This window comes from Spinacia oleracea, chromosome 4 (genome assembly GCF_020520425.1).
Source record: "Spinacia oleracea cultivar Varoflay chromosome 4, BTI_SOV_V1, whole genome shotgun sequence".
In the NCBI taxonomy this organism is placed as follows: Eukaryota; Viridiplantae; Streptophyta; class Magnoliopsida; order Caryophyllales; family Amaranthaceae; genus Spinacia; species Spinacia oleracea.
The window spans coordinates 111,983,099-112,055,187 of NC_079490.1; the positions used below are offsets into that span (position 1 = coordinate 111,983,099).

Genomic DNA, 72,089 nt, shown 5'->3' on the forward strand with positions numbered 1-72,089 from the left:
CCTTAGTGCCTAAGTTCCTAATCCTACCAAGATTAAGGAATAGGCCAATTGCTTGATGTACTGTGCTATACAAAATCATTTCAAAGATCTTGACTTCTAGGCTGCAGAAGGTGGTGGGTTCTATTGTTAGTGAATGTCAGGCTGGGTTTATCCCTGGAAGACATATTGCTGACAATATCTTACTGGCTACAAAACTAGTTAAAGGTTACAACAGAAAGCACCTATCTCCTAGGTGCATGATTAAAGTGGACCTAAAATAGGCTTATTATGACTCCATTAAATGGAGCTTTCTCCGAACTGTTATGTCTGAATCGGGGTTCCCTACCTTATTTCTTGATTGGATCTTTGTCTCCTCACTTCTGTCTCTTACAATGTGCTTCTCAGTGGAAAACCTTCCCCCCCCCCCCCCTTTTCTTGCAAAAAAAGGTTTAAGATAAGGAGACCCTCTTTCTCCTTTATTGTTTTCTATGGGGATGGAATACCTTTCTAGAAACATACAACAGTTGAAAGATGACTCTAATTTCAATTTCCACCCTAGATGTGAAAGGCTTAACATCACCCATATGATGTTTGTTGATGATTTACTTATGTTCTGCAGAGGTGACCCTATTTCTATTACAATGTTGTTTCAAAAGTTCTAGAATTTTTCTCAAGCTTCTAGCCTTGAAGCTAACCTTGATAAAAGAAAAATTTATCTGTGTTGTGTTCCTGGGTTAGTGCAGACTCAGATCCTTGATAGTCTTCATATCCCAATAGGTGATTTTCCCTTCAGGTACCTGGGGGTTCCTTCATCCACTAAAAAGCTCTCATACATTCAATGTAAGCCATTGATTGAGAAGGTGCTTGCTAGAGCTAAGAGTTGGACTTCTAGATATCTTTCCTATGCAGGGAGATTACAACTGATCAAAACCATTCTTCTTAGTTTTCAAACTTTATGGTGTCAGATCTTTGTGCTACCTAAGAAAGTAATCAAGGAAATCCAGGGGTATTGCAGGTTATTTCTGTGGACTGGAGATACTTCAGCTTTGAAAAAGGCTTTGTTATCATGGGCTACTTTATGTGTTCCTAGAACTGGTGGTGTTTGGAACATCAAAGACATGGAATTATGGAACAAAGTTGCAATTTGTAACCTACTTTTAGCCCTCACCCACAAAAAAGATAAATTATGGGTTAGATGGGTTGATAGCTTTTATGTGAAAGGAAGAACTCTGGTTGGTTTTCAGTGTCCTGCTAATATGTCATAGGCACTGAAAAAGATCTTTGGTTGTATGCCATTGGTAGAAGGGGTAGGTGGTTGGAATGTAGTGGAAAAGCATGGCCTGTTCTCTATAAATCTTATGTATCAGAAGCTCTGTGGCCTGCATACTAAAGCTCCGTGGAGGAGAGTGGTCTGTAACAATGCTGCTACTCCTAAGAGCTCGTTCATCCTCTGGTTGGTTATATGGAAAAGGATCCCTACACTTGACAGGTTAATCAAATGGAACATTGTTTCTTCTAATAGTTGCTTACTCTGCAGCTCAGATTCTGAATCAGTTGAGCACCTCTTTTTTGGGTGTGGATTTTCCTCTCAGATATGGCAGAAAATACTAGATTTGTTACACTCCAGAAGGCTTGCTGCTTGTTGTAATACTGAACTGGAATGGATCATTAAATGCAGTAAAAAAGGTGGAGATAAACAGAAGCTACTGGTGATGTTCTTTGCTGAAGCTGTGTATTCCATTTGGCTCAATAGAAATGATAAACTTTATAACCAGCATAGTAAATCCCCTAATGAGATTTTTAGAAACATTCAGTACAGGGTTGCTGCTAGATGTTCTCCTGAGCTCAATTCTGGATTGCTAGATTTAAGCACTTAGCTTTGGGTCTTTGTTGTTTTAGCTTTATTTGTAAGCTATTGTTTATGTAGGCTTTGTGTCTGTATTGATGTTGCCTGATTTCAACTCCTTTTGGTAATAAAACTCTTTATTTGCCAAAAAAAAGCCGCTTTTAATTATGAATATTATATAGCGTTTGTTTATGGCTCCCTTTCTTAGAGGATAGATTAGAAGTTTGGGAGGAAATTCAATCAACTTTGGTTGAGCATACGCATGATCCTATAGTGTGCATTGGAGACTTTAATCAAGTGGAAAATCTCAGCCAGAAACTTGGTGGTAGCACGTCCCTAAGAGGAGGTGGAATGTTTTCAGATTGGAAGTTCGCGTGTGGTCTCGGAACTTCCATACTTTGGGGTCAACTACACATGGAGTAACAATAGGAAGGGTAGTGGCTAAATCCTAGAAAGGCTGGATCGAGCATATGTAAACGATGAATGGAGAATGTTGTTCCCAGATGCAACGTTGTGTAACCACCCAATTCTCTTTTCAGACCATAGTCCAATTGTGTTGGAACCACTTGGAAAGATAAGATCAAAATGCACTCTGTACAAGATGGAGGCATGGTGCCTAGAGAAGAAGGAAATAAAAGAAATTGTTGAAGGAATCTGGAACACAAGTGTGAGAGGATCAAAGTTTTTTTTTCTATCCAAGCAAGGCTAAGACAAATTGTTAGAGCCACAAAAAAATGGTGTCTTGATTCCAAAAAAGCTCTAGGTTTGAATTGAAAAATATTTGAGAGAGAACTCACTAAAGTCCAAGTAGCGGTCAACGACATTGAGGATGGTGGTATTATGATCTCCAATATAGACGAAGCTTCTACACGCGCACAAGATCAATGGATGTACTGGAAGCAATGATCCAACTATAAGTGGGATGCGCATGGGGACCAGTCCTCCAAATTCTTCTATAAGAGTGTTAAAACTCGTGAGTTGAGAAATGAAATTAGAGGAATCAAGGGGAAGAATGGGGATTGGATTAAGTACTCACCAGCAATCCGTGAAGCTTTCAAAGAGCATTTCGAGGAGATTCTAAATGGAAAGACTGCAAAGCCTCTCATCGACCCTACCTAGATGCAAGGCCTGGCTCAGGTTACAGATGAGCATTCAGCTCTATTAGTAACACCCTTCTCTGATGCAGAAATAAAGAAGGCAACGTTTAGCTCGAAACCTATGAAGTCTCCAAGGTCGGATGGAGTTCTACCAACGTTCATACAACAGTATTGGAACCTAGTGGGTCCGAACATTTGCGAGGCGGTCCATTCTTTCTTTGCAATAGGGAACCTTCTTAGGGAGGTGAATCAAACATTTATTACTCTCATACCTAAAGAATACAGGCCCAAGGAAATTGAGAAGTTCAGACCTATTAGCCTTTGCAACTCCACATACAAGATCATTTCTAAGTGCATGGTTAATAGGCTAAAAAAGGTAATGCCGGATCTGGTAGATGACTACCAAAATGCGTTTGTTCCGGGACGCCTGATGGTGGATAACTGTTATATGGCTTATGAGCTTAACGCTCATGTTCGAAAGAAGAAAAAGGGGAAGTTTTTTGCTGCAATACTGAAAGTGGACCTAAGCAAGGCGTATCATAGGATACGATGGGACTTCATTCATGCTATTCTCACTGCCATGAACTTCCCTGAAGTATGGATAGCTCCAATAACGGAGTGCATTTCGACAGTCTCCTACTCGGTCCTTGTTAATGGAGAGCCATCTCAATCCTTCCAACCAAAAGTAGGATTGAGACAAGGGGATCCGCTCTCCCCGTACCCTTTTATCCTATGCATGGAAGTATTCTCTAAACGTCTCTCTCTCTCTTGCAATTCAAAAGAAAGCTAACTGGTGTAAGAGTAGCAAGGAGAGCTCCCCCAATCTCTCACTTGTTTTTTGCGGATGACGCTCTCTTTTGTTTCAAGGCAAGAGTGGCCTCCTGTAGGGTTATGAGGAAGTGCATAGACTCTTTCTGCGACATGTCTGGCGAAATGATCAACTTTGATAAGTCAACAATTATTTTTAGCCCTAACACCCCCTCAATCGAAGCGGAAAACCTTAGCTCACTACTGGGGGTACATTGTGATTCCACTTTAGGGGTGTACCTGGGGAGCCCGATGGATATTGATGGAAGAACCACAAAGGATCTATGTAGCATTCATGATAAAATTATTTCCAAACTCTCATCGTGGAAAGTCGTGGTTAGAAGCGTGCAGTATTCCCCCGAAAGGATTTTGGCGCTAGTTAAAGAGGGAAAGGGGAATTGGTTGAAGGCAGTGGGTCTTATCCAAGGAGACTATCGAGACCTTGGGCGCACGTCTAATAATTCGTACCATTTGAAGGTGGCGTGGGTAATCGGGAAACCCATCTCGTCGGAACACTTTACTATAATTGTGGATGCAGTATGGAAGGGAATAAAAATCAGAAAAAAGAAAGAGTGGGGAGCGGCAGTGGGGTGGCAGGGGGAGAAAAGTATGGAAAGTCATGTTCAAGGGTCACTAACGGTGTGTGCTAATTCTGCTCTCCAGGCAGAATGCTTAGCGATTTGGGAAGGCTTGAAAGTCGCAGCGGGATTCTCCAGAAATATCTTGATTAAGTCAGACTGCCAGAACGATATTCAAGCCCTTAGGAGCCCGAAGTTGGCGGATACTCGGACTCACCATGTTATAGATGGTATTTTGTCCCTGGCCTCGTGTTTGGACTATGTAATGTGTGTTAAAGTTTGCAGGTCGGTTGTGACCCCAGCCCATATTCTTGCCAATAAGGCAAGAAAAGGCATGACTAGGGGTGTTCATCGGTCCAAACCCGGACCGACCCGGACCAGACCGAAGACCGAATTTTGATAATTCAAGACCCGAAGACCCGACCGATTATGCTTGGATCGAACCCAGACCGGACCGAAAAAATCGGTCCAAAACCCGGACCGGACCGGTTTGGACCGGTTGTAGACCTATTTCTATATATTTTTTTATTTTTTCTAAAAATTATGGTAAAAAAGAAAAAATATATATATAAAGCCAATTGTTTAAGGCCTTTTTTGAAAGCTAAAATAAAATATATCACAATACATTAAAGGAGAGAATTACATTTTTAAATAGAATATATTTTATTTTATTAAGGAAAAATCGGTCCGGTCCAAAATCAGGTTTTTGACCGGACCGGACCGGACCGGACCGAACCAGACCGAAGACCGGAAATTAATATTTCTCGACCCGAAGACCGGACCGATTGCCTTCGGTCCGGTCTGGGTCGGTCTTGTCCGGTCTATTTTTCGGTCCGGACCAATTTTTGCACACCCCTAGGCATGACGGCGTGATTCGGCTGTTTTTGTGCTATCAAAAAAAAAAACAAATTCAACGGGTGTGAAATTGTGTGTTCATCATCAAAGTAAAGCAGCCTTACATCGCACCTTCTCCCTTCTCCCACTTCTCCCTAAACCTAAAACTACCCAACTGCATTCACTCCAATCAGCTTTATACAATTTGCGATTATGGTAATCCCCTTTATTTTCTCATATTACTTGGTTAAAATTTGGCTCTTATTTGATTTCCCCCCTAATTTAATGTCCAATTTGTTGAATTACAATTTCTAGGTTTGTTTGGCATGCTTGTTGCCTCTATTCTTGATCCCAGTTGTTAATGCTCTTCCCCTATTGTTCCATATTCTGATGGTAAGTCTTACTCCTTTTCTAGATTTTTGTGGGTTTTTTTTTTATCCTATTTGTAAATTAAATTGAATTCTGGATTAACTTGATTCTGTTTTGATCGATTAATTCTGGGGGTTTTAGGCGAGAGTGTATCGATTATTAGGTTGGGAATACACAAAACCCGAAAGGGTTCCTCCAGCATGCCCTTACAAGCCAGGGATGGCCACCAAAACTGATAATTCCGGTGTAAGTTTTTTTAATTGATTTTGAGTTATTTTGATGAAGTTGTCCGTTTAATGTATCTTATCTTTTACTTAAACTGCGTGCCCAAGGGAATGTTATCTTTTAATTGATGAAGTTATTTTGATGAATTCCGGTGTAATTTTTATTGTTAGTGTTGGATCAAAATCATATATATGAGTGATGATTGTTGCCCATAAATTTGTTATCTTTTTCAATGTGAATTCTTGTTATCAAGAATCATGGATAATGGTGAATTGATTATGGTTTAAGTTTATATCTTGGATAATGTGTGGAATGGATAGTGAGAAGAACTGATGTACTAGGCTATTCAGATGTGGAATTATCTGCAAATTCTTATCCCCTCTGTTATTTTTTGGTGCGGGGTGGGGGTGGCCAGGTGGGGGGTGGGAAAGGTTGTGCAATGTCTCTTCTCTTTAAGTGGTAGAGGTGGCAGATATTCACCTGTTCTGGGTTTTTAGAAAGATGGAAATAGAAGAATAACCGGAAATTCCACACTGACGTTCCAACCTTTTTGGCATCCTATGATAATATGTTACCGTAGTTGGGAATATGTAGAGTAAACCAACTTTTTGCTACTCCAAAATCAAAATGATAGTGTACCTAATTTCACTGAAGGAGAATAATTTTGTTCTTTTGTCAAATACAAAATCAGACAGTTCCCCTAGAAACCTGATGTAATTGATTTGTTTATGCTATAAATACTTGATTTTGCTAAAAGAAAATTATAAATATTTCCTGTGACGTTAGGGAAGTTGGATGCTCTGTGAATGCAAAAGGTTTGATAATTCTTATACAAATAAAAGGTAGAATCATTCTTTTGAAATGCTATAATGGTCTAAGTACCCGTACAATTTTCTGAAAGAAAAAGTAAAATTACATAGTGTACTTTTTGAATCCAACTAGAGGTGATAATTTGCGGGCTTGGACGGGTATTAGGCCGGGCCTAAGCTTAATTTTTTGTCCAACGACCCTAGAATGGAAAAACCAAGCCTTTTTTTGCGGGTTTTACTTCTTGTCCGCATTCGCCTATTAAACAGGTCGGGCTTGCCCGCGGGCTAACGGGCCTAAATTTTTTTTTACTTTCTTTCACTAAATATAGTTAATTTATTTTATGTTTATAGTTAATTTTTTATTTTTTTATAGTTTATCTCTAAATTTTTGAGTTCCATCTTATAAAACAAAGTGTAAAATTAAAATCGTGGGACATATAAATTGGTATTTCTTTTGATATTACACTTCTCAGTTCTCACTGATTTATTAAAAAAAACAAGTCGTGGGATAGACTTGTAAGTTGTAAGAATGTGAAAAAGAATAAAGTTACTTTTAATAATGAAAGTCAAAAGTTTACTCACTAAAAAATAAAAAATCCAATGTATTTCTATTACTTAAAAAATAAAAATGTACCAAGTATAACCGACTAACTAAAAAAATTATAAAATAAATTTACATATTTTTCATAAACGGGCCGGCATGCTTGCCTAGCGACAAATATTATTTTGTCCATGTCCGCCCGCTAACATTAACGGGCCGGGCTTAGCCCAAATTTTTATTTTCAAAATTGTTGTCCAAGCCTGCTATTTATACGGGCCGGATAGATCGGGTTTAGCGGGCCGTCCCGCCAATGATCATCTCTAAATCCAACCTTCCTGGCCTTGTACTTTTCTTATCTTTCCTTCTATTTTCCTTATCTAATGTTTCTAAGACTTTTCTTTTAAGTTTCTAGGCTTTAGACAAGATTATTATTTTCTGTCTAGTGTTCAAGAGTTTTTAGCTAATTGAAAATAAAACTCTACGAGTGGTATGAACTAATACCTCTCACCAGAAGTTGCCTTTGCTTAATCACTAGCGTTGGAATTTATTGATACTGTGCTATTTCGTGTTTTTAAGTTTTCTAGACTCAACAAAGTTTCCTCGAACAGATGCACTCGCATTGTCGGTCCCACTTGTACTTGCTGTACGCACACAAGTGTCCGATCGACGCTCGCGTCCTTCTCTTGTTGCCAATAGACAACTGTGCCCCTTTGAGAAACCTTTGCTCGCTCGTGCTTCACGATCCCTTCGACTTCGTTCCGCACAATGCTTGCTCCCTTACCGCCATTAGGTAAGAGCGCGCTGCACTATCCGGTACCCAAAATATTCGGACCGTGACACTTAAGGCTTCTGTAGTTTTGGTTGCTTATCCTGACTTTTCTGTCAAGGTTGGTTAAATAAGTGTACCATCTTTGAAATTACATTGTAGGGGCAGGAAGACAGTAGTTCAACTTGATGCGGCTATATAACTAGCATATCTGCAACTTTTTGGTGGGAATTCTGGCTTTGAAGCGTATTTAAGTATGCAAGTGATAACACCTTATCTTAATTACAAGTAATAACACCTTATCTTAATTACAAGTAATAACACCTTATCTTAATTACTGCAAACGGCTGGTAAAATAGCGTTAATGAATTGAAAGTTAAATTTTTATGAAGTACTGTATAAGAACTAATTTAATTTTAATTTAGGCATATCAACTGGTAAAATGAGTTATGCACTGAAATATCTAACCAATATATAGACTGATGCTTAAAGTTACTAACTTATGTTGATGTTAAGAATTATTTATTTGTTATACGACTTATGAATAACTCATTTTCAACCCTGAATTTCTGTCTTGATATATGTGCTTGGCATCTGACAATATATTATTGGATCATGGTTCATGAAACATGGATAGTCTCATAAAAAGTGAAATGTAACTAGTTGATAACTCAATACTTTTGTCTGATGCTATCATCATGAGATCTCTAGAGGCAATGCTAGTAATTCGAGCATAAAGCCACTTTTACTCAAAAGTATGCTGATTTTCTTGGAGAATGGTGAGACTGATTTTCTTGAGGAGGCAAATGTTACTGAATTTCTTGGATTGAGTTGTGATCTCAAATTTTTTGACTAGTGATGTATACTTTATGAAATTAGACAATTAAGTTAGCGATAGGCTGATAGCCGTAGAAAATGTGGCATCCTACCTAGCCATTCCTTGACTTAGTACACAGCTTGTAAAATTATCTGAGGTGTCAAGGCATGATAATTTAATTTATAATGTCTCCACATAGATTAGCAAACTGATCCACTGTAGTTTTTAGCTTTCCTTTGAATCTTAAGTATAGGGGGATTAGAGGCCATATGCGCCAGTGTCCTTGTCAATATTCACAACTCACTTGTACGCCACACAAGTAGTAATTTGGAAGCTCTTTGCAGTGAATGAGTTGATGTTGCAAGGGAAACATTCGGGGGCACATAGATAGTACGTATTGCTAATCCTTGTAGAGTTGTAGGTGATGGCAAGTTGGCAACACACAATGAATAATTCATGAAACTTAATTGTGACGAGGAATAGTTTCAAATTCACGCTGAAAGTTCTTTGTAAAGTCCTCGAGGTACTGAAGTAGCAACTTTACCTTTTGACCAGTGGCTCAACTAGAGACATTGGCTCTAAAAAAAGATTTCACAAGTTGCACGACAACACAAGTTTACTCTAGGAGGCAAATAATTTTTTTTTTTGGCTTTCCCAAAGTTGACAATGTTCTACCTTAAGATGGCGAAGATATTAACTTTAAATGGCTTTTGATGTTTTCATTTTGTTTTGTGTTTGGTGAGCTTGATTTTATCTTATATTCATGCCTATATGAGATCATTTGAACCCTAGGAATTAGGCTTAAATGCAATCTTAAACTGAGTTTTTCTCATTTTGGAACCAATGATTGTTTTGCCGTGTCTGAAACTCAGTTATCACTGATGAAGATTAAACTTTTTTCCCAGTATAAATTTGGTCCAAGCATGATCTTGGCGGGCTGAAATTAGTCTCTGGAGCCATGCTCGGTCCAACCTGTATGGGGATTTTAGTTTATTTAAGAAATTGGTAGTTGTGACCTATGTTGCATGGAAACGAGTACGGGGACGGAAAACGGCAAAATCAAAATTGCTAAAAACGGGTACGGCAAGGATTCGGGAAAAAAGAAAAAACAAGAATTTAACAAAATTAAACATCCATACATAAATAGTTCAAAGTTCAAAATATCAAAAAAACAACAACTAAATTTAATGTCTTAAAGTAGATAAAGCTTAGACAAAGCACATCAATCTTTAAGGAACAATTCATTTTTTAAATTCGGCTCATCTAGTGAGAGTTCCGCAAACTTTAGAAACCCAACATCCTCCAAGGAATCAAATGCATCTCCACCAACATAGGGGCTTACAGTTAAATACATAACATGATAGCGGAATAACCCCAAAGCCAGAAAGCATGTATAAAGTACAGATGAAGCATTACTTACGTTTGTAGCGTGTTTTCCCTAGTTCAACGAATCACAAACACGAACAATAACTCCAAATGTCGTTCCTCTACTTGGTTCACCGACACGTTCAGATCCGTCTTGAGATTGATGGCTTAGACCTCACTCAAGATTGTTTGCTTTTGGGATGAACACTTCTAACGGAGGCACAGAGAGAATTAGGGTTTCTCTTGCCTTAGAATAGAATATGATTAGGTTAGGTTGGAAAACAATAGTGTGTTAGGTTATTAGAATAACCTATTAAGTATGTGTGCCAACAGACCAAGCACAAGGCCTAGCCGGCCAACACACACATACATACACGCATGGGCCTCCACGGCAGTGGGCCTTGGGCCGTGCCCTTGCCTGCTGCGTGCAGCGCTTGTGCTGATGTGCTCGTGCGAGCGCGCACACACACAGTCGCGTGGCCATGGGCCATCGCTTCTGTGTTGTTGCTGCTGCGCACTTGCGCCCATGGGCCTCGAGTGCTTCGTGCACTCGGCTCGTGGGCTGCACTCCATCTTGCGTTTAAATTATCGTTCGACAATTTATTTAAACCTATGGTATTAGACTAATGCACATTGGGTGAAGGACATATTTTCTTCAGTCTCCCACATCTTTGTATAAAGCTCCCAATATTCTTCGGAATTTCTTGATAAAAGGCGAAGATTGTTGTGGATGAAAACCAAATCTTGGGCGAGACTTGGATTTAGCTTGTTCCTCCTAAGTGAGTGAATGAAGGCATATGTACTCCAATTTCGCTCATTACAAGATGATGAAGTAGGTTGCCCAAGCACTTTAAATGCCAAAGATTGGAGGAGAAGAGTTCGAGCTCCAAAGTTTGCCCACCAACTCTTAGGATCCATAGAATGCATCCTTGAGATACAAGTTAAATCCTCAAAAGGTCCACTCTTCATAGAGAATAGAGCATATTCATCCATCACTTTACCAACATCATAATTAAGTGCAAATAATCTACGAAACCACTTCATTCTCTCTCGAGATACTTCACCATCTCTATGAGGAGCAACTCTAGATGGATCACCAAGTAGCCAGTCATCACTATAGAACCTTCAATATTTAAAAAAAAAAAGATTTATAGATTTGTGTATAAATATAATAAGATAAAGAAAATGTCAAAGAATATATACCTCGGGTTCAAGGAGTGGGCTAGACAATGGAGAGGAGTGTTGCTTTTTTCCCAACGAGCTACCAAGATTTCATAAACCACATGATAAAAGGAACTAAACTCCGAATGAGGACGACATTCTTTCTTGTAAATCTCAAGCTTCACTTGTTCAATCATAGAATCCCAGTGAAGGGATGGTTTATCGGTGTCACAAAGCCTAATCATGTCATAGATAGGCCTTGTGAAATCAACAATGTAAGCTAGTTTGTCCCACCAATCATCATTCACAATCTTCTCTTTCACAAAGTTTGCCCTCCCCATGTCTTCTTCTCTATAAGAAGTCCACTCATCACTTATAACCATGGCTTGAAGACCTCGTTTGATAAGCTAATTTTAAGCATCACAATAATGGATGCAAAACGAGTATCGGCCACAAAAAGCAACTTAAGAGGAGAAACCCTTTGGAAGATAGCCAATCTCATGTTGTGGTCCATGATGAAATTCTTAATTTGAATGGCATCCCCATGGATATCCGTGATCCATCTATATTCTTCATAAGTTTCATGATTGTTATTCACATTCCTTGCTGCACAAATATTCTTCAAAGCAGGATTAAGGGTATGAACAACACACGGTGTCCAAAAAATGTGAGGAAACTCACTCTCAATGAGCTCCCCAGCCCCTTTGCAATTTGCTGCATTATTTGTTATAATTTGCACTACATTTTGATGACTTACTTCTTGAATGATTTCTTTCATGAGATTAGCAATGAAATACTTATCTTTCACTTCACCAAACCATTACCAGAAGTAGCCATGAAATTAATAAGAGGTTTTCTTGTTGGATCACTCCATCCATCAGTCACAATTGTCACCCATTTTTCTCTCCAAGTTGATTTTAGTGGTGTCATTAGCCTCTCTACATTAGTTTTTTCTTGCTCAAGTAATGTAGTTCTAAGCTTATTGTAACCTGCTATATTATGAGTGGCAACAAAAGTAAAGGACCTCATATAGTGTGGATTCCTAGCAAGATTAAATGGCAACCTTCCTGTGTAAAACATCTAGTAATTGGTCCCTAGTTTCAATACCAAAACATCTAGTAATTGGTGATTTATAAAACTTCATTTTCTTGAATGTAGCATCGGAGTCCAAATGAGAAAGAGATTCACTAGGCAAAGGAACTTCTCTAGGGCCCGAATCAAGTTTCTTATTCTCAAATTCCTCATCAAGTTTTTGCATTTCAAGTTTATCAACACGAGACACTTTCTTACAACATGCAATTCCTTGACCCTTAATTTGAAGCAAATGGGCCCTAACTCTTGAATAACTAGATGTTCGAATTTCATTACAAAAGTTACATCGATATTTCCATGTTCCACCAATCGCCCCTTGTTTTTCAATTCTTGTTACAAACCTCTACAATGGAGGAGAACCCTCATTTTGCAATGATTCCGCACCAATTGACCCACTACCCGTGCTACTACCAATATTAGTACTTTGTTGTTGAGATTGGGATGAGTCCATATAAGTCCTAATAAAATGAAAAATAAACACATTCAACACAACAATTCAACACTCAAATTAACTAAATAATTAACTACTTAACTCACTGCCTAAATAACAAAACCAAAGAAAACGATAAACAACCTAAGAAAAAATCAAGAAAAAATAGAAAAAGAAACTGAGCATATAAGAAACAATCAAGATAATAAAATAGAAAATAATAAAAATAGAAATCAAAGTAAAAATATAACAGTAAAAGAAAATAGAAAAAAAGAAAAAAAAGAAGAGAACAAGAAGTTCACCAGCGACTCAACGAGGCGGCGACCTTTCGAGGGGCGAGCGTCCGGCGGCGCTAGAGTGTGGAGAAGACCGGTGAGGACGAGTGGACGACGAGGAGTCGAGATTGCTCCCTTGCTCGCTGTGGCGCTGCTTAAGTGTTCAGTTGTTTCCTACGCGCCTTCGAGCCAACGACCGGTGGGCCGGTGGCGACGGAGAAGACCAGCGGCAAAGGTGAGCATCGGCCGCGAGTTCGAAGAGAGGTGGGAGAGAAAGTGGGGATTTTGGGGAATTTCGAAAACTAAACCCTAAAATGTGAATTTGGGCCTCAATTATATAACTTGGTGGGTATGTACCTTATCATTAAAATTCGTATCCATGCCGTCCCCACTTAGCCCGTTTCTTTTTGCTATAGTCATGGACGAATTGACGAGGTCAATCGAAGATGGTATACCCTGGTGCATGACGTTTGCAGATGATATTGTATTGATTGATGAAACAAAAGAAGGAGTGGAAAGTAAGTTGGAGTTATGGAGACAAATTTTGGAATCTCAGGGTTTTAGGCTGAGTAGAAACAAGACGGAATATATGGAGTGTAAGTTTAGTGGAGTCCAAGATAGAGAGACAGGGGGGATTACCTTAGATGGGAAAATTGTCTAAGGCTCTGAAATGTTCCGTTATTTAGGATCTAATATCCAAAAGGATGGAGAATTGGATGGCGATGTGGCCCATAGAATCAAAGCAGGTTGGTTGAAGTGGAAATGTGTCACAGGGTTCCTATGTGATTCAGGCATGCCCCAAAGATTGAAGGGAAAATTTTACCGCACGGCAATTCGATTGGCTTTGTTATACGGCACGGAATGCTGGGCAGTGAAACACTGAAATATTGTCACGTGCACAAGATGAATGTGGCGGAGATGCGCATGTTACGTTGGATGTGTGGGCATACAAGAAAGGATAGTTTGAGGAATGAGATTATTAGGAAAAAAGTAGTGGTTGCACCGATTGAGTTTAAGATGATGGAAAATTGTTTAAGATGGTTTGGACATGTAAGCAGAAGATCAAGTGATGCCCCGGTTAGGAGGATAGAAGGGTGGCAAAGTGATAGAATTGCAAGGGGTAGGGGAAGACCTAAGAAAACTTGGAAGAAGGTGATTGAGCACGATATGAGCTTTTTTGGGATTGAGAAAAATATGGCGTTGGATAGGAAAGAGTGGAGGGAGAGATTATACATTGATGACTTCATTTGACTTATGCAACTTTCATGTTTCTGTTTCTTTCTATTTTTTATTTTATTTTTTATTCTTATTTTTATTTTTATATTATTTTTAAAATTCTTTAATTTTTTTTTTAATTTTACATGCTATTTTGAAATGTACTTATTTTACTTATTCATTAATTTTAAACTTTACTTATTTTTATTATCTCTTACAATATTTCTTCTATAATATATATACATTTTTCTCTTATCTTACTTTCATTAATTCCACTTTCTCTTCCTTGCTTTTTTCTTTTTACTTCCTGCTCCTTTCTGGTTTGATCGGTGACAATGACGATCTCCTACGACGATTCATGTTAGCCGATCCCTAATCATTTTGGGACTAAGGTTTTGTTGTTGTTGTTGTTGTTGTTGTTGTTGTTGTTGTTGTAGTATGCCGTCCCGATTTTCGCTGAATCGTACCCAAATAAATCCCCCAAACCCACCCGGTTGTATTCGTTCTGGGTACGAGTCCTGGCCGTACCCGAACCGTACCCGTACCTGTGCCCGTTACGGGAAACGGCACGACACCCAGGACCCGTACCCAGGCTTCATAGGTTGTGACAGACGTAAAATGTGTCTCAACTTTAAGCACATAAATATATTATGAAGGAGAAGATAAAGAATATTGGTGTTTGTTGAACCATTAGATCAGTCATGTTATAGAAGCTGTAGCTACTTACAACCTGATCTTTAGACAAAATGATTTAAGCCACGGTAAGGGGGCCTGATTATTTTTATCTATATTAAATGTGCGTGGATGACTATTTTTCAGTTGAAACATGTTTAGTTTTGTGAGAATATAGAGAGCAGAGGGAGCATTGTCATTGATCAGGTTTCAAATTATGGTGTCCTAAATACTGAAAACAGACTTGCTTGATCACAACAAATTTGAAGTACAGGACAGTTTAGTGAAATACTGATATACTAACTTGGAATAAATTGTTGTCCCAACCTCTCATTGTTAAGGACTTGCCACGATCTTACTCTTTACAAATACAAAGCTTTCTAGTAGGGAAATGTTCGGAAATTATAGTATATTTTAGGAAATATGACTATTGTCCAGACTCCAGACTCCAGACATCCAACAGTTGTATACATGTACTGTATTACTTAATTCCATACAACGTTTATGCAATTATCTGGTGCAGTTCTAAACATGCTACCCGAGCTCCTAGGTGCACTTTATATGCAATTTGTTGAGTATATTGAATTGGACTATGGGTTTGTCTTATCTGAATACTTCTTAACTTAACAGGTGAAAGGAGAAGATGAATCTTTAATGAAGGATCTGAACTCAAAATCAGTTGAGTTGGACACCCAAAAGACTGATTGAACTTGAGTATATTTGCTGGCACTTAGCGTTTACAAGTTCTAATTTCATTGTGATTGTATGTAAACTAAAGTAAAAACGTGTATTGTATTGTATTTGTGATTACCATACGCCCTGCAGCAATTATTTTCAGCATGAACTTCCGCTTTTTTGCACCCTTGCCCCCCTCTTTAAGTTGGAGTTATTTGACTCCAGATAGTTTTTGCCACTTTAATCTTCCCTAGAAGGGAAAAGCTCAAGCCTGGTTTGAAAACTGTTTTCAAATACGAAGTACGAAGTAGTGTTTATTGGACTGAAATCTAGTTACGACAAAGAACAATGTTCGATGAAGTAATCAATTTCAATGTACAACTAGTTGTACTACCAAGGGTATATTTTTATTGTACATTATTTTTTTAAAGGTAAGAAGGACCCTATTGAACTGATACATCGCACAGGTATTTTCAGTCAATTTTGCAGGTTAGACTCATTGGAAGTGAATTTTAGTTATGACAAGGGAAATCCTAGTTTCTATAGCCTAGTTTAAATCACAAGGTTGTTCCCTAGTAGTGTTTATTGGAGTGAATTCTAGTTATGACAAAGAACAATCAAACCCCACTAGCCGGCGAGCTTGTGTGCCACCATTTTAGTTTCTATAGCCTAGTTTAAATCGCAAGGTCGTTCCCTAGTAGTGTTTATCGGAGTGAATTCTAGTTATGACAAAGAACAATCAAACCCCACTAGTCGGCGAGCTTGCGTGCCATCAGTTTAGTTTCTAATGCCTAGTTTAAATTGCAAGGTCGTTCTTCCGGTTAAGGGATTGCAAGAGGAACCAAACTTCGCTTCTACCTCCTTTTAGTTTGGGCTCTTCTCGCTGGAGTTCCCAACCTTCGCGCTTCTTCCAGCACTCCCCTAAGCGCCCGCCGCCTCGTTGTCTGTAAAGGTTAGTTTAGGGTTAGGGTTTTGGTTGGAATTCGAAATGTTTGTTGGGTCCTGTTCTTTTCCGTTCTTTTTTTATTTGGTTTTTGTGTGTTAGTTTGTGAGCTTTGGCTTGTCTTTTCCCAAATTCAGAATCGTCGCCGTCTTGTGGTGTCGGACCACCCCGATCTGGACGGTAAAGGTTTCCGCCGCCTTCTTGTGGTGTTGAACCACCCCGACCTTGACGGTAAAAGTAAAGATTAATTTGTTTTGGGGTTTGTTCTTGCTTAGCTCGTGTGCGTACCTCACCTTGTGGTTTAGTTTAGTATGTTTACTTTTAATAGAATGTTTTGGGTAGCTGCGTTTTGGTTTCTTGTTGTTGTTAGTTTTCACCCATATGAGATATTTGTTTTTGATGTTCCATTGTGGTTTCTGATTTTAATTGAAAAATCTATGTGGAGTTTTTCAATTTGGAGAAGGCGTGAGCATTGTGTGTGTGCGCTTGCAGTTTGGGCTGGTTAGTCAATCTCTGGGAAATATGGAGTGTTAGTCAATCTCTGGGAAATATGGAGTGTTATTCATTTTCCTTTTGATGGAGTAATGTTTGATGGTTGTGTAGTGTGTGAGTTGGGGGAATTAATCTTCTTTGGATGTATGCTTGGGGGTTGGTGTCTAAGATGCTTAATTAGGGAAGGAGTCTTGGTTCGCTGAAAGGCTCTGGTTTAGGATGTTATTGGGACGGGTTTGTGAAGATTAACCGTTATTAGTCTTCATTTCAGGTTTGCGTTGAGAGTCGATCCTAACGCTTTCAAAATTAGTTATATGAGCGATGCACCCCATTTTTGGGGGTTTTATAGCATTGCTAAATGAGTATCTGAGGTCTGCCTTCTAAACCGTCACATTGTTTCTCTTCTGCTCTTTCCCTTTTACCCTAAGTTTTACCGGTTTTCAAAGAGGCTGGCATCTTCTTTAAAGGAATCACATCGGTAAGAAGTCCTGGCAAGAAAGCACAAAGTAAATTGTGTAAACAAGACTCTATCTACAATCAAGGGATGAATCAAGAAGAACATGTTGCCCTTTCGAAGTTTATGTATTTTGTTATTGTAATTGGTGTAATGGTCTTTAAAGACCTTAGTGTAGTGTAAAACTTTTAAATTATGTATGTTAAGTATATGTTAAAAAAAAAAACAACATAAATCAAATAATCAAGCCGTACAATAGAGTAAATGTATACTACGTACAATGTATAATTGATTGGAATTGAATGATCTTGAAACAATATACATGCTGATTTTCATGCAATAAGGGGATCATTATATTGTTGATCATGGCTTAGATTACTATAACGAGCATACACCACTAATTGAATCACCCCCAGAATAAATCCAATTGCATTTGATACCTGCATCAACGTAACTTCCAGGCTAAAAGTCATTATAGGAGATGATCGTGATAAAAGTCGTAAATTATCACAAATATACTTACTATAGGAAATGATCGTAACTTCCAGGCTAAGTGCATGCTTTAGCATTAACGAAAGTGATAAAAGTCGTAAATTATGACAAATAAAATTGCTATAGGAGATGATCAACACGTACGAAAAGGAAGATATTCTTGACAAGAGCAACATAGACCGTCCAAACTCCTCCGTTAAAAAATGAGCATAGTGATAGCAAGAATGGCACATATTCCACGCTTCTGGTTTCCAACATCGTTCTCTGTACTTATCATAATTAATTACTATCTACCAAACACGATGTTGTTAATACATAGATGAACGAGACGACTGAATGCGACAAGAGAGATAAAGGAGTGAGCTAGGGTTGACAAATTTTTAATTGCACCCGATGTACAATAAATATTGTAAGCTGGGTGTAAAGTTACTTTGATACTTCCTCCGTCCCTTCATACTTGACATGTTTTGACTTTTTGAACTATTCACATAATTCACTTTGACCCTATTTTATTTGTAGTATATGAAAACAAATGTTACTATATAATATATTGTTGGATTCAATCTTAATATATATTTTCTAAATATTAATATTTTTATAAGTTTTTATAATATGTAGTTAAAGAAATTGGTGGTCAAAGTTGTGCATTGGCAAGCGTGTCCGGTCAAAACAGGTCGAGTATTAAGGGACAGAGGGAGTATAATGTAATTTTTTTTTGTTATGTAGTGATACATTTTTTGTTTTTAATAAAAATATCACTTTAAAATCACTCATAATGTATAAGGGTATGTTCTGTCGTACAACTAAACTTGTTCGGTCGCACAACAAATCTTGTTCGGTCGCGCAACAAAACAGAAGCTACTGAATTTTCCTTGGCAGTCTTGTGCGCTCGAGTGCTGTTGTTCGATCTCACAGCATGTCTTGTGCGACCGCACAACCTAGCTGTTCGATCGCACAGAACCATAGCTGCCAGTTCTGCTCGTGCTGATGCTGCGCTGTTCTGCTGTGCTGTTGCTGCGCTGATCTGCTGCACTATTCTGCTCGTTGCTGCTTGAACTGTGATGCTGCTGTGCATAGCTGCTATTAAGGTAATGCAAGGGAGCTAAGGTGAGCACAAGAGGCTGCTGATGTGACAGCTTGTTGGTGTGCACAAGAGGCTGCTCGAGTGCTGCTGTTCTGCTCATGTGTGGCGGCTCAAGTACTCGTGCATAGCTGCTGTTCTTGCCTTGCTAACTGTGTTGTTCGGGCACTTTGTGGGCAGCCAAGAGGATTCCTTCGTTGCTGCAAAGAGAAATTGTAGAGCATATTATCAAATCGCAAAGCACGTTGTTAAAAATATAAAATCGTGTTATTAATTCCCATCGCAATTTTCCAAATCATAAAATCATTTTAAACATCGTCAAGCATAGTGACACAATATTAACACGTCAATACTTAAAACGACCCTTACGCAATGAAAATGCGCACAAAAGGCACATTTTAAGCAAAAACGACTAAAATCTACGCAAGACGAGAAAATATTACGATTAATGCAAAAATGCGATAAGCGAACTAAAAACGATAAAACTAAGAAAACATAATAATAAAATGCTAATAAAATGAACAAAAATCCTAAGCTAAGAGCGACATAAATATCGCTCATCAAACTCCCCCAAGCTAAACCTTTGCTTGTCCTCATGCAAAGCTAGAATGAGAAACGGGGAGGAGAATGAGCTTAATTATTCAAAATCAAAATTACAAAAATAAGAACTAAAAGAATGCACACTAACTCACTTTCGTAGGAATCACGGTTGTATTTAAGCACATGCAACAAGCTCTTTAAATCCCACAATCGCTCGTGAGGGCGAGTAGGATCTCGCAAGGGTTTCCAAAGAGAAACACCCATAACTCTTCCAAAAATTGAATCAAGGCAAGACCTAAAAGGAAAATAAACCAAGAAAAAGGGAAGAAAAGAAAAAGAAAAGAAAAGAAAAGAAAAGAAAAGATAGGAAAATAAAACTACAAAATTAAAGAAAAGGGCCTTTATTATGGAACAAGCACAAAAGAATGCTAATATTACTAACCAATAAAGAATGCACGCTAACCAATGTCCTAAGTCGAATAAAGGATTCAAGTGTGAAGCAAAGAGAACTAAGGATTCGCACTTATCAATTCCCCTTCAACCGAGCATACCACGTCAAATCTCTAGATCCCATCTACCCTTAATAATAGTTTGTCATAACGCCGCGAAGGCGCCGGAAAACAAGAATTGCAAGGGGGAAGAGAAGGTTACTCAACATCTTAGCATGACAATCCCATTCCATAAATTTGACCAAATCCTCCCTCCATCGACAAAGACTCAACTCAAAAGGGTCAAAAGGACTTTTTAGGGTGTATTGTATAGGCTAGGGGTGAGGGTGTGGAACAAATTTGGAAATTGGTGCTCAAACCTAAAGTGAACCGCAAAATGAACTTACTCTAGCAAATCGAACCAAAACAAACTCATACCACTTATTTGGGGTACCCCCAAGCTTATTCAACAACAAAACTAAACTAAAACTCTTTCTGAACTTTTCTTGATTTGATTTTCTCTTTTTTTGTGTTTCAAATGAAACTTTTCTCATTGCCTTGTTTTTCTCTATTCTTTTGGCTTTTGCATATTTATTCACTATATACAACATAATTCCCAAAACTTGCCATTCAATCCAACAACAATCATTCCTCAACTTTGCATAATCATTCAAAACCAACAAGCATCATAACACAAAGCTTTACTATCACTTCTAAGGGTGAAAATAAAACAAAGGCTAATAGGCTTGTAATGAGCTCATAAGAAATGAAGGGGCAAGGCTCAAATGGCTAGCAAGGGGGCAAATGCAAACAAAAGTATCATGGAAAAATAAAAATAAAGATGTCCTAATCTAAAAAGAAAAATAGTCACCGAAAGAAATGCCTCTATCGTCCCCTAAAGTAGTTCGGTCGCGGTCTCGGGAAAGAAAAAGTCAAATTCGGGATATAAGAAAGTCAATTCCAAGGATACATGCCACTCAATATATGTAGATAATGTGTTTGGGCTAATACGAACATGATCCTCACAAATGGGAGAAAATACTACCCTCTCCGGTTTCAAGTCACTGAGAGAACGACACCGTCTTACCACAAACCAAGGGTTCAAGACTCATGCTACCCAAAGTTCTAACCGACTTTCTTAACACCTATATCCTAGATTCGACCCAAGACATTGAAAATCGTGCAAAAATCTACCAATTAGGAATAAGAGCATTCTAGCCTACAAGTTCCAATTTTTTTTTGCCCAAATCAAGAATAATGCCTAAAAAGCTAGGAAAACTTGCCTTAACAAAGATCGAAAAGGAAAAAGAAAGAAAAGAAAAGAGAAAGAAAAGAAATGAAAAAAGAAAATAAGGAAAAGAAAAGAAAAGGAAGTAAAATTCAAAAAGAAAATAAAGAAAAACAATGAAACTAATCAAGAAATATGCACAAAATCCAAAATATTCACAAAATCAAGCAATCTATCACATGGAGATCAACGTAGCAATCCAAACAACAGAATATTCCCCCAAGCTTGAATTAGGCCATGTCCTCAAGGCCTAAAACGAAATTAGGAGGGGCACAACTACCCATTCAACCAATGCCCCACATGAATGATGCCCGACCCCAAAGAATGCAAGAGAGTTAGAATGATATTACCGAAAATGTCGTGGGAGCAAGTCCCGCAAAGAACCGTAATAACGAACGAACTCACCAAGAAGAATAGCCGGACATGGCAAAGATGGATGCAAAGATTTCCACAACAAGAAATCTTGAGGTACAAAAAACTTCAAAAATCAAGAAAAATTAGTATACATGGGCCAAATGGCCAACACCCACGGGTTGCCTCCCGGGAAGCGCTCTTTTTACGTCATTAGCTTGACGCCGTTTACCTGTAGTAAGTACCCCGACAACGATCGCAATAGTTTGTCATATGCAATGGCAAACATATCCAAGAGTAACAAGTAGGCAAGAGTCAAAAGAGAAGCAAGCACAAAGTAAAATGCAACTCTATGCCAACGGGGCGTGGGGAACCAAAAATAAGAAAAATCAAAATGAAAAACAAAAGAAATACTCCCTTCTTCATGCTCCTTTGAGGAAGGAGAATCATTAGGATAAATGGAGGAAAATGAATCCTCAAGCGGTGGGAGATGGGACAAAAAAAGAGATGGGAAAAGAAGGATAAATGTTTAGTTTCTTCTTTCGGAATGGGGAATGAGGGAAGGGAGTGGGAACCAAAGTGTCACAAACAACTTCTCTCACATCACAAAGAGCACAAGAAATATCAACATAAGATCCTTCATTCACTTTTAAAAGTTTTTGGTTGGCACATTCACTTTTTTCCTCAATTTGAATCGAGTTAAGCACTTCAAGGGAAAAAGGAGCAAATAGATTTTCATCACCATCATCAAGGCTTTCAGTCAAAGAGGAACGAGTAGGAACAAACTCTCCAATACTCAACTCCTCAATGTCATGCATCATAGGTGGCAATGTAGCCTCAAACTCATCTCTTCTCCACGAAACATCCTTAATAGATTCTTGCATTAGGTTAGAGATTCCCAAAATGCCTTTTACAACTCGTTGGGACATGACTTTAAATAAATTCAAACTAGAATCTATTCTTTGCTCTTCTTGAATTTCAAGATACTTCGTGAAAAGGAGGATCTAAGATTCAACAATGAAATCAAAGCTTAAACGAAATTAATGAAGCAATTAAAGAATGAAAGAACAAATTAAAGAGAAAAGTAGAATTATACCTTGAATTGTTGAAATTGCATCAAAATTGAAGAACAAAAATGAAGAACAAAACTCAAATGAATGAGAAAAGAAATCTGAAATTTAGTGTTTTGAATCTACTAAGAATTAAGAATTTGAAGCTAAGAATCCTAATCCTAACCTCTAATTTAAGCCCTAATCTAATTCTCTCTCTAAAAGTCTAAGCTAATCCTAAAAAATGAAAATCTAAAAATGAAATTACGTAAAATCTAATTGTTGAAATAATGCTGCGAATTTCTTTTTATATTAGCAAATCCCTTGTAGCCGTGCGATCGAACAAAGGGTATGTTCTGTCGCACAACTAAACTTGTTCGATCGCACAACAAATCTTGTTCGGTCGCGCAGCAAAACAGAAGCTACTGAATTTTCCTTGGCAGTCTTGTGCGCTCGAGTGCTGTTGTTCGATCGCACAGCATGTCTTGTGCGACCGCACATCCTAGCTGTTCGATCGCACAGAACCATAGCTGCCAGTTCTGCTCGTGCTGATGCTGCGCTATTCTGCTGTGCTGTTGCTGCGCTGATCTGCTGCACTATTCTGCTCGTTGCTGCTTGCAATGTGATGCTGCTGTGCATAGCTGCTATTAAGGTAATGCAAGGGAGCTAAGGTGAGCACAAGAGGCTGCTGCTGTGACAGCTTGTTGGTGTGCACAAGAGGCTGCTCGAGTGTTGTTGTTCTGCTCATGTGTGGCTGCTCAAGTATTCGTGCATAGCTGTTGTTCTTGCCTTGCTAACTGTGTTGTTCGGGCACTTTGTGGGCAGCCAAGAGGATTTCTTCGTTGCTGCAAAGAGAAATTGTAGAGCATATTATCAAATCGCAAAGCACGTTGTTAAAAATAGAAAATCGTGTTATTAATTCCCATCGCAATTTTCCAAATCGTAAAATCATTATAAACATCGTCAGGCATAGTGACACAATATTAACACGTCAATACTGAAAACGACCCTTACGCAATGAGAATGCGCACAAAAGGCACATTTTAAGCAAAAACGACTAAAATCTACGCAAGACGAGAAAATATTACGATTAATGCAAAAATGCGATAAGCGAACTAAAAACGATAAAACTAAGAAAAAATAATAATAAAATGCTAATAAAATGAACAAAAATCCTAAGCTAAGAGCGACATAAATCTCGCTCATCAAACTCCCCCAAGCTAAACCTTTGCTTGTCCTCATTCAAAGCTAGAATGAGAAACGGGGAGGAGAATAAGCTTAATTATTCAAAATCAAAATTAAGAAAATAAGAACTAAAAGAATGCACACTAACTCACTTTCGTAGAAATCACGGTTGTATTTAAGCACATGCAACAAGCTCTTTAAACCCCACAATCGCTTGTGAGGGCGAGTAGGATCTCGCAAGGGTTTCCAAAGAGAAACACCCATATTTCTTCCAAAAATTGAATCAAGGCAAGACCTAAAAGGAAAATAAACCAAGAAAAAGGGAAGAAAAGAAAAAGAAAAGAAAAGAAAAGAAAAGAAAAGATAGGAAAATAAAACTACAAAATTCAAGAAAAGGGCCTTTATTATGGAACAAGCACAAAAGAATGCTAATATTACTAACCAATAAAGAATGCACGCTAACCAATGTCCTAAGTCGAATAAAGGATTCAAGTGTTAAGCAAAGAGAACTAAGGGTTCGCACTTATCAATTCCCCTTCAACCGAGCATACCACGTCAAATCTCTAGATCCCATCCACCCTTAAGAATAGTTAGTCATAACGCCGCGAAGGTGTCGGAAAACAAGAACTGAAAGGGGGAAGAGAAAGTTACTCAAAATCTTAGCAAGACAATCCCATTCCATAAATTTGACCAAATCCTCCCTCCACCGACAAAGACTCAACTCAAAAGGGTCAAGAGGACTTTTTAGGGTGTATCGTATAGGCTAGGGGTGAGGGTATGGAACAAATTTGGAAATTGGTGCTCAAACCTAAAGTGAAGCGCAAAATGAACTTACTCTAGCAAATCGAACCAAAACAAACTCATACCACTTATTTGGGGTACCCCCAAGCTTATTCAACAACAAAACTAAACTAAAACTCTTTCTGAACTTTTCTTGATTTGATTTTCTCTTTTTTTGTGTTTCAAATGAAACTTTTCTCATTGCCTTGTTTTTCTCTATTCTTTTGGCTTTTGCTTATTTAATCACTATATACAACATAATTTCCAAAACTTGCCATTCAATCCAACAACAATCATTCCTCAACTTTGCATAATCATTCAAAACCAACAAGCATCATAACACAAAGCATTACTATGACTTCTAAGGGTGAAAATAAAACAAAGGCTAATAGGCTTATAATGAGCTTATAAGAAATGAAGGGGCAAGGCTCAAATGGCTAGCAAGGGGGCAAATGCAAACAAAAGTATCATGGAAAAATAAAAATAAAGATGTCCTAATCTAAAAAGAAAAATAGTCACCGAAAGAAATGCCTCTTCCGTCCCCTAAAGTAGTTCGGTCGCGGTCTCGGGAAGGAAAAAGTCAAATTCGGGATATAAGAAAGTCAATGCCAAGGATCCATGCCACTCAATATATGTAGATAATGTGTTTGGGCTAATACGAACATGATCCTCACAAATGGGAGAAAATACTACCCTCTCCGGTTTCAAGTCACTGAGAGAACGACACCGTCTTACCACAAACCAAGGGTTCAAGACTCATGCTACCCAAAGTTCTAACCGACTTTCTTAACACCTAAATCCTAGATTCGACCAAGACATTGAAAACCGTGCAAAAATCTACCAATTAGGAATAAGAGCATTCTAGCCTACAAGTTCCAATTTTTTTTTGCCCAAATCAAGAATAATGCCTAAAAAGCTAGAAAAACATGCCTTGACAAAGATCGAAAAGGAAAAAGAAAGGAAAGAAAAGAAAAGAGAAAGAAAAGAAATGAAAAAGAAAATAAGGAAAAGAAAAGAAAAGGAAGTAAAATTCAAAAAGAAAATAAAGAAAAACAATGAAACTAATCAAGAAATATGCACAAAATCCAAAATATTCAAAAAATCAAGCAATCTATCACATGGAGATCAAAGTAGCAATCCAAACAACATTATCTTCCCCCAAGCTTGAATTAGGCCATGTCATCAAGGCCTAAAACGAAACTAGGAGGGGCACAACTACCCATCCAACCAATGCACCACATGAATGATGCCCGACCCCAAAGAATGCAAGAAAGTTAGAATGATATTACCGAAAATGTCGTGGGAGCAAGTCCCGCAAAGAACCGTAATAACGAACGAACTCACCAAGAAGAATAGCCGGACATGACAAAGATGGATGCAAAGATTTCCACAACAAGAAATCTCGAGGCACAAAAAACTTCAAAAATCAAGAAAAATTAGTATACATGGGCCAAATGGCCAACACCCACGGGTTGCCTCCCGAGAAGCGCTCTTTTTACGTCATTAGCTTGACGCCGTTTACCTCTAATAAGTACCCCGACAACGATCGCAATAGTTTGTCATATGCAATGGCAAACATATCCAAGAGTAACAAGTAGGCAAGAGTCAAAAGAGAAGCAAGCACAAAGTAAAATGCAACTCTATGCCTACGGGGTGTGGGGAACCAAAAATAAGAAAAATCAAAATGAAAAACAAAAGAAATACTCCCTTCTTCATGCTCCTTTGAGGAAGGAGAATCATTAGGATAAATGGAGGAAAAGGAATCCTCAAGCGGTGGGAGATGGGACAAAAAGGGAAAAGAGATGGGAAAAGAAAGATAAATGTTGAGTTTCTTCTTTCGGAATGGGGAATGAGGGAAGGGAGTGGGAACCAAAGTGTCACAAACAACTTCTCTCACATCACAAAGAGCACAAGAAATATCAACATAAGATCCTTCATTCACTTTTAAAAGTTTTTGGTTGGAACATTCACTTTTTTCCTCAATTTGAATCGACTTAAGCACTTCAAGAAAAAAAGGAGCAAATAGATTTTCATCACCATCATCAAGGCTTTCAGTCAAAGAGGAACGAGTAGGAACAAACTCTCCAATACTCAACTCCTCAATGTCATGCATCATAGGTGGCAATGTAGCGTCAAACTCATCTCCTCTCCACGAAACATCCTTAATAGATTCTTGCATTAGGTTAGAGATTCCCAAAAAGCCTTTTACAACTCGTTAGGACATGACTTTAAATAAATTCAAACTAGAATCTATTCTTTGCTCTTCTTGAATTTCAAGATACTTCATGAAAAGGAGGATCTAAGATTCTACAATGAAATCAAAGCTTAAACGAAATTAATGAAGCAATTAAAGAATGAAAGAACAAATTAAAGAGAAAATTAGAATTATACCTTGAATTGTTGAAATTGCATCAAAATTGAAGAACAAAAATGAAGAACAAAACTCAAATGAATGAGAAAAGAAATCTGAAATTTAGTGTTTTGAATCTACTAAGAATTAAGAATTTGAAGCTAAGAATCCTAATCCTAACCTCTAATCTAAGCCCTAATCTAATTCTCTCTCTAGAATTCTAAGCTAATCCTAAAAACTGAAATCTAAAAATGAAATTACGTAAAATCTAATTGTTGAAATAATGCTGCGAATTTCTTTTTATATTAGAAAATTCCTTGTAGCCGTGCGATCGAACAAAGGGTATGTTCTGTCGCACAACTAAACTTGTTCGATCGCACAACAAATCTTGTTTGGTCGCGCAGCAAAACAGAAGCTACTGAATTTTCCTTGGCAGTCTTGTGCGCTCGAGTGCTGTTGTTCGATCGCACAGCATGTCTTGTGCGACCGCACAACCTAGCTGTTCGATCGCACAGATCCATAGCTGCCAGTTCTGCTCTTGCTGATGCTGCGCTGTTCTGCTGTGATGTTGCTGCGCTGATCTGCTGCACTATTCTGCTCGTTGCTGCTTGCACTGTGATGCTGCTGTGCATAGCTGCTATTAAGGTAATGCAAGGGAGCTAAGGTGAGCACAAGAGGCTGCTGCTGTGAAAGCTTGTTGGTGTGCACAAGAGGCTGCTCGAGTGCTGCTGTTCAGCTGATGTATGGCTGCTCAAGTACTCGTGCATAGCTGCTATTCTTGCCTTGCTAACTGTGTTGTTCGGGCACTTTGTGGGCAGCCAAGAGGATTTCTTCGTTGCTGCAAAGAGAAATTGTAGAACATATTATCAAATCGCAAAGCACGTTGTTAAAAATAGAAAATCGTGTTATTAATTCCCATCGCAATTTTCCAAATCGTAAAATCATTATAAACATCGTCAAGCATAGTGACACAATATTAACACGTCAATACTGAAAACGACCCTTACGCAATGAGAATGCGCACAAAAGGCACATTTTAAGCAAAAACGACTAAAATCTACGCAAGACGAGAAAATATTACGATTAATGCAAAAATGCGATAAGCGAACTAAAAACGATAAAACTAAGAAAAAATAATAATAAAATGCTAATAAAATGAACAAAAATCCTAAGCTAAGAGCGACATAAATATCGCTCATCAAACTCCCCCAAGCTAAACCTTTGCTTGTCCTCATGCAAAGCTAGAATGAGAAACGGGGAGGAGAATAAGCTTAATTATTCAAAATCAAAATTACGAAAATAAGAACTAAAACAATGCACACTAACTCACTTTCGTAGAACTCACGGTTGTATTTAAGCACATGCAACAAGCTCTATAAACCCCACAATCGCTCGTGAGGGCGAGTAGGATCTCGCAAGGGTTTCCAAAGAGAAACACCCATAACTCTTCCAAATATTGAATCAAGGCAAGACCTAACAGGAAAATAAACCAAGAAAAAGGGAAGAAAAGAAAAAGAAAAGAAAAGAAAAGAAAAGATAGGAAAATAAAACTACAAAATTCAAGAAAAGGGCCTTTATTATGGAACAAGCACAAAAGAATGCTAATATTACTAACCAATAAAGAATGCATGCTAACCAATGTCCTAAGTCGAATAAAGGATTCAAGTGTTAAGCAAAGAGAACTAAGGGTTCGCACTTATCAATTCCCCTTCAACCGAGCATACCACGTCTAATCTCTAGATCCCATCCACCCTTAAGAATAGTTATTCATAACGCCGCGAAGGTGCCGGAAAACAAGAATTGCAAGGGGGAAGAGAAGGTTACTCAACATCTTAGCATGACAATCCCATTCCATAAATTTGACAAAATCCTCCCTCCACCGACAAAGACTCAACTCAAAAGGGTCAAGAGGACTTTTTAGGGTGTATCGTATAGGCTAGGGGTGAGGGTGTGGAACAAATTTGGAAATTGGTGCCCAAACCTAAAGTGAAGCGCAAAATGAACTTACTCTAGCAAATCGAACCAAAACAAACTCATACCACTTATTTGGGGTACCCCCAAGCTTATTCAACAACAAAACTAAACTAAAACTCTTTCTGAACTTTTCTTGATTTGATTTTCTCTTTTTTTGTGTTTCAAATGAAACTTTTCTCATTGCCTTGTTTTTCTCTATTCTTTTGGCTTTTCCTTATTTATTCACTATATACAACATAATTCCCAAAACTTGCCATGCAATCCAACAACAATCATTCCTCAACTTTGCATAATCATTCAAAACCAACAAGCATCATAACACAAAGCTTTACTATCACTTCTAAGGGTGAAAATAAAACAAAGGCTAATAGGCTTGTAATGAGCTTATAAGAAATGAAGGGGCAAGGCTCAGATGGCTAGCAAGGGGGCAAATGCAAACAAAAGTATCATGGAAAAATAAAAATAAAGATGTCCTAATCTAAAAAGAAAAATAGTCACCGAAAGAAATGCCTCTATCTTCCCCTAAAGTAATTCGGTCGCGGTCTCGGGAAGGAAAAAGTCAAATTCGGGATATAAGAAAGTCAATGCCAAGGATCCATGCCACTCAATATATGTAGATAATGTGTTTGGGCTAATACGAACATGATCCTCACAAATGGGAGAAAATACTACCCTCTCCGGTTTCAAGTCACTCAGAGAACGACACCGTCTTACCAAAAACCAAGGGTTCAAGACTCATGCTACCCAAAGTTCTAACCGACTTTCTTAACACCTAAATCCTAGATTCGACCCAAGACATTGAAAACCGTGCAAAAATCTACCAATTAGGAATAAGAGCATTCTAGCCTACAAGTTCCAATTGTTTTTTGCCCAAATCAAGAATAATGCCTAAAAAGCTAGAAAAACTTGCCTTGACAAAGATCGAAAAGGAAAAAGAAAGAAAAGAAAAGAAAAGAGAAAGAAAAGAAATGAAAAAGAAAATAAGGAAAAGAAAAGAAAAGGAAGTAAAATTCAAAAAGAAAATAAAGAAAAACAATGAAACTAATCAAGAAATATGCACAAAATCCAAAATATTCACAAAATCAAGCAATCTATCACATGGAGATCAAAGTAGCAATCCAAACAACAGTATCTTCCCCCAAGCTTGAATTAGGCCATGTCATCAAGGCCTAAAACGAAACTAGGAGGGGTACATATACCCATCCAACCAATGCCCCACATGAATGATGCCCAACCCCAAAGAATGCAAGAGAGTTAGAATGATATTACCGAAAATGTCGTGGGAGCAAGTCCCGCAAAGAACCGTAATAACGAACGAACTCACCAAGAAGAATAGCCGGACATGGCAAAGATGGATGCAAAGATTTCCAAAACAAGAAATCTTGAGGCACAAAAAACTTCAAAAATCAAGAAAAATTAGTATACATGGGCCAAATGGCCAACACCCACGGGTTGCCTCCCGAGAAGCGCTCTTTTTACGTCATTAGCTTGACGCCGTTTACCTCTAGTAAGTACCCCGACAACGATCGCAATAGTTTGTCATATGCAATGGAAAACATATCCAAGAGTAATAAGTAGGCAAGAGTCAAAAGAGAAGCAAGCACAATGTAAAATGCAACTCTATGCCTACGGGGTGTGGGGAACCAAAAATAAGAAAAATCAAAATGAAAAACGAAAGAAATACTCCCTTCTTCATGCTCCTTTGAGGAAGGAGAATCATTAGGATAAATGGAGGAAAAGGAATCCTCAATCGGTGGGAGATGGGACAAAAAGGGAAAAGAGATGGGAAAAGAAGGATAAATGTTGAGTTTCTTCTTTCGGAATGGGGAATGAGGGAAGGGAGTGGGAACCAAAGTGTCACAAACAACTTCTCTCACATCACAAAGCGCACAAGAAATATCAACATAAGATCCTTCATTCACTTTTAAAAGTTTTTGGTTGGCACACTCACTTTTTTCCTCAATTTGAATCGACTTAAGCACTTCAAGGAAAAAAGGAGCAAATATATTTTCATCACCATCATCAAGGCTTTCAGTCACAGAGGAACGAGTAGGAACAAACTCTCCAATACTCAACTCCTCAATGTCATGCATCATAGGGGGCAATGTATCCTCAAAGTCATCTCTTCTCCACGAAACATCCTTAATAGATTCTTGCATTAGGTTAGAGATTCCCAAAAAGCCTTTTAAAACTCGTTGGGACATGACTTTAAATAAATTCAAACTAGAATCTATTCTTTGCTCTTCTTGAATTTCAAGATACTTCATGAAAAGGAGGATCTAAGATTCAACAATGAAATCAAAGCTTAAACGAAATTAATGAAGCAATTAAAGAATGAAAGAACAAATTAAAGAGAAAAGTAGAATTATACCTTGAATTGTTGAAATTGCATCAAAATTGAAGAACAAAAATGAAGAACAAAACTCAAATGAATGAGAAAAGAAATCTGAAATTTATTGTTTGAATCTACTAAGAATTAAGAATTTGAAGCTAAGAATCCTAATCCTAACCTCTAATCTAGGCCCTAATCTTATTCTCTCTCTAGAATTATAAGCTAATCCTAAAAAATGAAAATCTAGAAATGAGATTACGTAAAATATAATTGTTGAAATAATGCTGCGAATTTCTTTTTATATTAGCAAATCCCTTGTAGCTGTGCGATCGAACAAAGGGTATGTTCTGTCGCACAACTAAACTTGTTCGATCGCACAACAAATCTTGTTCAGTCGCGCAGCAAAACAGAAGCTACTGAATTTTCCTTGGCAGCCTTGTGCGCTCGAGTGCTGTTGTTCGATCGCACAGCATGTCTTGTGCGACCGCACAGCCTAGCTGTTCGATCGCACAGAACCATAGCTGCCAGTTCTGCTCGTGCTGATGCTGCGCTGTTTTGCTGTGCTGTTGCTGCGCTGATCTGCTGCACTATTCTGCTCGTTGCTGCTTGAACTGTGATGCTGTTGTGCATAGCTGCTATTAAGGTAATGCAAGGGAGCTAAGGTGAGCACAAGAGGCTGCTGCTGTGACAACTTGTTGGTGTGCACAAGAGGCTGCTTGAGTGCTGCTGTTTTGCTCATGTGTGGCTGCTCAAGTACTCGTGCATAGCTGTTGTTGTTGCCTTGGTAACTGTGTTGTTCGGGCACTTTGTGGGCAGCCAAGAGGATTGCTTCGTTGTTGAAAAGAGAAATTGTAGAGCATATTATCAAATCGCAAAGCACGTTGTTAAAAATAGAAAATCGTGTTATTAATTCCCATCGCAATTTTCCAAATCGTAAAATCATTATAAACATCGTCAAGCATAGTGACACAATATTAACACGTCAATACTCAAACCGACCCTTACGCAATGAGAATGCGCACAAAAGGCACATTTTAAGCAAAAACGACTAAAATCTACGCAAGACGAGAAAATATTACGATTAATGCAAAAATGCGATAAGCGAACTAAAAACGATAAAACTAAGAAAAAATAATAATAAAATGCTAATAAAATGAACAAAAATACTAAGCTAAGAGCGACATAAATATCGCTCATCAAACTCCCCCAAGCTAAACCTTTGCTTGTCCTCATGCAATGCTAGAATGAGAAACGGGGAGGAGAATAAGCTTAATTATTCAAAATCAAAATTACGAAAATAAGAACTAAAAGAATGCACACTAACTCACTTTCGTAGGAATCACGGTTGTATTTAAGCACATGCAACAAGCTCTTTAAACCCCACAATCGCTCGTGAGGGTGAGTAGGATCTCGCAAGGGTTTCCAAAGAGAAACACCCATAACTCTTCCAAAAAATGAATCAAGGCAAGACCTAAAAGGAAAATAAACCAATAAAAAGGGAAGAAAAGAAAAAGAAAAGAAAAGAAAAGAAAAGATAGGAAAATAAAACTACAAAATTCAAGAAAAGGGCCTTTATTATGGAACAAGCACAAAAGAATGCTAATATTACTAACCAATAAAGAATGCATGCTAACCAATGTCCTAAGTCGAATAAAGGATTCAAGTGTGAAGCAAAGAGAACTAAGGGTTCGCACTTATCAATTCCCTTTCAACCGACCATACCACGTCAAATCTCTAGATCCCATCCACCCTTAAGAATAGTTTGTCATAACGCCGCGAAGGCGCCGGAAAACAAGAATTGCAAGGGGGAAGAGAAGGTTACTCAACATGTTAGAATGACAATCCCATTCCATAAATTTGACCAAATCCTCCCTCCACCGACAAAGACTCAACTCAAAAGGGCCAAGAGGACTTTTTAGGGTGTATCGTATAGGCTAGGGGTGAGGGTGTGGAACAAATTTGGAAATTGGTGCTCAAACCTAAAGTGAAGCGCAAAATGAACTTACTCTAGCAAATCAAACCAAAACAAACTCACACCACTTATTTGGGGTACCTCCAAGCTTATTCAACAACAAAACTAAACTAAAACTCTTTCTGAACTTTTCTTGATTTGATATTCTCTTTTTTTGTGTTTCAAATGAAACTTTTCTCATTGCCTTGTTTTTCTCTATTCTTTTGGCTTTTGCTTATTTAATCACTATATACAACATAATTCCCAAAAATTTCCATTCAATCCAACAAAAATCATTCCTCAACTCTGCATAATCATTCAAAACCAACAAGCATCATAACACAAAGCTTTACTATCACTTCTAAGGGTGAAAATAAAACAAAGGCTAATAGGCTTGTAATGAGCTTATAAGAAATAAAGGGGCAAGGCTCAAATGGCTAGCAAGGGGGCAAATGCAAACAAAAGTATCATGGAAAAATAAAAATAAAGATGTCCTAATCTAAAAAGAAAAATAGTCACCAAAAGAAATGCCTCTATCGTCCCCTAAAGTAGTTCGGTCGCGGTCTCGGGAAAGAAAAAGTCAAATTTGGGATATAAGAAAGTCAATTCCAAGGATACATGCCACTCAATATATGTAGATAATGTGTTTGGGCTAATATGAACATGATCCTCACAAATGGGTGAAAATACTACCCTCTCCGGTTTCAAGTCACTGAGAGAACGACACCGTCTTACCATAAACCAAGGGTTCAAGACTCATGCTACCCAAAGTTCTAACTGACTTTCTTAACACCTAAATCCTAGATTCGACCCAAGACATTGAAAACTGTGCAAACACTACAAAAAAAATCTCGTATAGCAACGGATATTTAGCGACGGATTTATATCTGTTTCTAATTTAGAGACGGAATATTCAACATCTGTCTCTAAATTTATTTAGAGACGGATATTGGATATCCGTCGATACTTTTATCGACGGATTTATAAATCCGTCTCTAATTTAGGGACGGATTTCAAATCCGTCTCTAAGTTAGGGACGGATTTTGAAATCCGTCCCTAATATGTTTTAGCAATTTCAAAACGTAAAGTCCACTAGCAATTTCTCATAGACTCTTCGTAGAAAGTTAGATCTAAATTAGAGACGGAATTTTAAAATTCTTCCCTAATGTGTTTTAGCAATTTCTTTAAATTAGAGACAAAATTTTATATCCGTCCCTAATTTAGAGACGGAATGTTAAATCCGTCCCTAGTTTAGAGACGGATTTTCTAGATCCGTTTCTAATATTTCTTTTAATTATTATCAATTTTGCACATAGAAGTATACAAGTTGTATTTGGTGTAGTTGGTTAGAGTTTCTCCTCGCGACTTTGAGGTCACAAGTTCGAATCCCCTTATCCCTTCCCCTTGCAAAGCTGGACCGGGTTGACCTAAGCGAGATTTCGAACCGGTAATGGGACCGAGTTGAACCAAACATCTAACAATAGGTAGTAATTATTTTTACTTGCTAAATTTAGAGACGGATTTTTGAATCCGTCCCTAAATTTTAGAGACGAATTTTGGGATCCGTCCCTAAATTTAGGGACGGATTTTAGAATCCGTCTCTAAATTTAGGGACGGATTCAAATATCCGTCTCTAAATATTAGATACGGATTTTATGGAATCGGTCCCTAAATTGAATTAGCGACAAGGTTTTTAATAACGGATGTAATCCGTCCCTAAATCCATCCCTAAGCACACATAGCGACGGATTTGACCCATTTAGAGACGGATTTGGTCCGTCGCTATATGGGCTTTTTTTTGTAGTGAAAAATCTAACAATTAGGAATAAGAGCATTCTAGCCTACAAGTTCCAATTTGTTTTTGCCCAAATCAAGAATAATGCCTAAAAAGCTAGGAAAACTTGCCTTGACAAAGATCGAAAAGGAAAAAGAAAGAAAAGAAAAGAAAAAGAAAAGAAATGAAAAAGAAAATAAGGAAAAGAAAAGAAAAGGAAGTAAAATTCAAAAAGAAAATAAAGAAAAACAATGAAACTAATCAAGAAATATGCACAAAATCCAAAAGATTCACAAAATCAAGCAATCTATCACATAGAGATCAAAGTAGCAATCCAAACAACAGAATATTCCCCCAAACTTGAATTAGGCCATGTCCTCAAGGCCTAAAACGAAACTAGGAGGGGCACAACTACCCATCCAACCAATGCCCCACATGAATGATGCCCGACCCCAAAGAATGCAAGAGAGTTAGAATGATATTACCGAAAATGTCGTGGGAGCAAGTCCCGCAAAGAACCGTAATAACGAACGAACTCACCAAGAAGAATAGCCGGACATGGCAAAGATGGATGCAAAGATTTCCACAACAAGAAATCTTGAGGCACAAAAAACTTCAAAAATCAAGAAAAAATAGTATACATGGACCAAATGACCAACACCCACGGGTTGCCTCCCGTGAAGCGCTCTTTTTACGTCATTAGCTTGACGCTGTTTACCTCTAGTAAGTACCCCGACAATGATCGCAATAGTTTGTCATATGCAATGGCAAACATATCCAAGAGTAACAAGTAGGCAAGAGTCAAAAGAGAAGCAAGCACAAAGTAAAATGCAACTCTATGCCTACGGGGTGTGGGGAACCAAAAATAAGAAAAATCAAAATGAAAAACAAAAGAAATACTCCCTTCTTCATGCTCCTTTGAGGAAGGAGAATCATTAGGATAAATGGAGGAAAAGGAATCCTCAAGCGGTGGGAGATGGGACAAAAAGGGAAAAGAGATGGGAAAAGAAGGATAAATGTTGAGTTTCTTCTTTCGGAATGGGGAATGAGGGAAGGGAGTGGGAACCAAAGTGTCACAAACAACTTCTCTCACATCACAAAGAGCACAAGAAATATCAACATAAGATCCTTCGTTCACTTTAAAAAGTTTTTGGTTGGCACATTCACTTTTTTCCTCAATTTGAATCGACTTAAGCACTTCAAGGGAAAAAGGAGCAAATAGATTTTCATCACCATCATCATGGCTTTCAGTCAAAGAGGAACGAGTAGGAACAAACTCTCCAATACTCAACTCCTCAATGTCATGCATCATAGGGGGCAATGTAGCCTCAAACTCATCTCTTCTCCACGAAACATCCTTAATAGATTCTTGCATTAGGTTAGAGATTCCCGAAAAGCCTTTTACAACTCGTTGGGACATGACTTTAAATAAATTCAAACTAGAATCTATTCTTTGCTCTTCTTGAATTTCAAGATACTTCATGAAAAGGAGGATCTAAGATTCAACAATGAAATCAAAGCTTAAACGAAATTAATGAAGTAATTAAAGAATGAAAGAACAAATTAAAGAGAAAAGTAGAATTATACCTTGAATTGTTGAAATTGCATCAAAATTGAAGAACAAAAATGAAGAACAAAACTCAAATGAATGAGAAAAGAAATTTGAAATTTAGTGTTTGAATCTACTAAGAATTAAGAATTTGAAGCTAAGAATCCTAATCCTAACCTCTAATCTAAGCCCTAATCTAATTCTCTCTCTAGAATTCTAAGCTAATCCTAAAAAATGAAAATCTAAAAATGAAATTACGTAAAATCTAATTGTTGAAATAATGCTGCGAATTTCTTTTTATATTAGCGAATCCCTTGTAGCAGTGCGATCGAAAAAAGGGTATGTTCTGTCGCACAACTAAACTTGTTCGATCGCAAAATAAATCTTGTTCGGTCGCGCCACAAAACAGAAGCTACTGAATTTTCCTTGGAAGTCTTGTGCGCTCGAGTGCTGTTGTTCGATCGCATAGCATGTCTTGTGCGACCGCACAACCTAGCTGTTCGATCGCACAGAACCATAGCTGCCAGTTCTGCTCTTGCTGATGCTGCGTTGTTCTGCTGTGCTGTTGCTGCGCTGATCTGCTGCACTATTCTACTCGTTGCTGCTTGCACTGTGATGCTGCTGTGCATAGCTGCTATTAAGGTAATGCAAGGGAGGTAAGGTGAGCACAAGAGGCTGCTGCTGTGGCAGCTTGTTGGTGAGCATAAGAGGCTGCTCGAGTGTTGTTGTTCTGCTCATGTGTGGCTGCTCAAGTACTCATGCATAGCTGTTGTTCTTGCCTTGCTAACTGTGTTATTCGTGCACTTTGTGGGCAGCCAAGAGGATTGCTTCGTCGCTGCAAAGAGAAATTGTAGAGCATATTATCAAATCGCAAAGCACGTTATTAAAAATAGAAAATCGTGTTATTAGTTCGCATCGCAATTTTCCAAATCGTAAAATCATTTTAAACATCGTCAAGCATAGTGACACAATATTAACACGTCAATACTGAAAACGACCCTTACGCAATGAGAATGCGCACAAAAGGCACATTTTAAGCAAAAACGACTAAAATCTACGCAAGACGAGAAAATATTACGATTAATGCAAAAATGCGATAAGCGAACTAAAAACGATAAAACTAAGCAAAAATAATGATAAAATGCTAATAAAATGAACAAAAATCCTAAGATAAGAGCGACATAAATTTCTCTCATCAGATGTCTGCCAGCAACACCGTGAATGGTGGTAGTGGGATACAAGCCTCTATGGCTGATCTTCGACCTGATCAGATTCAGGTGCTTCTTAATATGGTAACCAATTCTCCATCGGACAAGATGATTGGTGAGTAATTTTCTTCGTCTTGGATTCTCGACACCGGTGCCTCTAATCATGTTACTGGAGATGGCTTATGTTTAGTGGATGTTTGTTCAATTTCTCCATGCCCAGTTAGGCTTCCTGATGGCGAACAAGCCTTTGCTACGAAAGAGGATCGAGTTATTTTGGCCGACGACTTAATTCTTGAACATTTTTTATTTGTCCCTTCATTACGTTGAAATTTAATATTGGTGTCTCAAATGATTAATGTAATCCCCCATAAATTTGTAAAGTTTATTAATATATTTTAACGTATAGTTATTTATATTTAAATGAAATTTATGAATTTTATTAATATATATATAGAAAGGATCCCGTAAGAACACTTCTTACGGTGAGAACACTTCTTACGGTAAGAACACTTTCTTAACCGTTGGATTGTTTCTAATCTGACCGCCCAAAATGAATCGATTTTAACAAATCTTGACCTTTAAATATTATACGGTTGGGATTAAAAACAAAAATATTTTTTTTTTCATTATTTCTGACTCTCTCTCTTCAATTCCCCCCTCTCTCTCTTCTTTTCTTTCTCTCTCTCCACCACCAATTTCGGGCAATTATCGCTCGTCGCTCCCCGCTCGTAGCTCGCCGGTCGCCGGTCACAGGTGGCCGTTGCAACTCGCCGCTCGTGGCAATTCGAAATCCCCGATCGTCGCTCGCAGCAATCCGGTAAGTTAATGAATAGGATTTTTCAATCGATTTTAATCAGCAAATTTCAATCTACGAGCATCGAGTTTTGAATTGAGAAATCGATTGAAATCGATTTTGATTTTGTGAATTGAGAAATCAATTTCAATTCAAAACTTGAACAAAATCGAACTGAAGTTTGAACGAAATCGCCGGTGTTCTTCCTAGCATTTTCGATCCAGCAGCGGTGGCGGCAGAAGCGGTGGCGGTAGCGGCGGAGTTGGAAGCGAGGGAGGCAGCGAAATGGAACAAAAAATCCGGCGAATTATATCTACGGTTGTGGTGATGTGCTTGTGTTTTTTGGTGGAGAGAGACTGAGAGACGACGATGGAGATGGAGCGAACCAGAAATCGAACCCGAATTAATTCAAAGAGGACATGTTTTAAAGTTTTTGGTTGATTTTTATTTTGTAATTTCTTATTAGATTTGTTTCAAATGTATTATTCCAAATTTTGGTTTAGTTATCAATTTTGTTATTTCAATAAATTATTTTATTGATTTATGTGGTTGATTTATTTTTTCAATTCACATTATAATTAGCTTGTACCGCTTTAATTTCGCTAGGAAGGTCTATAATAAATTAGAACATTATTGAATAAATTTAGAACATGCTTAAATAAATTTATAACATGCTTAATAATTTTAGAACATGTATATATGAATATGTGTGGACTAGATTCTCATGTTTTAAATTTAGAACATGGTTAAATAAATTTAGAACATGGTTAAATAAATTTAGAACGTTGTTGAATAATTTAAGAACATGGTTGAATACATTTATAACATGTTTAATAATTTCAGAACATGCTTGCATTAATTTAGAACATTAGCTTGAAATTCTAGAACATGTATATAGGTATATGTGTTAACTATGTTCTCATTTCTTAATTTAGAACATTGTTGAATAAATTTAGAACATGCTTGAATAAATTTAGAACATGCTTGAACAAATTTAGAACATCATTTAATAAATTTAGAACATGCTTGAATAAATTTAGAACACGAGCTTGAAAATTTAGAACATGATTGAATAAATTTAGAACATGCTTGAATTAATTTAGAACATGCTTTAATAATTTTATAACATATTTAATAATTTTAGAATATGCTGGAATTAATTTAGAACATGAGCTTGAAATTTTAGAACATGTATATATGTATATGTGTTGACTAGGTTCTCATTAGGGGTGTTCAAAATTACCCGACCCGCAATACCTGACCCGCTGACCCGTCGACCCGGTTCAAAATTACCGGGTAGTAAAATCAAAATATCTAAAATTACCGGGTCGGGTACCCGACCCGGTTAAAAGAGATATTAGCGGGTCGGGTCATGGGTCAGCCGTTTGTGCTTGTCGGGTACCCGAAAACCTGCATAACTATTTTTTTTAAAATTTTCCTGGGTATTTATCAGTGAGTTAGGGTTTCATCACTCAAAATGTCTACAGCCGCTTATGTTTCTCCTTCCTCCTGCTACCTCCCTTCTTTTTTCTCTCTCACTAATCATACACCCTAATCCATGCGACTATGCATGTGTCACTGCCATTATTGCCTCATCGTTTCCAAACGAGTCACTCACGATCTGTGGCCACTGCACCAGTTCACCGGATATACACATTTTTTGTGGTGGTGGAGAGAACAGGCACGATCCATGGTTGATGGAGTTTTTGCTGTTTATAAAATTAGTAGGCATTGATGTTGGGGGTATTTGGTAAGTATAGGAGGAGAAAGGAAAGTTCTTATTTTGGGCATACATGGATTATACTCCGTAATCTATAATTTGTAATAATAAGTCATAGTTCTTTTGTAAATTGTAATACAAGCACCATTAAGTCAATAGTTTTTGGCGTTGATATTCATATGCCTTTCTTTCTTCACTTTTGTTAGGATTATTTGATTTGATATCCTTAACTCTATTTTAATAATCTGCAAGTTAACTGATTATTATTCAGTATGATTTCTGCAGTATTATAATTTTTTTTTTAATACAGAAGGGATCTTAAGAAAAAAGAAGTGAAAAACGTTAATTCTTCCGGGTACCCTTGACCCGACCCGCGAAACACGGGTACCCGGTCTCCGGGTACCCGTGTTTCGCGGGTCGGGTCATGGGCCGCATTTTCAACTACCCGATAAAGCGGGTACCCGCTTTTTCGGGTACCCGAAAAGCCGGGTACCCGGTAATGAACACCCCTAGTTCTCATGTTCTAAATTTAGAGCATTGTTGAATAAATTTACAACATGCTTGAATAAATTTAGAACATGCTTGAATAAATTTAGAACATGGTTGAACAAATTTAGAACATGCTTGAATAAATTTAGAACATGCTTGAATAAATTTAGAACATGAGCTTGAAAATTTAGAACATGATTGAATAATTTTAGAACATGATTGAATAACTTTAGAACATGCTTGAATTAATTTATAACATGATCTTAAAATTTTGGAACATGGTTGAATAAAATTAAAACATGCTTGAATACATTTAGAACATGGTTGAATAAATTTAGAACATCATTGAATAAATTTAGAACACGAGCTTGAAAATTTAGAACATAGTTGAATAAATTTAGAACATGGTTGAAAAAATTTAGAACATGCTTGAATAACTTTAGAACATGGTTGAACAAATTTAGAACATTTTTGAATACTTTTTGAACATGGTTAACAAAATTTAGAACATGGTTGAATAAATTTAGAACACTGAGAGTGTAAAAGTGTTCCTACCGTAAGAAGTGTTCTTACATAAGAAGGTGTTATTACCGGATCCCTCCCCTATATATATATATATATATATTTATATATATATAGAAATACTTTTGGATTTGGAAACACTCTAAAATTGGAAAATGAATTCTAATCCTAACCCAATTATTAAAGCCCACAAAATAACCCCCCCCCCCCTGAAGCCCAAATTTTACCCACACAATTATTTCTCTCTCCTCTGAAACTGACAAACTCACGTACGTAATTCTCTTTTCATCCTTCCTCTCTTTAACTCTTTTTTCTTTTCTTCTTCTCTCCTTTTTCTTTTATTCCCTCTCAAGCAACCACTACTGCAGGTCAGCAGCAACCGCCACCGTCGCTGCTTTCCTCCACCGCCTAGTTTCCTTGCCGCCGCCCAGCTCCTCCGCCGACCCCCTCTCTCTCATTTCACGTGGAATTATCTACTCTATCCTTGCTTGCTCCTCTCGCACGCACCCTACCAGCGACCAGCCGCGCCACCGTCGACTGCCCAACAGCGCTTCCACTCCGCCCCTGTCCGCCGGCCAGCCTCCCTTTCTCTTTTCTTTTAGGTTAATTATGCAACCCTTCAAACTAATTAATGTTTTAATTATGTTTTAATAATTTAATTCATGTTTTCTTTAGTAAAGTTTATAGTTTTTATGATTTAATTATGAATTTCAGATTATATATTTTGCATAATTAAATTATTAATTTTCAGATTATATAATTTGATTTGAATAAGGTTTTTAATTATTAAAGCATGAATTTTTAAGGTTTTAATAGTTCTAAAATCATGGTAGGATGATTATAAGTTATTAGAGTTATTGTTTTTATGATTCTAAGCATGTTAATTAGGTTTTGGTGAAGTTTAAAATTATTTCATATTGCTGGAATTTTTAAAAGGGATGTTTATTGGAGTTTATGATGATTTGTGACCGTTAGTGTAGTAATCACTATGCTAGGAGGTTAAGTAGTTAAGTTTTGATGTTGGCGAATGTTCTAAATATATTTAGGAAGGGTTTGAAGTACTCTAATGTTGCTGTAAATTCAAGGAGAAGGGATATGAATTTATATTGGTTGCTTTTAGGTGGAGAATTCTCCATAGGCGACTTTTGAGTTGTTAAAGAAGCCTCTCAATTTGTTTACACAAGGTACGTACATACCTATGTGATTTATGACATTAGTATCATGTATAAGAACTATGTTGAACCTATATGATTACTGTTACGTTGGATTTTGCATGATGGATGTTAAATGCAAATATGTTAAGTATGGAATTTATATTATTGAGAATTAAATGATGTTTGTATGATGAAATCATGTTGGTTGAGAACTTTATATAAATAGTTCATATGGGGGAATTATTACATATATGTTAGTATGGATCGTGATTGATCATTGTTCCTATTTTAGTATTTCACTACTTTATGAGGACCGTGGGCTTTATTTGGTATGTTGATATTTTATACCTATAAAAGGTAGTTTGACAATTGGTTAAGGAAAGGCTAAACTAAAGTTGGAATTAATCTTGGATTGAATTAAGCGTGATCATTTATTTAATCCTAAGATAAAAGAAGGTTGCGCTTATTTGGTGATGTTGTTGCTTATGCTGTTGGTGTGTCATAACAAAGTAATAATTTCTAAATCATGTAAAGTGAAACTGGATAGCAATAGCTTTAGATTGTGCACGTCTGAAGTGACGGACAATTAGGAGTTGGGGTTCATGGTGGTAGCCCATGGCTTTTTTTAGGACCGGATTGATCACCGTGTTCTATTTTAATTAAAAGGTTCCTCGATATCGTAGATCATAGGAATACGGAGTCGCGCTCGTATTCTGTCTTCCAAATTGAAGGCTTTTCAGTTAGACAACTCAGTCCATTGACTAATCCAATTAAATGAATTGTTAGTCAAGTCAGTCTATAAAGGTTATTTGCGAGTCTTTATGACATTACTTATTATTGTTTAATGTTTGTTAGTATCATGTTAGGATTGCTCGTTTAATAGAAACATGTTAGGATTGTTCGTTTAATGGAATCATGTTAGGATTATTATTGATTTAGTATGTAGTACTCAGCTTTGCTGATTACATGCTTTTGCTTGTGTGTTTATAATGGCTATGCCTTATTGATCGTGTGATGACCCATTTTGGTGAGCAGTCTCTAAGGATCAATAAGCATTGTCCATCTACTGGTTTGAAGATGATGCATCATTGGGTTCGGGATTGGAGAGCTTGTAGTTTAATTTTAATATTCTAAGTTGATTTTGGTTTGTTTTAAGTGGACTTTAAGCTTGTTGAATTGGTTACGTTGGCTTTGCTTTTAGTTGTTTGGATTTGGAGTTAATTCCGCAGTTGACCATTTATAAACTTAAAGTTATTCATTATGTTTTCCGCTGCAAAATTCTGAATAAACCGTTACGTTTTCACACGGGCGATAATGCTTTGATAAATCTCTACGTTTTATATTAAAAGGTTATTTTAGAAAAGAGATAATTATCGGGGTGTTACAAAGTGGTATATGGGAGCTATAGGTTTTTGATCCTTCATGTCTATTTTAAGGTTTTAAGCGCCTAACTAAGTAACTAGTTACTTAAAATGAATTTCGTACAATTTAGCTCCAAATATGAAATTAAGAGGTCCGGATTCATTTATTTTATCATTTAAAAAGGGAGTCCGAATTTTTTTTTCATTTTGGCCAAGAAATCTATTTTTTTTTATATATTATAGGTTTCGAAACCTTTTTGTTTGAATTAAGAACTATTTTTCGAATTTAATATAAATATATTCGATTTTTTTTTTAACAAAATAAATAAATTCTGATCAGCAGCTACAGTTACGGGAAAAAAAATCAATTTTTATTTTATTTTTCTTTTCTTCTTTTCTTACTAATTATTCTTGTTTTATTTTATTATTTAAATTACTTCAATGCTTTAGTTATTCTGATTATATTATGAGAGTTGTGTAGTATAGGAAGGGCATATAGGATAGAATCTATGTGCATTAGTAGCTAGTTAATTCTAGCATAAGAAATTAATTGTTATGTGTATGTGTTAAATGTTTAAGTGTTGCATTTAAATGCGCATAAGAGAAATTGTCTGATTCCACCAAACTTATTGTTTCGTTGAACTTTAACTATGGTTTGGTTGGGAAATCGTTAGTGAGACCTTATTGTTTCTTTCAGGAATAAAATGTGGCTTTCCAAGTATACCAACATAGGATCCCTTGAGAAGATCGATAAAGAGACCCCTCATCTCTTTGTGAAGAAGTTGTGTTTGGATGTGAGTATTTTGATAAGATACAAGAGCAACCCATCTTAAGGACAGGCGATAGCATAGCATCCACTATTGTTCATTGTTTACCTAACAAAATACCATACCTAGAGCTCAAAGATAGGTTTACAGACATGTATTCTTATGATGGAACCCCAAATCTGGCTAAGTATGGGACTAGGGATAGTAGGTGGAGATATGACTCAGAGATCATGACCACCATGATTGAGGTAGAAGAAAGTGGGTTCAAGGAGGGTAGAAGCATATGGGGTCATTCTTGGGATGCGGTTATAGAGGAACCTATTGGAGTTGGTGTAGATAATGATCCAGAGGGAAATGATGTAGCTGTGGAGGATGAGGATGTAACAGTTAAGGTAGAGAACCCTAACCCAGTGGCCCATGAGCCTACCATTGAGATCTCTAGTGATTCAGATGGGAGCCTGAAGGTGATGGTGAGGTGGCAAGTGAGCCTCATCAAGATAAAGACATGGAAGAAGACTCAGACCCGGAGAAAGAGTTTGATGATCCTGAAGATCTAGACTTCACTCCGCAAGATTCCAAGGAAAAAACAGATAGGAAAGATGCCACAAGCATTTGAAATTGTAATACTTAATTAATTCTTTTATCTTTTAAAAAATAAGTGGCAAAGCTACAACAATTTAAAGTTAAAGCAATAGAAGTTCGGGTTGTTCTTTATTCTTTTCAGGGATGTAATAAACCTTTATAAAGTTAGTAATAAAAGTTAAAGTATTCTTTTCCATTTTGAGAATTCCATGATACTCCAAACTCTAAGTAGCACGCAAGAGATTAATTCTTTATTGTTTGCATACTTAATGTAAATTGTGTTAGGTTATGATACATATGAAAAACATAAATCATGCGGAAAAACCTTAATGCCAGGAAACATATTATTTACACATAATCAGTTAGCATAATTTAGATGCATACACTTTGTAGCGTGCCCTCCCTAGCTGTGCCCGAACCGAACAAGAACAAGTCTTTAGGACTCCAGGTGTCGTCTCTCCGTAGATAGTCCACAGCACGTCCGGATCCGCCTTAAGATTGACCAACTAGAATCGCCCTTAAGGTTCTATAAATTTTCGGCTAATAGGGCAAGTAATATGGCTGATTTTTCTGCTTAAAATTCCTAGTTTTGAATACTTGAAACTTTTGTATAAATTTGTAACGCTAGGCACATATTTATAGGATTATGGAAAAGGACTTAGAATCCTATTAGAATACCAATTTAGTTTAATTAGAATCCTGTTAGGACTCTATTAAATAAATTATATCTACTAGGATTAGGATTAAATCATAGAACGAATTCTAATAGCTTTAGGATTCGTATTGCACACAACCGCACACGAGCACGAGCACGAGCACAGCCCGCGCAAGCCTCGCGGCCCACGCGAGCTGCTCTTGCTCGCAGCCCATGTCCGTCGCAGCCCACTTGTTCCGCGCTCGCCATGCCTTGCTGGGCCTGGCCTTGCGCTGGGCCTGGCGAGGCTTTGGCGTGTGTGTTGAAGCGTGTGGATTGCTGGGCGAGGGTCTGGCTTCGTTCTGGGCCTTCGTCTAGCAAGTCTCGTCCTATGCTAATTCGTACGATACGCTTACGATTAAATTCCCGATTCCGGAATTCATTTCCGATACGAACAATATTTAATATTTTCGATTCCGAAATTAATTTCCGTTTCGAACAAATCTAATCCTGCCAGCTATACCAAGAGAAAGAAGACGGCCAATATTTCCGTTTCCAGAATTATTTTCTGATTCCGATAATATTTTCGATTCAGACAATATTTCCGTTTCCGGCAATATTTCCGATTCCGGCAATATTTCCATTTCCAATAATATTTTCCGATATGTACCATGTTTCCGTTTCCGGCAACATCTACGACTTGGATTGTTAGGTTATGATACATATGACAATTCATAAATCATGCGGAAAAACCATAAAGCCAGGAAAGCATATTATTTACACATAATCATTTAGCATAGAATAGATGCATACATGTTGTAGCGTGCCTTCCCTAGCTGCGCCCGAACCGAACAAGAACAAGTCTTTAGGACTCCAAATGTCGTCCCTCCCTAGATAGTCCATAGTACGTCCGGATCCGCCTCAAGTTAGACCAACTAGAATCGCCCTTAAGGTGCTTAGGATTTTCGGCTCTTATTGCAAGTGTATGGCTGATTTATATTTCAAAAACTTACCCTTTGAATACTTCAATCGTACCTGCAAATAATGACCCTAGGCCCTTATTTACAGAGGTATGGAAAAGGAACTGGAATCCTATTAGGATACTAATTAGTTAAACTAGAATCCTAGTAGGACTCTAACTAATTAATTTTATCCTTTTAGGATTAGGAATTTAATCATCAAACAAATCCTATTCAATTTAGGTTTCGTATGTGAACACAAACTCTACACGAGCATGACCCACGAGCGTGCAGGCCATGCCCGCGCACAGCCCACGCGAGCAGCAGCACACCTCGCAGCCCATTGCTGCGCGCGCTGCCATGGCCTACTGGGCCTGGCCTTGCGCTGGGCCTGGCGTGGCCTTGGCTGTTCGTGTGGCGCGCTTGGCTTGCTGGGCGATGGCCTGGCTTCGTGCTGGGCCCTCGTCCGGCAGGCCTCGTCCGATGCTTATTCGTCCGATACGCTTCCGATTAAATTCCCGGTTCCAGAATTCATTTCCGATACGAACAATATTTAATATTTCCAATTCCGGAATTAATTTCCGTTTCGAACAAATATTTAATATTTCCGTTTCCGGAATTATTTTCCGATTCCGATAATATTTCCGATTCTGACAATATTTCCGTTTCCGGCAATATTTCCGATTCCGGCAATATTTCCATTTCCGATAATATTTTCCGATACGTACCATGTTTCCGTTTCCGGCAACATCTACGACTTGGATAATATTCATATTTCCGATACGATCCATATTTCCGTTTCCGGCAATATCATCGTTTCCGGAGTATTCATTTCTTGCTTGTGACGATCTCAGCTCCAACTGAAACCAAGATCCGTCGATTCCGAATATCCATAGATAGAGTATTTAATGCCATTAAATACTTGATCCGTTTACGTACTATTTGTGTGACCCTACGGGTTCAGTCAAGAGTAAGCTGTGGATTAATATCATTAATTCCACTTGAACTGAAGCGGCCTCTAGCTAGGCATTCAGCTCACTTGATCTCACTGAATTATTAACTTGTTAATTAATACCGAACCGCACTTATTAGAATTAACATAGAATGCATACTTGGACCAAGGGCATTATTTCCTTCAGTCTCCCACTTGTCCTTAGGGACAAGTGTGCATTTCCTAATTCCTTTGTCGCTCGATGCTTGCTCTTGGACATAAGGTAAGAGTTGTCATCCTTATTATGTCCAGAGGTGTTTCTCGGTTTCAGAGTTCAACTGATCAAATAAACAGATAATCATAGCCTATGATTCATCCGAGCACGGCCATGCATTTCACAGTTTCTAGCTCTCCGAGTGGCCTTGTACAACTTTTAAGCATCTCATCCCGATTTATGGGATGACAATCCCAATCTTGCGATCTTGAGATTAGACTTCGTTTGATAGGTGATTACCTGAGCGTTGCCTTTATAGCCTCCTTTTACGGTGCGACGGTTGGTCAACATCAAAGCAACCAGTTCTCAAACAAGTAATCTCAAATCACCCAGGTATTGAGGATTTAGTGTCTAATAATTTTAATGAAATTTACTTATGACAGATTTTCATCTCTTACAGTAAAGTTTCATAGGTCTGTCCGATACTAGTCTTCCCAAAGTAAGTATCTATGCAAATGATTATGACATTGCCATGTCCACATAGTTCAAGAAACAGAACTACTAGTCATCTTGCATTCTAGTCGTCTAACGTTTTCTATTCGTCCAATTTTATAAAAAACTCCGACTAGGGACCATTTTCAACCTTTGACATTCAAGTTCACTTGATAGACATTTCTTAGTCACAGGACTGGTCCTGACAGTCTATCTTGAATATTTTGTCAAATTGAAGGGACTCATCATTTAATACTAAACCAAGATTAAATGGAATATGAAAATACATTTCATATATGATAAATGTTCAACCCCTATGTTTTACAACCATGGGCCTCAAACCCATCTTTAAAACAGTTCATGGAATTCAAAGCTATGCTTGATTTCCAGTGCTACAATGTGAGTGTTGCTTCTCACTTGTTGCATAGGTTTAGTTATCATGCTTTGCTAATCTTAATATCCTTTTTCATCGAATGTTCTTCGAGATATGATGATAAGATCTTTTTGAGTTTGTTTATTATGTGATCTAGTCTTTCTTACTTTGATAGTGGTTTTACGCATTTTGCAATGAAGAACCATCAAGTTAGCAGACGTTTTTCTTGCTTCAAGAGTGGTTCTACGCATTTTTCAATGAAGAACCATCAAGCCAGCAGATAGGTAATCTACCCAAGTTCAGTGAAGAACTTTAAACAACTCTGTTTTATTGCTTCTTAGGCAATAATTACTTTTACTTCAACTATTTAGGTTGCTAGTGATGCTTTGTTTGGATTTACTTATCCAAGCAGTTCACAGATATGTGGAAGACTTTCCAACTGTATCTTAGAACATAGAAATTAATATTTTAATTTCCCACGCAACAACTCATGGTCTCCGATCCATGTTGCCATTTCAAAACACGATGCTCTATAGCTCGTCCTTATCAATGGTTAACTCCAAAGGTTCTTGCTTGATCCTTTGCCAGTGTTTATGCATGTAGCATCAATATTTAGCATATCTTTATTTCCATGAATCAAGAACTATTCCTATGTACCTTTTCAAGTACCATAAGTATTCTTGATCTCAATCTAGTTGATCTTCACTTAGATCAATAGAGATTGGTATATGTTCGTCATGCCTAAAGTCATACGATACGTTTTTGGCGATCCTCATATTATATCATTCATGATAAATTCTTTTGCAGAATAATTCCCAATTGAATTCTATTCATGTAACTTTAGCTCATCTAGTTTCAGTAGATACTAAATCCAGCTAAATTCTTTGACATATAATATAGGTTAAGAATCTTACTTAGATCCTTTGATGTTTAACTTAGTAAATGCTTATACATAGTTCAAACATTCTTTACTTAGATTTATTCACATGGGTCGAATATCTCCAATGGAGTCTTTCGTGTTTGATTTAGTAAATGCCATTTACTTAATCCAAAACATTAATATAAGACCTTTGTAAATAGATCTTAATACCCAGTATGTACTAAGTTTCGCCATGGTCCATCTTTGATGAATAATTTCAAATCTAAGTCATTAGCATTTGAATGTTATTTCACAATAGAGAGATATGTGTATAATACACATAGGACCAATTAAGTTTTACGTACTCCCACTAAACTTCTTATATATCTATAAGAATCATGTTCATTTTATGAAACTAAAATACTTATTAGCTTCACTAAAATACAATTCCAATTCCCAATTGCTTGCTTAAATCTTTACTTAGATTTTACAAGCTAGCTTTCCTTTTCAAGCATTTATTTGGATCCACAAATCCTATGACATACCATGTACATAGTTTCTTCCAACATTTGATTGAGGAATACGTTTTGTCATCCAATTGCCATATGCAATTATTGCTTGATTTATAGACTTAAGTATTACGATTATGCATGAGGTTTCAACACAATCCATGCCATGAATTTGCTTGTAACCTTTAGCAACTAATCTAGCTTTGTGTGTGAACACAATTCCATGTTTGATGGTTTTAATCCTTAAAACAAACTTGCAACCAATAGGTGTGAAACTATTCTTGCAAATCAACAAAATTTCAATTTTGTCATCAAAACATTGGTTATGTTTTATGGCCTTTAACCAATTAAACATATAGTCTATATATGGCCTCTAACCATTTTAGGGAATCTATATTTCGTCATAGCTTTCTTACAAGTCACAAACTCATTAATCTATATGATAATAGTTTGACTGCAAGTTGTAGGTTTCTTCACTATCTAATAGAAGAATCTCATAGTTTCATTGACCTGATCTCTATGTTTCTTCACTATCTAATAGAAGAATCTCATAGTCTCAGTGACTTGAATTCTATGCCTACTTGGGTATAGAACATCAAACAATAGAATTCTCCTTGAAGCACTTGTAAAGTCTTCTAAGAGATGTCTATTCTTTAAAGCCACTTGTAAACTCCTTACAGAATAAGTTCGGATTTTCTGAAGCATTTCGAAAAGCCTCCGGAATGTCCGTTTATGTTTGTTGTTCGCCTCGAAGACTTTCGAGGTCTATTTTCTCCCACTTGTCATTTTGGAAACGAATCTCCAAAAGGACATTATTTCGAGCAAACAAACATTATCTTCTCAAAAATTCGTGGTAGAAACAATACCCTTGTGTCTCATTTGAATAAATCACAATGAAACATATATCTATACTTGGGCCTTAGTTTGTCGAATGACAAACACTAAGTTCCCACTGAGTTTTGCAACTCTCTAGATATATTTTATGAAAAGTTATTCTGAAATTACTTTTCAATAGCTTTGACGAATTTGGTGTAGTTTGGTGGTAGTTGAGCATTTTGTTTTAGAAATTATAGGAAAAGTCTTTATGATCATCATTGATCGAATCAAGTACTAATTGACTTCGATCATTCCAACTTAGATATGCCATACCTCATGGAGCTAGATTGTGAAATTACAACACACAATCATTGATGATCATTTTTGGTCTCAAGTAATCATTAACATGATCTATCCTAGATCTTTATGATTTCTTACCAAGTGGGATTTATACTTCTGAATATTTGAACTAGCCAAACAGATTCAACTTATATCACATTGAGTAAATAAACCTATATTCACTCAAATCTGTGTGAAATAATAAAGTCATAAAACCTTTCTTTAGCTTTGTACTCTATTGTCTAGGCGTTCTAACAATAGTTCGTATCTTTTGTTACTTTCAACAAGTAAGACTAGTTGTCTTAATTTGATCTAGAAATCAATGAACTTTCAAAAGTCCATCAAAATAGAGCTTTTGAATGTTAACTTGTTGATATGGTCTAAGCAACAATGCCAAAGATTAATGGAACTCAAATCAAGGGTTTGATTTGAACCTAGTAAAGTTTTTATTGTTAAAGAGTTGTTTGTTTTAATCAAGCATATTGACTCAACCCGTAAATGACCATTTCATTCAAATAAACAAACAAACATTGTTTTTCTTTTTCTTGAATGTGAGTCTTTCTGTGTTTGAAGCAGAAATTTCGGTATGCTGATTATGGAACAAAATAGCCATTAAGTTCCAGCCTTGAAAGGACTTAAAACAAACCAGATGACCCTACAACTAATGTAGTATTGCCATGCTTCATTTCCCACTTGTAGGTCATTAGTGTATCCTAGCTTCCATTGTTTGAGTTATTACCGAAGTAAGAACCTCAAGCGGTATATGGTACCAAGGAAGTTTGATTGCTAGGTCACTTCTCTTTAAACATAAACTTATAGGTAGAAACGAAATCGTAAATTCCTTTCATTTGTTCCTTATTTTCCTATTTCTTGTACCCTTTCTTATAGTCTTTAAGAATTGAATTCTTTAGTGTTGACTTTTATACTTTGTTAGACATGTCCAATGTCGCTCCAACAAGGTTCTTACCATTTTATGTTGAATATTAAGTTTCAACTAGATGATCTTACCAGAAGCTTCTAAAGTTCTCTAAGCATCGATCTATTCAAATGTCTAGGGAATAGACTCATTCGAGAATTAAATGGACAAAGATATTAGGTTGTTAACCATTGGTAAAGCTGAGCGTTTAAACTCAATGCTTTATGATCTCAAAACTACAGTGTATTTTGAATTCACAAGCACCAATTGGTTTGCCATTCGATTTTGATACTCGAAAACAACCATAAAAGTCGATATAAGAAACGTACATTTTAAATTGCTCACTTTCTCTCTTTTCCGTGAATCGTTCTTGGATCCACTACCAATCGAGGAAATATACTGTTACCTTTCTAAAAGGATTTATTGCAGTGCAAGATATTTAATTATAAACAATAATTAAAACATACATTGAAGCATGCAAAGTCTAAACATTTATCATGATTAATAACTTGAAAATTAAAGCAATCATGCAATTTAAACAAGTCATTAGCATTTTATTCGAATTATGCGTTCCGGCAGGTGTGAATAAAATGATTCCAAGACCCTAAAACCATTGAAGAATTAAGCACAGTTTGTAGACTCAATTCTAAAACATTTTAGGTAAGCAAAAGCCTTTTGCTAATAGTCTAGAAACTACTCTTGGTTGATAGATACGTCTAAGAACTTATTAGGTAAACCTATCGATTTTGCCACGACATAAAAGAACTCCTTACTTATATCGTTGAGTTTCACCAAAACTAACATGTACTCACAATTATTTGTGTACCTTGCCCCTTTAGGACCAATAAGTAACACCTCGCTGAGCGAAAACTATTACTAGATTGATGTAAAGGATATCCAAGCAAGTGTATATTTTGGCATGGCACCTTTTAACTCAATTTTTAAGTTTGGAACTTAAGGCTCTTACTATGTTGGTTAGATTTTAAGTGAACTAAAATCCTTAATCATGCAACATAATCAAGCTTTGATCTCATGCATATTTAAGACATATTTATAAGCAATAAATAACTTAAAACATGCATAAGATAAATGTGATCTAGTATGGCCCGACTTCATCTTGAAGCTTCAACTTCAAAGTCCGTCTTGAAAATCTCCGTGGGAGGCACCATTTTCTTCAAATAGGATAAGCTATAATTAAAACTAATTACAACTATTTGATGGCACGCAGACCATATTTGAATTGAAAAACAATTTTGGTACTTTAGACCAATTACATTCAAATTAATGGTACGCAGACCATATTTTCTATCCTATTTGGGCCATACTAGTCACTTCATAACCTGCAAAACAGTACATATACAATATATACCATTCACCCATTCATTATCATGAATGGCCCACATAGCTGGTTAGTAAAACACATTATGCATCACATAAACATTTGCAGCAATTAGTTAAGGGCACCAATAATCTACAAATTATTCAGTCCTTATTAATTCTAATCAAGTTGTTTTAACCTTAAGGATTTGTAGACCTAATCAAGAGTTTATGACTAAAAGGGCTCCCACTTAAACCAATAAATTCATATGCTTTACTAATTTTAAACATAAAAATGTATTTCTAGTCTAACCGGAAACATACAAATTTAATTAAAATTTAAAGCTCATATAAATTTATAATTGAATCCACATATTTAATTTATTTTCAGTCGTATTTAAATTAATTAATGATTTTAATTTTAGTAAAATAATTAGAATAAATAAAATTTATTGTAATTATAATATTCAAAATTAAAATCCAAGAAAATAATTTAAATTATTAATTTTAAAATTAAATAAAATTACGTAAACTGAAAATTTCAAATTAAAATTTTTTAAACGATCTAATCGTGACGCAACATCACCACGCAACGCACAGCCATAGGCCACACGCACACAGCCATTGCTGGCCATGTGCGCGCAGCCCATGCGCTGCGTCGCATCGCTGCTGCATTCCATCGCAAGGCATCCGAGGCACGCTTGGCCTCTGGCTCGCTGCGCGCCTGCCCTCGTCGCACGCGAGCTTGCACGCATCGCACGAGGAAGTGGCATGCGAGCAGGCGCTCGCTGCGCGCGAGCGATCGATGCTGGGCGTAGCGCTCGTGGCACGCGAGCTTGCGCTCGTTGCACGCGAGGCTCCGCACGTTTGCGCGAGGCAGTGCGTGCTGTGGCGAAGCTCGCTTGCTGCCCACACGCGACTGCTCGTGCCTTGCTTTCGCCCTTGCCCATGCGCCCATTGCACACAGCCCACGACACAAGGCAGGGCTGCTGCCTTGTGCTCGTGCACCATGCCCTTGCTCGCTGCATTCGTACCGCATGGGCGACGAGCTCCCTTGCTCGTCGTCGCATGCCCGCACTATACAACACCCCTTAAGGGTAACACGTAGCGTCCATTGCTTTGTGCGTGCAAGTTATATGAGCGAATCGCATAAAAAATTAAAAATTTTATTTTCAAAATTAATGACAAATTAATAAATCATATTAATTTCATAATTATAGGGCGAAAAATCGAAAATTTATTAATTTATTGATTTTCGATTATCATGGATTCAAGTCTAGGTCATAAAAATTTAAAATTTAACATAAATTTACAATTTTTTTATGGTGGTTTTTAATCATAGGTATCTAATTAAATTATAACTGATTATGAAAATCAAATTAATTCTAAATTATTCCAATTTTCAACAAATTAATCATAATTACAAATTAGATTGCATAATTAACAAGGCTAGGCATTCAAACTTGTTAAACATATACAGTAGGTCAATAAAAAATTCAAGATTAATCAAAGAGAATCGCAAATATTTAATTTAACATCTTAAATTTACGAAATTTTGCGTTCGAAAAACTAAAACATCCGAAAAGTCATAGTTAGGCTTCGAATTTGAGAATTCTGGGTTCGGCCGAAAAAGATTATTTTTGTCAAAATTTTAGAATGCCTTTTACATGCTGAATTGACACAAAAATCACTCGATTTGGATGAGTAACGAAGAAACTGCCGAAAAACTGCGTACGTATAATTAAATAAACGCAATTTGCAATTAATTAACAATTACGAAAATTAATCACCCCTTTTAATTCTTGCAAATTTGTAATATTTAACCATGTTTATGCAATTTAGATTATGAAAATAATAAGAGGCTCGTGATACCACTGTTAGGTTATGATACATATGACAATTCATAAATCATGCGGAAAAACCATAAAGCCAGGAAAACATATTATTTACACATAATCATTTAGCATAGAATAGATGCATACATGTTGTAGCGTGCCTTCCCTAGCTGCGCCCGAACCGAACAAGAACAAGTCTTTAGGACTCCAAATGTCGTCCCTCCGTAGATAGTCCACAGTACGTCCGGATCCGCCTCAAGTTAGACCAACTAGAATCGCCCTTAAGGATTTTCGGCTCTTATTGCAAGTGTATGGCTGATTTATATTTCAAAAACTTACCCTTTGAATACTTCAATCGTACCTGCAAATAATGACGTACCCTAGGCCCTTATTTATAGAGGTATGGAAAAGGAACTGGAATCCTATTAGGATACTAATTAGTTAAACTAGAATCCTAGTAGGACTCTAACTAATTAATTTTATCCTTTTAGGATTAGGAATTTAATCATCAAACAAATCCTATTCAATTTAGGTTTCGTATATGAACACAAACTCTACACGAGCATGACCCACAAGCGTGCAGGCCATGCCCGCGCACAGCCCACACGACCGCTCGGCCCACACGAGCCGCAAGCCCACGCGAGCAACAGCACAGCTCGCAGCCCATTGCTGCGCGCGCTGCGCGCGCTGCCATGGCCTGCTGGGCCTGGCCTTGCGCTGGGCCTGGCGTGGCCTTGGCTGTTCGCGGACGAGGGCCTCGTCCGATGCTTTTTCGTCCGATACGCTTCCGATTAAATTCCCGGTTCCGGAATTCATTTCCGATACGAACAATATTTAATATTTCCGATTCCGGAATTAATTTCCGTTTCGAACAAATATTTAATATTTCCGTTTCCGGAATTATTTTCCGATTCCGATAATATTTCCGATTCTGACAATATTTCCGTTTCCGGCAATATTTCCGATTCCGGCAATATTTCCATTTCCGATAATATTTTACGATACGTACCATGTTTCCGTTTCCGGCAACATCTACGACTTGGATAATATTCATATTTCCGATACGATCCATATTTCCGTTTCCGGCAATATCATCGTTTCCGGAGTATTCATTTCTTGCTTGTGACGATCTCAGCTCCCACTGAAACCAAGATCCGTCGATTCCGAATATCCATAGATAGAGTATTTAATGCCATTAAATACTTGATCCGTTTACGTACTATTTGTGTGACCCTACGGGTTCAGTCAAGAGTAAGCTGTGGATTAATATCATTAATTCCACTTGAACTGAAGCGGCCTCTAGCTAGGCATTCAGCTCACTTGATCTCACTGAATTATTAACTTGTTAATTAATACTGAACCGCACTTATTAGACTTAACATAGAATGCATACTTGGACCAAGGGCATTATTTCCTTCATGGATAATATTTATATTTCCGATACGATCCATATTTCCGTTTCCGGAGTATTCATTTACTTGCCTTTGACGATCTTAGCTCCCACTGAAACAAAGATCCGTCGATTCCGAATATCCACAGATGGAGTATTTAATGCCATTAAATAGTTGATCGTTTACGTACTATTTGTGTGACCCTATGGGTTCAGTCAAGAGTAAGCTGTGGATTAATATCATTAATTCCACTTGAACTGAAGCGGCCTCTAGCTAGGCATTCAGCTCACTTGATCTCAATGAATTATTAACTTGTTAATTAATACTGAACAGCATTTATTATACTTAACATTAAATGCATACTTGGACCAAGGGCATTATTTCCTTCAGTCTCCCACTTGTCCTTAGGGACAAGTGTGCATTTCCTAATTCGTTTTTCGCTCGATGCTTGCTCTTGAGCATAAGGTAAGAGTTGTCATCCTTATTATGTCCAGAGGTGTTTCTCGGTTTCAGAGTTCAACTGATCAAATAAACAGATAATCATAGCCTATGATTCATCTGAGCACGGCCATGCATTTACAGTTTCTAGCTCTCAGAGTGGCCTTTCACAACTTTCAGCATCTCATCCAGATTTATGGGAGGACAATCCCAATCTTGTGATCTTGAGATTAGACTTCGTTTGATAGGTGATTATTTGAGCGTTGCCTTTATAGCCTCCGTTTACGGTGCGACGGTTGACAACGTCAAAGTAAGCAGTTCTCAAACAAGTAATCTCAAATCACTCAGGTATTGAGGATTAGTGTCTAATAATTTTAATGAAATTTACTTATGACAGATTTTCATCTCTTACAGTAAAGTTTCATAGGTCTGTCCGATACTAGTCTTCCTAAAGTAAGTATCTATGCAAATGATTACGACATTGCCATGTCCACATAGTTCAAGAAACAGAACTATGATAAAGGGAAAAACTAGGTCGTTACTAGTCTTACACCTAAATCAACTTAAATACCTAAACTAACCACAAGAATCAAGTAGAGTGGCAAGCAAAGGGTCGATATCCACAGGGAATTGCGAGTTTCGTAGCTAGAAATGCTAACATAAGGTAATTCGAAAAGGAATTGGTTGTTGAAAAAGAAAGAAAATTCAAACTAAGCGAGTAAAATGTTAAACAAGGATTAAAAACACTTGGGGATTGGGATTCACCAAGGGATACATGCAATGGGGGAAATAAGGATTTGGGAATTAACTAAACTTGCAACGACAAATTGAAAGGGGAATCGATCTTTAAAATTCTCAAGCAACGAATCATGCTTCCGCAATCAACCCAAAGCCTAAGAACTAATCAAAATAAATCCGATCGAAATCATACAATGCAATGACTTACAATCCCTTGCCAAATCAATGCATCGCGTTCCATTGACCAAGCAAAGTTACGTCTAACCAAGCAAGCAACGAGGACCCCCCAACTTATGCATTTAATTGCAAAACTAGCAAATCCTACCTTAAAACCCCATACATGAAAACCCTAGGCTACACCCAAACCCCTAGATGAGAACTACTCACTCATGGACTTGACTACAAATTTCAACATGATGAATTCAATGGAAGTATGCATTTCCGAATAATCAAAGCAAAAATCCCTAACCAAAGAGTTCAAGCTAGTCTCATCATGGCAATCAAATCTATAGGCAAAACCATCATCCACAATACAATCAAAATCACCAAATCTCAAGAGATTAGCAGGGAAACTAATAAGTCTAATCATAAAGGATTAGGAAAAGCTAAACAATCAAACAAGTAGGAAGGAAAAATATAAAAGTGCCTATTTTTGGGGTTTTTGATTAATGAGAAAAATAAGAGACAAAGTAAGAAAAATCAGAAATTAATGACATTAAATAGAAATAAGAGTTGAGAATTTTTACAATGAAGCTTCAAAATCCAAGATTAGGGAGAATCCCAAGCAATACAATGAGCAATGAATGAAGTTCTCCTCCTTTCTCTATCTAAAATTAATTTCAAACTACTTTTGTAAAAAACTAGGTTTTCTAAAAGCTCCTAAAATGCTTTAAATAGTCCCGAAAAGTGGCTCAGTGCTGGCAGCAGGTTCGGCCGAACATAAATGAAGTTCGGCCGAACTAAGAGGCAAGTTCGGCGGAACATAAGGCAGGTTCGGCCGAACCTTGGAAGAAACAGGAGCTACTGATTGCGATGTTTGGTCGAACAATTGGGGAGGTTCGGCCGAACATAGGTAAGTTCGGCCGAACTTTTGTGAATGTTCGGCCGAACTCTGGGCTTAATTCTTCAGGCTGTTCTGCTTTGGTTTGGACGAACACATCTGAAGTTCGGCCGAACATATTGAGTTCTTGACTCCTTCCTTCCACTTCGAGCTTTCCTTGGATACCGTTGACTTCCATTGACTATTCCGTCCATTTTACTTGTTTTCCTACACATTAACAAACCCGTGAAAAGAAAAAGCTTGACAAAAATTAAGAAAAACAAGGCGAAAGGGCGGTAATTAGGAGAAACCGAGTCAACTAGCATGTAAGAGAAAAAGGACTAAAATGAGCATAAAAGGGGAGGAAAATAAACAAAAACAAGCATAAAAAGATGCAAAATACTATCCTAGGAGTGACATAAATGTCACTCATCAAACTCCCCCAAGCTAGACTTTTGCTTGCCCTCAAGCAAAACAAGAGAAGAATAAGGGAAAGACGAGATTTTATTCAAACAAAGCAAAAAGGAAAAACGGGGGTGAGAATATACACTAACTCACTGTCGTAGGAATCACGATTGCATTTAAGCACATGCAATAAGCTCTTTAAACCCCTAAGTCATTCTAGAGGGCGAGTGAGATCTCGCAAGGGTTTTCCTCGAGTTTTACCCATAACTCAAATGAAAATAGAAATAAAGAAAATTAAACTACACGATCATGCCCAAGTTAACCCATCACGGAAGTGGTCCACAATTTAAGACAATCGAGTGACTTTTCGGAAAAGCTTCTTCCAAATGTATGCGAAAGCTAGGAGTAAAGGTGAGGACTAATCTAAATTGCTAGAGGACACTTCTATTAGCGCTTTTACTTGGTACATTAGAGAACATCTAGCTATTCAAAAGTTTTCATAAGCTATACTTTGGTTAAAAGAATCCAAGAATAATGGTCCACCTCCCCCAAATGCACGATTAGACCCCCTTTTGCTTCCCTCTACTCAAGACATGAACGAGTGAAAACTAAGCGTGGGAGGCATCCACAAATTGACCTCTTATTAGACTTCTTTTTTCTTTTTCTTTTTTTTCTTTTTCTTTTTTTTTTTCTTTTTCACGCCATTTTTAACTGTTTTTGGCCTTTTCTTTTTCCCTTATTATGGGATTTTCTCTTTACAAGAATAAACTTTATTTGAACAAAGAAGATGAAAAAGAATACATTTGTGGCTTATGATGCCACTTATTGAATGACGCGAAGGTAAAGCTAAGTCTTTTGTAGAGTTTCACTTTGGAGGGAATAAGGGTATACTTAGGGGCTCAAGGGACCACATATTGGGCTACTTTCATTCAATGATGAGCAAATTAGACAATTTTTCAAGCTAGATGGCAATTGCACGGTTGAAGGCTAACTTTAGTGGTACAAGGAGCAATAGAGATTAAGCAACTCCTAAAACATCCTAACTCTAGCATACATTTTTCCGAGAACAATTCCTACAAATTCCCACAAATGCCTAAAAAAGGGAACCACATTAGATTTCATCATTTGGGCATCGTCCTTGGGCATTTTTGACCGTTTATTAATAAAGAAAGAACTTTTTTTTTCTTCTTTTTTTTTTTTGATATTTTTTTTATATATATTTTTTTTTATTTTTTTTTTACAAAAAGGAAATTGCGAAAGTTGAATAAAAAGCGAAAACAAAAATAATAATTGAAAAATCTTTTTGTAATTTTAAGTTTTTTTTGTTTTTTTTTTTAGAAATTAAGAAAAGAAAATAGCAAAAATTAAGAGAAGAAAATTCAAAAGAGAGAAATTGTTAGTCATTTTGGATTTTGAAATTTGGGAGCGATCATCCACTAAGGATATCGATGAGACATGAATCAAGCACCACAAGCAAGCAAAATCATCAGACAAGTAACATCAACAAGCAACATCAACCTACATCCAACTCCTAACGAGCAACACCAACAACCATCAACCAACAAGTAATAGCAACAAGCAAGCAACCACCAAAAGCAACAACCAACAACCACCAACAACCTCCACCAACAAGCATCAACTACCAAAAGCTACCCCTTCCAACCCACCACATGCTCCCAAGTAACATCCCCCCAAGCTAACCATTTTCTCGTCCTCGAGCAACATAATCTAATCAAGGCACAAATAGGGGGAAAAAGATTCAAGCATCGTCCATACGATCATCATCGTCCTCTTGAGGAGGTTGGTAGGGATAATGGATGCCCGATGGATCATATGTACTAACAAAATCGGACGAGGTCGGGGAGAAGTAGTATTGGCCATCCACATCGGGCCGGGAGGCGGTGGTGTAGGGTGGCCAATCATACCTCGGCGCGGTGGGACAAACCGCCATGGACGGTGCTTGGTATGTCCCCCAACATGCCTCCCAATTTTCAAAACGGGGGGGGGATAAACATCGAGGCATGCCGGGTCATACGCAAAGTCCGCCCCGCCCGGCCTAGTCCAATCATAGGGAGGGGATGGGGCAATTCTCTCCTCGGGGGGAACATGGCCACTATAGTATGGATAGGTGAGTGGTGCGCCATCTCCCCCCCAACGAGGAATTGGCCCTTCTTGGGGCGGGTGGTTAGGGTAGTTCAAGTACGGGTCAATGAGGTTGTTCCTCACATTAACATCATAGTTTGCCCGTGCATAGTACCCCCAATGATCTTGCCCGTGAAGGATATCACTAAGGGTACTTTGAATACCCTCAAAGCTAAATGGGGAGGGGGTAGAAGAAGATGACGTACCTTGCTCCCCTTGGGGAGCTTGTTGGCGGGGTGCTCTCACCTTTTGTTGTGGTGGCTCGGTTTCCACCAAGGTTAGACCATTTGGAATCTTTTGCGGCCCGATGTACAATGGATGGGCCTTGGTGCGATCAATCTTTGTGAGATCGTGGTTGGGGAGGACATACCACTCTTGCTCCTTGTAGACCACGGCGATCCACCAATCATCTTTCCTTGTGGTGTAGTTGATGAACCGTTGGCTTTGGAGGGCTGCAATGTTGAGAAACTTGTCATTCGGGCCACCAATGCAAGCAAGATCACTCAACCTACCCGCAAGTCTCCCTCTATCCATCCTTTTGGAAATAAGGGTGACCATTGCTCCCATGTGGATTTCCCCCTTCACGGTCCCATCCCTAGTGCCCAAGCATCGGCTAATGAAGGATGCCACACAATCGTAGCGGAAATGCGGCCGTGGTTTATCGGCCAACCATAGGCTAGCAACCTCATCCTTAATCATAGCTCCTAGACTTGCCTTGAAAAAGATGGAATAGGCAAGCATTCGAGAGAAATATCGGAGGGCTAGGTGGATGATTTTCGATGCCTTGGATTGGTTTGTTTGGAAGTGGTTATGCTCGGTGATTTGGCTCCACCAATCGGACTCATTGTAGGCAAACCCATTGGCTACTAGAGTGGAGGCTAAGTTGGTGTAGGCTTCACCATCTTGGGGGAAACAAAATAGTGCACCTAACTCGGAGGAGCTTAATTCATGTGATTCATTGAAAAGCCTAAAGTGGACTTGCAACCCATCATCCGTTGAGGTTGTCTCTATAGAGGATAGGAATTCTAAGGTGATCCTAGGATAGGTCTCGCAATGTAGCTTTGAGAACTCCTTTAATCCAAAATTATCAACCAATAGCATCACTTCATCCTTAATCCCAAGTGAGACTAGAGTTGGCTCATGATAGAATTTTGTGGCTCGGATTTTTCTAGAGGAGAGCCGCTCAAAGTTGTCCCAATGCTTTTGGGACTCGAATTGGATGCCATAGGTTGTTGGGACATTGGTCGGTGGGATGATTTGTGAGGTAGAACCGACATCTCCTCCCCTTCTCTTTTTGTTTTTCTTAGGAGGCATAGTGTGTTTGGGGGTTCGGTAGATAATTCAAGGGTTACTTCACAAGGTTCGCAAGAGACAACTATCAACTTCAATAACACACCCCCAACAAATTTCAACACAACCTCCAAAACTACAACCACACCTGTTGAAGCACAATACATACAAAACAATAATCCATCAACAACACATATAAACTACCAACAACACATAATCCATCAACAAAGCAAATAAAAATCAATAATTTCTCAATTCACATTCAACAATTTCTCAAACCCTAACATATGAATTTCGAAGATTAAAGCATGAAAACAAGTAATAAGATGCAAATTAGACTACTCAAAACCATTAGGGAGATGAATAAAACAATAAAACATCCATACTTACAATCAATTTGAAGAATTTGAGAAAGTTGATGAATTTCCCCAAACTTGCAAAATTGAGTTTTGAAGAATTTGTGGACATGAATGAAGATTTTGTTGTTGTGGAGTTGATTTGTGAGTGAAAGGAGTAAGGATTTGTGATGGAGTATGGAGAGGAGTTGAATTTTGTTTGCAATGGAGTACGAGGATGAGAGAAAATGAGAGTAGAAGAGAAAGGGTGCTCGGAAATTTTGAAGCTCGAGGAGAGAGAATCGGGCAAAAACTGATTAAAAGGGCCAAATTTCCCAACAGGTTCGGCCGAACATTAAGAGAGTCCGGCCGAACTCCTTAATGTTCGGTCGAACTTCCTGCGAAGTTCGGCCGAACTGGAAAGTTGAGAGCTTCTGTTTCCCGAGTAGTTCGGCCGAACAATTTCAACAGTTCTGTCGAACTATGCTTAAAGTTCGGTCGAACCTTTGGAAAAGTTCGGCCGAACTCAAATTTTTGAGTTCCTGATTCTTGGAAAAGTTCGGCCGGACATGAAGGAGTTCGGTCGAACTTCCATTCAAGTTCGGTCGAACTTCTTCGAAAGTTCGCCCGAACCCAGATTATGGGACATTCTGTTCTCTTAATGTTCGGTCGAACAAAAAGGAGTTCGGCCGAACTTCCATTCAAGTTCGGTCGAACTTCTTTAAAAGTTCGTCCGAACCTAGATTATGGGGCATTCTGATCTCTGAATGTTCGGTCGAACAAAAAGGAGTTCGGTCGAACTTCCATTCAAGTTAGGTCGAACTTCTTTAAAAGTTCGTCCGAACCTAGATTATGGGGCATTCTGATCTCTGAATGTTCGGTCGAACAAAAAGGAGTTCGGTCAAACATTTTGAATGGTTCGGCCGAACCTCTCTTTTGTTCAACCGAACTTGCCCTGATTCACAGCAAGTCCCCCCCTTTCCCTTCTCATTCAAGCCATGCACCATTTATTCAAAAACCAATGACTAACAACAGCTCACCAAACACCAAAAATGACAAAAAATAAAGAGATGAAGGAAAAATTTAAAGGACAAGGGTTAGAGATCACCGGGTTGCCTCTCGGAAAGCGCTCTTTTAACGTCACTAGCTTGACGTATCTTCACGGAGAAGATCAAGTGATTGCTTGTAGATGTGTTGTGCAAACCGTCCCAATGCGGGCTCCTTCGAAATACCTTTTCACTCTATGACCGTTGACCTTGAAGAAATCACATTTGTCTTTGTTCCAAAGCTCCAATGAACCATAGGGCAACACTTTGTTTACCTCAAAGGGACCGCTCCACCGGGATTTGAGTTTTCCGGGAAAAAGCTTCAACTTTGAGTTGAAGAATAGGACTTTCTCACCTTCTTGAAAGTCCTTCTTTGTGATTTTCTGGTCATGATATTCCTTAGACTTGGCCTTGTAGATGCTTGCCGAATCATACGCATTCATGCACAATTCCTCTAGCTCATGTAAGTCTAGGAGTCTCTTCTCTCCCGCACTCTTTGGGTCAAAGTTGATATGCTTGATGACACTTAAGGCTTTGAATTCCATCTCTACCGGGAGGTAGCAACTCTTCCCATACACAAGCTTATAGGGTGTTGTCCCAATGGGAGTCTTGTAGGCCGTTCTATAAGCCCATAGGGCATCATCAAGCTTCAAAGCCCAATCCTTACGGTTCGAGGCTACCATCTTCTCAAGAATGAGTTTGATCTCGCAGTTAGAGACCTCCGTAAGACCACTTGTCATAGGATGGTAGGATAGGCATCGCCTTTGGATGACACCATATTTGGAGAGAAGGTTTGAGAAAGCACCCTTGAAATGAGACCCACCATCACTAATAATTGCCTTGGGCATCCCGAACCTAGGAAATATCACCTTCTTGAAGAATTGGATGACCACCTTAGCATCATTTGTAGGGGTGGAAATGGCCTCAATCCACTTAGACACGTAATCAACCGCTAGAAGAATGTAGGTGTTCCCTTGCGAAGATATGAAAGGCCCCATGAAGTCAATAGCCCATAAATCAAAAATTCAAGCTCAAGAATTGGATTTTGAGGCATTTCATCTCTCTTGGAGATGTTCCCAACTCGTTGACACCTATCACAAGTCTTCACAAAAACCCAAGCATCCTTGAAAATAGATGGCCACCATAGAAGAGATTGCAAAACCTTTGCCGTGGTTTTGGAGGCACCCATGTGACCACCACTAGGTGACGAATGACACATATGAAGAACACCTTGAATTTCATCATCCGGGACACACTTCCGCAAGAGATCATCAACACCTCGTTTCAATAGACACGGATCATCCCAAATATAGTGCTTGCAATCATGCCTTAACTTCCTCCGTTGTTGGGGGGTGAAGTCCGGAGGAATCGCCCCACAAACTATAAAATTCACAATATCGGCATACCAAGGAGTGGCCTTGGTTTGAATAGCATAGAGGTGATCATCCGCAAAAGTCTCATCAATGGGGAGATCATCACCACTTCCCCTCACTTCCAACCTAGAAAAGTGATCCGCCACTAGATTCTCGGTTCCCTTCTTATCCCGGATCTCGATATCAAACTCTTGAAGGAGAAGGATCCAACGAATAAGTCTTGGCTTGGCGTCCTTCTTGGCAAGAAGGTACTTCAAGGCCGAATGGTCCGTGTAAATGACAATTTTGGAACCGAGGAGATAGGGACGGAAATTTTCCAAGGCATAGATAACCGCAAGAAGCTCTTTTTCCGTGGTGGCATAATTCGCTTGTGCGTCATCAAGAGTCTTGCTAGAATAAGCAATCGCATTAAGGGCCTTACCATCTCTTTGCCCAAGCACCGCCCCAATGGCAAAATCGCTAGCATCGCACATAATCTCAAATGGTAGCTCCCAATTGGGGGGTTGAATAATGGGTGCCGTGACAAGATCTTGTTTGATCCTATTGAAAGACTCAAGGAACTCGTTAGTAAAAACAAAAGGGACATCCTTGACAAGCAAACTAGATAGTGGTTTAGCAATTTTTGAGAAATCCTTGATAAACCGCCGGTAGAAACCGGCGTGACCAAGGAAACTACGAATTCCCTTGACATTGATTGGGGGAGGAAATTGCTCAATCACATCTACCTTGGCTTTGTCAACTTGGATTCCCTTGCTTGAAATCACATGACCAAGGACAACACCTTCCTCAACCATAAAATGGCAATTTTCCCAATTCAAAACAAGATTCACATCTTCACATCTTTTCAATACTTTTCCTAGATTGACTAGGTATGAATCATAGTCTACTCCATAGACACTAAAGTCGTCCATGAAGACTTCCATGATTTTCTCAAGAAATTCCGAAAATATTGCCATCATGCATCGTTGGAAAGTTGCCGGAGCATTGCACAACCCAAACGGCATCCTTCGATATGCAAAGGTGCCAATTGGGCATGTGAATGTCGTATTTTCTTGGTCACTTGGATGGATGGGGATTTGGAAGAATCCCGAATATCCATCCAAGAAACAAAAATATTTGTGCTTGGCAAGCCTTTCCAACATTTGATCAATGAATGGTAGAGGGAAGTGGTCTTTTCGGGTGGCGGTATTTAGTTTGCGATAATCTATACACATGCGCCAACCGGTCACAACCCTAGTGGGGATCAACTCATCATTATTGTTCTTAATGACGGTCATTCCCCCCTTTTTGGGCACTACTTGGACGGGGGAAACCCACTTACTATCCGAAATCGGATAAATGATTCCCGCATCCAATAGTTTTACCACTTCCTTCCATACCACTTCCCTCATGTTAGGGTTCAATCTCCTTTGAGGCTCAATGGAAGGTTTATGACCTTCTTCAAGAACAATTCGATGCATGCAAAAATCCGGGCTAATACCTTTCAAATCACCAATGCTATACCCAATGGCCTTTTTATATTTTCTCAAAACTTTTAAGAGTTTGGAAAGATCTTCATCATTGAGTTTAGCATTGACAATTACCGGACTCGCATCATCAAGGTAAGCATATTTGAGAGTAGAGGGGAGGGGTTTGAGTTCAAGCTTGCTTACCTCCTTGGTGGTCTCAACGGACACCAATGGCTCTTCAAAATCCATTGCTAAAAGCATCTCTTGAGTCTCCATGGTGTCATTGCATTCATTGGAATCATGCACAAGAACATACTCAAGAACATCGTTAGTAGAATTCATATGCATGCTCATAGACTCATTGACAATTTCATCAAGGATATCAATTCTTTTACAATCATCCATATGGGAGGGGCATCTCATGATTTGGTTAAGTTGAAACTCAATTTTCTCATCCCCCACACTAAGGGATAGTCTACCACCTCTCACATCTATGATTGCCCCCGCGGTGGCAAGAAAAGGTCTTCCTAAGATGATTGGGACATTAGGGTCCTCCTCCATTTCTAAGACCACAAAATCAACGGGAATAAAGAACTTCCCAATCCTCATAGGCACATCCTCTACCTTTCCCAATGGAAGCTTCACCGAACGGTCGGCTAATTGGAGGGACACTTGGGTAGGCTTCGACTCTCCCACATTCAACCTTTGAAAAATAGAGAATGACATTACACTCACACTTGTTCTTAAGTCATATAGGGCTTTATCTATGACAAGTTCCCCAATTGCACAAGGGATGGAAAAACTCCCGGGATCTTTCAATTTGGTGGGCAACTTGTTTTGGATAATGGCACTACAACTTTCGGGTAGGCTAATATTCTCAACCACATCCACAACCCTCTTCTTGGTTAGAATCTCCTTCAAAAACTTGGCATAAGTAGGCATTTGCCTAAGGGCTTCGGCAAAAGGAATGTTCACATAGAGGTTCTTGAGGACTTCTTGGAATTTTGCAAATTGATCATCAAGGTTAGCTCCGACAAAACGAGATGGGAAAGGCAATTTGGGTTTGTAAGGAGGGACCACTCTCTTTGGAACTTCAACAACCATTGGTTCACTCACCACAACCTCTTCCTCATCTATGGTGGTATCAATAATAGGCTCACTCTCATTAATGGGCTCACTCTCTCCTTGAGTTGGACTCTTAGTAGTTGAACTCACAAGGTTTTTCCCACTTCTTGTACAATAGCATTTGCTTGATGGGTCTCACCGGGACTTATCCCTTGAGGAGGCAAAGAACCGGGAACTCTTGAAGCATTAGAGGATGACAATTGCGCAATTTGTGTTTCAAGCATTTTATTATGGGTGGCCATGGAATCAAACTTTTGGTTGACTTGAGTCATGAAAGTTTTCAACATTGTTTCAATATTTGACTCTTGAGGAGGTGGGGCATTGAGGAGTGGTCTTTGAAAACCGGGAGGAGGATTTTGAAAGCTTTGTGGTGGAGGTGGCTTTTGAAATTGAGAAGAAGAAGAGGATTGACCTTGGTAACTCCCTTGACTTTGATAGCTTTGTGGTGGTGGTGGTCTTCGGAAGTTTGAAGGTTGGCCTTGATTTTGAAAATTTCGGCCATAGTTTTGATTCCTTGAACCCCCATAATAGCTTGAACTTCCACCCTCATAGTTGCCTTGATTTCGACCATTTCCATGGTTTTGAAATTGGTTTTGACCTTAAGTTTGATCATCCTTCCAACTAAACCTTGGGTTGTGCCTCCAACCGGGGTTATAGGTGTTGGAATAAGGATCAAACCGTTGGTTGTTTGCATTATTAAAAGCATTAACTTGTTCCATGGGTTGGTCGAAAGGATAGCAATATGAAGAGGGATGCTCAAATGAACCAAAATAATCACAAGATAAAGCACAAGACATCACACTAGAAGGGGATTGGGGAGTAGAAGGACAAGAAGGGATAGAATTGGACCTTTGAAGTTGTGTAACGAGAGCATCAAACTTGGTGCTCAAAGCATGGATCGGCTCAAGGTCGTACCTTCCTCCTTTCTTGTCACATTCTCTTCTATCATCTTTCCAATCTTCACAATTTCGGACCACATCATCAATGATGTCAAAAACTTCTTCTAAGCTCTTCTTCATGATTGGCCCCCCGGCTCCCGCATCTAGGGCCGTCCTAGAAGCCTTAGAAAGTCCGTGGTAGAAGCAATGGAGAAGCACCCCCATCTATATGCCATGATGTGGGCATTGCCGAAGAAGCTCATTAAATCTTTCCCATTACTCTTGAAGGGTTTCATCGGTCCTTTCCTTGAATGTCATCATCTTGGACCGGTAGTCCGCGGTTTGTGCGGGGCTACTATATTTGTTGATGAATGCCTCCGTCACCTCATTCCAAGAGGTCAATGAGTTTGGCTTGAGGTCATCGAGCCACTTTCTTGCATTACCGATCAAAGAGAACTTGAAGAGTGCCATTCGAATGTATTCTTGGGTTACCCCATTGTGTTTCACCGTGGAGCAATAATCGACAAAAGTCTTTAGATGCTCCCTTGGACTCTCAAGTCTCGACCCGGTAAATTGGCTCCTTTGAACCATCCCAATAAGTGCGGGCCGTAACTCAAAATCGGTAGCCTCCAAGGCCGGAAGTGAGATAGCACTTTTTGCCTCATAGGCCCCGGGGGCACCATAACTCCTCAAATCATGCGCCATATGAAATGTATCACTTGAACTACTCTTGAAAGATCGGAGACTCTCCCTCTCTCCGTCCCAATATTCTAGTTCTTCGTGCTCAAAAGGAAAAATGGGTTCCTCTTGATGATCTATGTTGTTAGATGCTCGTTGCAAGCTTCGACGCCTAGCACGAAATGTCCGCTTACAATCCCTTGCCAAATCAATGCATCGCGTTCCATTGACCAAGAAAAGTTACGTCTAACCAAACAAGCAACGAGGACCCCCCAACTTATGCATTTAATTGCAAAACTAGCAAATCCTACCTTAAAACCCCATACATGAAAACCCTAGGCTACACCCAAACCCCTAGATGAGAACTACTCACTCATGGACTTGACTACAAATTTCAACATGATGAATTCAATGGAAGTATGCATTTTCGAATAATCAAAGCAAAAATCCCTAACCAAAGAGTTCAAGCTAGTCTCATCACGGCAATCAAATATATAGGCAAAACCATCATCCACAATACAATCAAAATCACCAAATCTCAAGAGATTAGAAAGGAAACTAATAAGTCTAATCATAAAGGATAAGGAAAAGCTAAACAATGAAACAAGTAGGAAGGAAAAATATAAAAGTGCCTATTTTTGGGGTTTTTGATTAATGAGAAAAATAAGAGACAAAGTAAGAAAAATAAGAAATTAATGACATTAAATAGAAATAAGAGTTGATAATTTTTACAATGAAGCTTCAAAATCCAAGATTAGGGAGAATCCCAAGCAATACAATGAGCAATGAATGAAGTTCTCCTCCTTTCTTTCTCTAAAATTAATTTCAAACTACTTTTGTAAAAAACTAGGTTTTCTAAAAGCTCCTAAAATGCTTTAAATAGTCCGAAAAAGTGGCTCAGGGCTGGCAACAGGTTCGGCCGAACATAAATGAAGTTCGGCCGAACTAAGAGGCAAGTTCGGCCGAACAAAAGGCAGGTTCGGCCGAACCTTGGAAGAAACAGAAGCTACTGATTGCGATGTTCGGTCGAACAATTGAGGAGGTTCGGCCGAACATAGGTAAGTTCGGCCGAACTTTTGTGAATGTTTGGCCGAACTTTGGGCTTCATTCTTCAGGCTGTTCTGCTTTGGTTCGGCCGAACACATCTGAAGTTCGGCCGAACATCTTGAGTTCTTGACTCCTTCCTTCCACTTCAAGCTTTCCTTGGATACTGTTGACTTCCATTGACTATTCCGTCCATTTTACTTGTTTTCCTACACATTAACAAACCCGTGAAAAGCAAAAGCTTGACAAAAATTAAGAAAAACAAGGCGAAAGGGCGGTAATTAGGAGAAACCGAGTCAACTAGCATGTAAGAGCAAAAGGACTAAAATGAGCATAAAAGGGGAGGAAAACAAACAAAAACAAGAATAAAAAGATGCAAAATACTATCCTAGGAGTGACATAAATGTCACTCATCAAACTACTAGTCATCTTGCATTCTAGTCGTCTAACGTTTTCTATGCGTCCATCTTTATAGAAAACTCCGACCAGGGACCATTTTCAACTTTTGACATTCAAGTTCACTTGATAGACATTTCTTAGTCACAGGACTGGTCCTAACAGTCTATCTTGAATGTATCGTCAAATTGAAGGGACTTATCATTTAATAATAAACCACAAATTAAATGGAAAAATGAATTCTATTCATTTATTGTGAATGATTAACCAATAATGTTTTACAAAGTATTAAACTCTAAAACTTTATAACATTAAACAAGGACATCAAAGCCATTCTCCAATATGCTTGATACCCATAGCTGCAGTGTGCGAGTTGTGCTTCGCCTGCGGCAGAGGTTTAGTCAATGGATCTGAGATGTTGTCATCAGTTCCAATCTTGCTTATCTCGACTTCTTTTCTTTCAACGAACTCTCGTAGAAGGTGAAATCTACGAAGTACATGCTTGACTCTTTCGTGGTGTCTAGGCTCCCTTGCCTGTGCAATAGCTCCGTTATTATCACAATATAGGGCTATTGGTCCTTTAATGGAGGGGACTACACCAAGTTCACCTATGAACTTCCTTAGCCATATAGCTTCCTTTGCTGCTTCATGTGCAGCAATGTACTTCGCTTCAGTTGTAGAATCCGCAATGGTGCTTTGCTTAGCACTTTTCCAGCTTACTGCACCTCCATTGAGGCAGAAGACAAAACCAGACTGTGATCTGAAATCATCTTTGTCGGTTTGGAAACTTGCGTCCGTATAGCCTTTAACAATTAATTGATCATCTCCACCATAGACCAGGAAGTCATCTTTGTGCCTTTTCAGGTACTTCAGAATGTTCTTGGCAGCAGTCCAATGTGCCTCTCCTGGGTCTGACTGGTATTTGCTCGTAGCACTGAGTGCATACGCAACATCCGGGTGTGTACAT

The 72,089-nt window shown here is 38.2% G+C and overlaps 1 protein-coding gene across 3 annotated transcripts; it reads left to right on the forward strand.

The window, feature by feature from the left end:
* Window positions 1-5,200: 5,200 nt before the first annotated feature.
* On the forward strand, window positions 5,201-15,722 carry LOC110788225 (uncharacterized). Of its 3 annotated transcripts, none has more exons than XM_056843797.1 (5): window positions 5,201-5,357; window positions 5,457-5,534; window positions 5,652-5,756; window positions 7,694-7,875; window positions 15,509-15,722. In XM_056843797.1, the coding sequence occupies exons 1-5, from the start codon at window positions 5,355-5,357 to the stop codon at window positions 15,510-15,512; spliced, it is 372 nt and encodes a 123-aa protein (XP_056699775.1). In that variant the 5' UTR covers window positions 5,201-5,354; the 3' UTR covers window positions 15,513-15,722. The 3 variants fall into 3 exon arrangements, with proteins under 3 accessions (XP_056699775.1, XP_021848551.1, XP_021848552.1); XM_021992859.2 differs by lacking the exon at window positions 15,509-15,722 and adding an exon at window positions 8,014-8,162; XM_021992860.2 differs by lacking the exon at window positions 7,694-7,875 and having other exon boundaries at window positions 5,202-5,357.
* Window positions 15,723-72,089: the final 56,367 nt, after the last annotated feature.

Coding starts and splice junctions, on each gene's coding strand:
- LOC110788225 (XM_021992859.2), top strand. Junction 5,535..5,651: donor TATTGTTCCATATTCTGATG/GTAAGTCTTACT, acceptor TGGGGGTTTTAG/GCGAGAGTGTATCGATTATT. Junction 5,757..7,693: donor CCAAAACTGATAATTCCGGT/GTAAGTTTTTTT, acceptor TTCCTCGAACAG/ATGCACTCGCATTGTCGGTC.